Source organism: Poecilia mexicana, unplaced genomic scaffold (assembly GCF_051168715.1).
Source record: "Poecilia mexicana isolate PSO_F unplaced genomic scaffold, ASM5116871v1 scaffold_10, whole genome shotgun sequence".
NCBI lineage: Eukaryota > Metazoa > Chordata > Actinopteri > Cyprinodontiformes > Poeciliidae > Poecilia > Poecilia mexicana.
This window is the reverse complement of record NW_028263379.1, coordinates 8,027,434-8,099,522: the sequence shown is the minus strand read 5'-3', so window position 1 is coordinate 8,099,522 and position 72,089 is coordinate 8,027,434. Positions and strand designations below refer to the sequence as shown.

At 39.0% G+C, this 72,089-nt stretch overlaps 1 protein-coding gene and 1 long non-coding RNA gene across 3 annotated transcripts; one reads left to right on the top strand and one right to left on the bottom strand.

The window, feature by feature from the left end:
- Nucleotides 1-1,456: 1,456 nt before the first annotated feature.
- LOC148156708 (uncharacterized) lies at nt 1,457-1,900 on the bottom strand. Its single transcript, XR_015764360.1, has 2 exons — nt 1,760-1,900; nt 1,457-1,675 (listed from the first exon to the last, which is right to left on the bottom strand). It is a non-coding gene; the product is annotated as an uncharacterized LOC148156708 (long non-coding RNA).
- Nucleotides 1,901-21,023: 19,123 nt separating this feature from the next.
- Nucleotides 21,024-56,741, top strand: ankrd50 (ankyrin repeat domain 50). 2 transcript variants are annotated; one of them, XM_088009388.1, is made up of 5 exons: nt 21,024-21,182; nt 22,910-23,981; nt 36,230-36,462; nt 50,419-53,963; nt 55,213-56,741. In XM_088009388.1, exons 2-4 carry the CDS (start codon nt 23,473-23,475, stop codon nt 53,958-53,960), a joined length of 4,284 nt encoding a protein of 1,427 aa, XP_087865514.1. In that variant the 5' UTR covers nt 21,024-21,182; nt 22,910-23,472; the 3' UTR covers nt 53,961-53,963; nt 55,213-56,741. The 2 variants fall into 2 exon arrangements, with proteins under 2 accessions (XP_087865514.1, XP_087865513.1); XM_088009387.1 differs by having other exon boundaries at nt 21,024-21,282.
- The last annotated feature ends 15,348 nt before the right edge of the window (nt 56,742-72,089 follow it).

The following is a 72,089-nucleotide window of genomic DNA, read 5'->3' as shown; positions in this document are numbered from 1 at the left end:
ACCTTAAACACGCCTGTTAGAAACAACTTTGCACAGAAGAGTTGACCAAAATCCCTCCAAACTTTTCTAAGAGATTCATTGTCAGTTAAAATCTTTATAGCAGATGCTCTGACTTTTACAGCCCGGGGCAGTTCAACCAGTTCTTGGAGTTTTAAGGGACAATTATTTTTTAAAATAGATTTGGATAGCTTTGTTCCTTACATTACAAACAACTTCTGATAAAAACGTGTTTTGTTCTCCAAAACATCTTAGCTTTGGGGAGGACTGATGTTCCCCTCTTTTGGACGTGCCCATCTGCGTGGCTCCGCACCATCTGTCAGCCACAACAGAAGTGTCGCATCAACAAACACAAGTTTACACTGCGTTATAAACAGAGTTCAGATCGAGCAGCAAGCAAGGTGAACTTCGTAGCTCATATTAACAAAATTAGGTTGTTTGGGAGCAGAACTCAAACTTTATTTTTTAGTTAATGAATAAAGCCATTTTCTAAACACTTTGCTTTCTCTGTTCAGACCATTTGCCAGCTGACTGGTAGTAGTTCAAAACAGGGAAAACCAAAAACATTTCTCGAGAAATGTTCTAATGCTGGACATTTCTGGACTGAGCGTGGGTGAGAAAAAACTGCCTACCTGAACCTGAAGAACTAGCAAAGTCACACTTAGACAAAGCAATTCATTTTTATATACCTTATTCAAAGATGTCACATTCTGCTGGAAACTCCAGTTTACATGTAAATTGCAGAGCATACACTGCTATAAAACCTTTGGGGGAAGAACTGTTAAATAGTCCATTAGGGTATGATAGTTATGCATTAGATTTTGCTGAAGTTGTAAATTTCTATTGTACTGTAAAAATGTGGTCAAGAAGGGAAAGACCAGGATGCAATGCAAAATAAATCTTTAAAGATGAAGAAAGGACATAACTGTGATAATCCTTTCTGAAATCTAAAATCATACCTGATATGTTCTCAAAAGCGCTACCAATCCCTTTTTAAGGTCAAATGTTTCTGTTTTGGTCATCAGTTGTACCCCAAGCAGATTTTCTTTCATGGGATTTACTTTACAGGTTAAAGAGCAAACCTTTGGTACTTCTGTTGGTTGCTTCAAATTTTTATTTTTATGATTGTTTGTGTTTTGTTAAGCAGTCGATCAATCTCAGGAGTAGTCCATCTTTAGCACACAGGAGCTGAAGCCACTGGTTAAGCTTCATCTGATTAAAGGTGAACCCACAAACAGCACATCAAGAATATCTGTTCACACAAATTCCTGTGAAGTTTGGACAAGCAAAACTCACTGTCCATCTTAAAACTACTGTTTGTGACAATAAGCTTTGTGTAATCTGCCAGATTGCCAATGTCCACACAAGAAGACCCACATTTTGCCAAGACATCCATCTGAATAGACCCCTAATTTGTGCTACAAATCTACTTTTTCTTTTTTAATTTCTTCAGTTTACCTTTGGTTGCTGGGTTATTAAGAAACACTGTAAACAGTGTTGCCTTCAGGTATGAGTGTGTGCATTATTGTTAGACCTGTGCATCTCTGTGTTCCCACTGGTCAACAAGCGGATATAGACGGTATGGATAGTTGGACCATCCCTGCTCACAGCCGCTCCCACCGCCACACTGTCTGTTCTGATATAAGGTTCACAGGCCATATGCCCCTGGGTCCTCTTCCTGCACAAATACACACATGAACACACACATTTACGAACACAAATCTCACAGATATAACCCACAGCTCTCCAGAAAAAAAATCACCAGATGGTGTGAGGAACATGGTGGGTTTTGACTCCTTGGCAGCTCGCCGACTCTCATTTCCATGTTTTCTGAGATTTCCCATCATAGCAGATTGAAGACAGTTCAGGCCATTTCGAGTATGGAAATATATAACATGATGTTCTATAATGCTGTTCTGAAGAAGGAATGAGAAAGGAAGATATCATTGACAAAAATTAAATTAATTTAACTCTATAAAACACAAGATGAGAATCTGTACTGTTAGTTGCATGAATCTGCCCTCTGCCACTTTGTTGATGCACAAAAGACTTGCAGCGTATTACAGTCAGGTGATATGACTCATTTCATGAATTTTTTTCCCTGATTGAAATGTAATCAGCTAATTACTCCATTATTCTGTCCTTATTCAGCTTAATGTGTCGCTGCTTAACAAGCTATTAGACTGATTCAATAGAGAGGTACAGCACCTTGCAATTACATCCCAACCTCTTCAAACGCTTTTGTTTTTTGTTTAATTACAACACACTTGTATATGTTTAATTGAGATTTTACACAATTACCCAACATAAAGCAGAATATAATTGTGAAGTTTCCTAAAAATGTTCCTTTCAGCTACAGCCACATGTTTACTGTTTCTCCTCAAGCAAACACGGCTTCTATACGTTTACTTTCAAAAATACCTTTCTTCTTGCCACTCTTACATAAAAGATTATTTGTGGAGTGCACAATTCATGATTATCCTGTTTGAGCTGAGAATCCCTACAGCTCTGTCAAAGTAACTGGACCTCTTGGTTGCTTTCCTGATATAAGGGCGCATTCACACCAGTCCTGTTTAATTTGGTTTAATCAAACTCTAGTTGCTTGTCTGGAAAGTCTGATTTGTTTGGGGAGGTGTGAATACACAATCAAACTCTGATGCCAAAAAAATGAACTCAAGTCTGCCTAAAAACCTAGATCTCAGTTTGGTGGAAGTGAACTTTGGCACGGTTCCAATGCAAATGTGAACTCCAAGAGGACTGGAGATCACTCCAAAAGCAGGTAGTGGACAAAATGGAACCAAAACAAATGTGTTTGCAGCACTCATGGGAGAAATGGTTTACGGTCATTTGCCAAGGACAAAATAGAAATATTACAACTACTAAAATCTGATGCCACTCCATTTCTGATACATTTTTCAAAGAAGTAAGTTGTCTCAGTATCCTGCTCAGTGGGTTTTGTGTCATGTCTTCCAGTCGTCTTTGGTGCAGTGCCACCACAGGAGAGGGAGTGAAAAGGTTGCTCAAACAATGGACTGTCAAGAGTGAAACACCCTAATGCTCTCTTTCCCCGTCAGTTTAGATGGATGGTTGTGCCTTGATGGATTTGCATTTGTACCATCAGTCTTCTTTTTTCAGATAAAGGATTGTACAGAGGGTTCTGTAAAATGTTCAAAGTGTGCTTTAGAACCTAATCTTGCTTTTCGATGCTGTTTTTCAGAAGTGAAGTTTCTTCTAAGTTGCCTTGAGAAAGTCTTGTCTGTTTAACTTATGACCATCAAAGGGAGACATATTAAAAAAACTTCCTCCATTGTAACCACTTTACTTTTTTCTAAACCCATGATGTCTCCTGATCATCACCTGTTGATAAAGCAGCCATGTTTCAGCATTTTGTTGGCGTTAGGAATCAAATTTATCAGCTCTCAGTCAATTTTCCCATTGGCATGGAAAGATTTTATAACACATGTTCAAGTGGCAGAAACACCAGCAGACAACATCACAGCAGAATAAATCCAGAAAAGAAAAATATTTATGTGATTTCACAGAAAAATGGACAAAACAATACTGGACACTGCTTGTGTCACATTGCTAAGGAGCAAAAGAAATCCAAGGACACTGTGTCCTTTTCCAGTTACGCTAAATTTATTTGGTTCCTATTTCGTGCCTGAAGTCAATCCATCACTTGTATTTATAGCTCATGTTAAAATTTTCAGCCATCTTGCTGCTCAGCATTCACCCAGGCAGTAAGATCTCATTTCTCCTCTAGGAAGAAACTTTTTTTTATTGTTTTTTAGAGTTTAACAAGCAATCTTTATGTGAGAAGTGCCTCAATGCTACTGTGTGTCTGCTAAACAAAATGCTGGTGTTGGTGGCTGGTTACTCTATCCAGAAGAAAAATGTTCATGTGATTTAAAAGCCCTGCAGATGCTCCATGCCTCTGAACACAGCAGTGTTGTTTCTAACTGGTCACAAAGGAAAGGCATTGTACAAGTCACAGATACAGTACACATGATGGTATTGTATGTTGGACAACAGTAATGCAATGACCCATTTTTACAGTGAAGAGACAAACAATAAAAAGTGAATAAACATTAGAGGTTTTAGATTTTATTGTTTTTAAAATGTCACCCTGAAACATGATACTGGTTGTGGTGAAAACATTCAACCCACTTAGGAATGTGAAAGAAACAAGGATCGTTCTCTGCATCCTATATTAAAACTCATCCATTCATTATCTACATGCACTTATCCTTGGAGGGTTGATGAGGCATGGCGCCTACCTCCAGCAGTCATTGGGCGAGAGGTGGGGTACACCCTGGGCAGGTCACCAGTCCATCACAGGGAAACACAGAACAAACAACTACACACACTCACTCCTAGGGGAAATTTAGACAATTCAATTAACGTAACTGTTGTGATCTGTGTTTTCTGTGAATTTATTTTGAGATTTTTCTGTGTTTATTAGCCTGTTCCACTGTGAGTCTCTGTGGATTGTTCCCAGCTGTGTCTCGTTTCTTTGATTACCCTCCCAGTGTATTTAGTCCCACCTGTTGTCTTTGTCTCTTGTTGGATTCTTGTCGTGTGTAACCAGCCTATTTCCCTGTGCCGTTGTGCGTCCTGTGCTCATTGTGTTCCCCGTTGTTCTGTCCTATTGACATTTAACATTAAATTCATCATCATCTTCATCACAACCTGGGTCTCTGCGTCTCTATGTACTCAGAATTGGGTTCTGAGTACAGAACCCAATTCTGTACTGGGCACAGTTCTGTGCTCATAGTTTATTCAGCTAATTTAATTGAGTTGCATTTCTTAATTGCTTGTTCTGTTGTGTTTGTAATTTTGCTTGCTTGTTTTTATCAAAATCTCTCTCTCTCTCTCTCTCTCTCTTGATTTTGGATGTCAATAAGACAACCAGTAAAAAGGTCAAATAAAGTAAAAAATTATGGCCACTCCAATTGGGATTCAAACCTAAAACCTTTTTGCTACAAAGTAAAAGTGCAACAAACTAAGTGTATATTATTAATAATTATTATTATAAAGTAAAGAAAACGTAGTACTTTATTTTTATATTTTATATATGTAGTTTATAATCAGTTAATTAGTTATTACTTAGTATATTAGTATTAGCAAAAATAATAGTAGTAGTATTAGCTAATGTGTAGATTGACATGAGTCAGTATTGTTTTCATATAATTTTTCTTTTTTTTCCTGCCTCTCTCATCCTATTTTTTTTTTTTTAGTAAAAGTAAAATATTATGCATATTTAAAAAAAAAAAAGTCTGGTCCGAGAGCAGATTGAATCCCAATTTAGTTGCCTTACAGCCCTTGACAATTTTATAAAAGGTCTCTGCAGAGGAAGAAATTACACATCAGAGAGGCTGAAACATGCGAAACATCTCATTTTGCAGCACATATATAGTGACACAAACATTTGTCCCTCCCTTTCTCAACTGGGGGGTCGGTTTACTATCTAGTAGCAAATCACAAACAGTTGTCTAAAAAAATTCGACAGACCATCACATGAGAGTCACAGTCTATTGACTTTCTAACATCAAAGAGATCGGGCTGGCCACCTGTGGAATGGAAGACAATGGCCGTCTGCAGCTTTACCATTTGGGTGTGGGGAGTGAACGCAGGATGAGCAGTTTGAATACAACACAACTTTCTCCTATGCTCCATAATGCAATTTTTGCCAGTTAACATGAATAAAGGATCATTAAAACTCAGACTTCAGAATGTTGACAATGTAAATAAAACATGTTCTATTCCACATAGTATAAAAGGTGAGGAGATCATCCTAAGGCTTCAATTCCATTTTCTTTTTCAGAAAAAATCTTAAAGAAGTTAAAGAGTAGCATGGTATTAGTATGTTATTTCATACAGATGTTCTCAGCCATAATGAGTCTGTTAATGCTAGAAGATGATAATCGTGAGATGGCGGATTGCTTCTCTTCCAGAGGCTCTCAGAGTCTCGTTAAAGTGTCTGGTGTTATTACGTGTGTGAAATGCCAGAACATTCTCAATAAAAATCTGCCATGAATTTTAAACTGGGTGGTCACTGAGTATTTTAGGATGATGACCTAAAAGCTATGTTGAAATCATTACTATCATAAAAGGGAATGGGGATTTGATGCATATGTACTCATTGTTTACTGTGACCAGTTAACAGGCCCAGAGAGTTACCACTATCGAGTATGATGCCTTTGCTGGTAAATAAAACACAGCTTTACAATTGTTTTGATTGTTAACATCATTTTCTTCTCAACTAAACTGAAACTGCAGAAGGCACAGAAAGTTGATGAGGTTCTACTTACATTTTAAAATGAAGCAACACGTTGAAGAAAAGCTGTGTGTAGGCGGTTGTAAGGCTGTGTTGTTCCAGAATACTGTCTGCGATGTGGTTTCTGTTTCTTCCTCATTCATTATTATCCCTATGTGCCAGCACACAAGTTATACTGGAGACAGACAAGCTGCACTGTGTTCTTAGAAAAGAGCAAGAAATTTCCCCAAATCATCAACTGTGCCATTCCCCCTGCTTTTCAATCTGTGTCATTTTCCAGACCTGCAGGGAAGCAACAGCACAGCCGGGTAAAAGTCCATAATGGCATACAGGAGAAGAGTTAAAGTCAATATACCCCCACTTTACAGCATTCCTGCTAAACACACAGTTTCCAGCACCTGGTGCAGCACAGAGCCCACTTTAGGCAATAATTGCATATTGGTTGTGGAGGGGGTGGAAGTGGCACGCTGTGAAACGGCACCTTTAAAGAGGTTGACGGAGCAATCTTATTTGAAATGCATCTGAGGAGCGCTGAGACGCGCTCACAGAGAAAAAAGAGGTGGAGAGAGGACGAGATGGAAATAAGAGACAGGAACAGCTTGCAAATGTTGAAGGTGATTTGTATATTTCATCTTTATACTGTGCTTCCAGGTTGCAGTTTAAAACAATTTCAAATGATTTCTCATTACTGGAGCCATGATGCACACTGCTTTCATTTGAACTAAATCTTAACCACTCACTTGGGGAAATAGAAAAAACATGTGATTTCAACTGATTATAGTTAGACATTCTAGTGCCTTCTGCAATGAAATAAATGTATTACAAAAAGCAAAAATAGCAGAGTTGATGAATGAATCAGCTGTCAACTACAATCATGCAGTCACTTTTCTCTGAAAGAAACAGTAGTGTTGGTAAATCTATGAAAAAAAAGGTAGTTTAGGCATCAGGCTTTGATGAGTGGATAAAAAATATCAGGTTTTTGATAGTTAGATGGACAGTCGAAGTGAAGATTGCCTTTAGGCTGGTAGCACACAGGATTTCTGTGGTAAATCGTTGATTATAAACAGCTGAGTAACTTTTTTCATCCTATATCCTATGAAAATATCAATGATGGGTCTTTTAGATACGTCTTAGTAAAATATTCCCACAGATGTCCTCATTTCTCATAATGGGAACCTGGAAGTGTTATATTCAAAGAGTCTGCTAATGTGTCAAAGTTCCAAATTAGGAATATTATTGTGTTGATTTAAAAACTCAGAAAGTTTTTCAAATAATCTTCTATTAGTTACCTTTAAAAACTGATTAATGTTAAATCTTCAACAAACAGGAGGAGCAAGTTTGATCTGCTTATTTGTTTCTTTTCTTCAAACTCCTAGGGGACGAAACGGATCCGATATTACGTTTTTAAGGAGATTGGATTCTGTTCTGATATCCAAATATCATATTCTGATTTTCAAAATATCAAATATCCCTTATTAGCTTTAGATCTACACTGTAGAATCAGAGTTATCTTGTTTGTTTTATCTTCTTGTTATATTTAATTAACTCATGAGGAAATGGATCTTTAGTTTGATAGAGAAGTGGAAATATCTTACTGCTAAATTAATCATAAACCTAAGAATTTCTGATGACATTTGATTCGTCCTTTCATCCTTTGATTCAATTTTCAATATTTTGATAGCTTGAATATAATATTAAATATTAATTTAAATTTAGGTAATTTAACAGTGGACATGCAGTGACTGATTTGATTTTTTTTTTAAACTCAAGATGATATTCTCCTAAATGTTCAGAAGAACTAATAACCCAGCACAATCCTGCATAGCTTCAATTTTCCCAGCAGCAAGTGTAAATACCCATTAAATGTTCAGACTGGATTTATTTTTCTGTATACATTTTTGGTGCAGCAATGATGATTTTCCTGCTATCTCATTACTCCTGGATTATTTTACATATATACAGAGAGAAACATTTTTCAAAAGCTGAACTCGGATTTGGGGTCAGCAGTAGGGGGTTTCAAATGTGCTTTTTAATGAGACATTTAGTTCGTAATTAAATTTTTTCCTGTAACCTACTGGCAACTCTTCAAAAACTCCAGCAGCTCTTTTTACTCATTGGTTCATTGCATCACTGATTAAAAACATAAAACTGTCCATATTTTAAGCTCTAACTTCTGCTCTGTGAGGTACTGGATGAAAATTAATCTTACTTTATCACTTTTATGTCTTCTTTGTGTTGCATACTCAACTCTCTCCAATTTTTCCAATATAAATTGCTTCCTTTGCTGTGTTTTATGGTCACATTTAACATTTGGGGGATTTTCCAAAACAACTCCATTACTAACATTAACATGAACAATCTGTGATAAAAAATAATGCAGTTATAAAAGTTAGAAAAAATAATGCACAAGATAAAAAAATAAAAAAAAACACTTTAGGCCAAACTAAAATTATCAAAGTGCTGTGAAAAAGAGAGATGAAGGGAGACACTACAGACCTGGGAGATGAAGGGAGACACTACAGACCTGGGAGATGCTTTAAACTATCTATTTTTTACTGTGTGACAACTTAAGGCTAAATAAGATTGTGTCTTTCTTGCACAAAATGAAACCCATAAAGATGTTATTGTTTTATCCAACTTAACTGCAAGTTTATGATGCTTTTCATTACTTAAAAGTTTTCCTTCTTATGACCTCTGCTGCCCCTTCTATAACTTTTAGTAAGTTCCCTCCCTCTGCAAGCCACTGATCATTAAGTCACTAAATCAGTCAGTGTGTGACATGAAAAGTCAGGAGCATCTGCTCAGAGTGCAGCGACCTCTGAACTCCTTGGTCAGTGCACAGCAGAGTGAGTGTGACTGAGTGTGACAGCGTGGGGTTAACAAGAGAATGCATGAAGTCTGCTGGTAGCTCAGATAATTAAGCCATTTGTCGCAAGGTCACTGCAGAACAACCTCTTCACCCCTCCAGATTAGACGTCCCAAACCAAAGCAGCACTCAGGGCTTGTAGCCTGTGAGAAATTGTTTTCTGTAGGTATTTTCCAACTAAGGTTTGATTGTAAAACAACCCAAATCTGAACAAAAACAAGGAAGACATGGCATTTTTCTTTCTGCTGTTTTAATAAACTACTGTCTGTACTAATACATTCAAAACACGGAACAAAAAACCATAGATCAAACAAAATAGTTTAATCCTTAAACCTTTAATCATATTTCCCTTTCCTTGTTTTAAAGTAGGAAGACATAATCTGTGGATTTATAACTTTGCTATCAGTTCAATAAAATATTAATTTCCTTAACTTTGTAGACATGATTTTGTAAATTAACTTAATAATTTGTTAAAATAATTTATTGCTAAGAAAATGACCATACCAAACTCTGTTTGATAGAATGTGTGAACACCAAAGCAGGGTGACACCTTGCTGTAAATGTCTTTATGACCTTGTTAAGCACAGCCATTTCAGCCATTGTGAGTGCATATCCTTTAAACAACAAGAATCATGGTTGTAAAAATCATGCAGTGCAGCACCTCTCTAAACATGGGGAGTGGAGATAAACAAATCGCTTTTATTTGTTTAATCATACAGAAAAGCCCATACGTACGTCCTGCAAACTGTCTGGGTTAACAACAAACCAGTCAGGTTCATTTTTGCTCACCAAGTGTTGGGTGAAATGTGGACCAATCAAGCCATGAATTAAATTAATACAGTATTGGGGTACTCCAGTATTGTTAATATGTTTACTTTAGTGAACCAACATGTAAGATGTTCTGCTTTGTGACTTGGAAATAGGAAAAACTCTGGGTATTCCTGACAGGGACAAAGGAGGAAACAGCCTGGAGGAACACAGAGAAACTCCTTTACTTTAATGCAGAGGGCACAGTAGCTCAGTTGCTGTGTTGTGCTGCTTCTCCACCCAGACTGACACACACATTCTCTCTGGGGACATAAATATTTCAGAGCATTGTTGTTAGTTTCAGTCTGTTGAGCTGGACAAGCCCGCAGGATAAGAGCAAGCACAGTTTCAAGAATAAAGGGACACAAGTTCATGACCCTTAATCAGTAGATGAAACATAGTCAATATGAGAAATCTGGTTTAGCATTTTTAATGCACAAGAATCCACAGTGGAAGAAATAAGGAGATCTTAAGAAACCATTTTTCCTATTGTTTCCAGTCTCTTCAGTCTGGCCGCTGTTAAGTAGTTAGCCTTATTACCCTGAGAAAGATCTTGCAAAGTTTTAAAATTAGATAAAGTTGAGCAACTTCTCGCACAACTATCCCACAAATTAAACTGAAATGCGTCAGCACATAATTGATGGATGGAAGCCAGACTTTTTTGCATTGTAATTTGTCAGTCATGAAGTATTAAAAAGCTTATTACGAGACTCAAAATGACATTTTAATTTTAATTCTTTGCAGACACGTCGTAATTTCCTCCACAATGTGCTTCCCAGCCACTGTCACATTTATCACCACCTCTTTCAGATGTGAAGGAAGCTGTGCTCTGAATCCTAAAAATGTTTTTCTGCTTTCGAAAATGTGCAGCTCTGTAACCTTGAAACTGCAAGGCTTGCTCTCTCCAGTCAGGAGTGGACACTTGTTTGAATCAGACTTCGATTGTCAGCTATTCATCCATGAGCCTGAGGACTCTGAGCTGAGAACACTTGTCCTAAGTGCTGAAAACAGACAATCTCCATTTGCTCTGAACAACTTAGGCTGCAGTTATAGGAATGCAGCACACACTACTCACAAAAAGTTAGGGATATTTGGCTTTCAAGTGAAGCTTATAGAAAACATCAAAAGTTTACACCACAGTGATATTACATCCTGAAAGTTAGGCATTTAAGTAAAAACATTCAATGGTGATTTTGTCAGGTCAAAGTACTGAAGTAAAAGTCAACAACATTGGTGGACATCCAACAACAAAAAATACCAATGCCTCAACCTATCATGTGACCTTGAGCATCCATTACAGCTTGACAACAATGTCTCACACATCGACTTATTGCATGCTGAAGAATGGGATCCCAGTCTTCTTGAAGATTGGCCCTTAGGTTCATGAAGATTCTGTTACAGGGTTCTACGCAGCAACTCAGGTAATCCCAAAGGTTTTCTATGGGACTCAGGTCTGAAGAAACTCCAGGTCACTCCATTCAAGGTACCCCTGTCTCCAGCTTGGAGTATTGTCGTCCATGAAGATGAAATTAGGCTTGTGCTGCTTTTCTAGGGGCATGGTGACTAGATTACGTCCCCTAATCGTAGTATGGGCTTGTCACATGTAGTGTAGGGCAATTCTGTACTGAGTAATGACACCTGCCCACACTAACATCACCTCTATCAAAGGCTCGTCTGGTGACAACAGTAGCTATTGCATAGAGCTATACTTGATGTCTCCAACATTGTTGTCAGCCATCATTTCTGCTCAATGTGAGTCAGTTTTTATTGTTGAGCAGGTCTGCTTGTCCTTTGTTCAATATAAATGCTCCTCAGCCCATGCAGGATGATGAGCCTGTGTTCAGGTACCTATGCTGATAATCTCGCATGCAGACTACATTGATAGAAATGGTTTTTGAATGAGTTGACAGGACACTTGGGTTTCTCCATCTCCTTAAACGTGTCAGGAGTTGAATGGCTTTCATCCGCAAGGAACTGTTCACAATGAAGTGGTCATCAGTGTTAAATGTGATCAAACAATTTTCACTTCTGTGACTCTTCCAGTTTCACTATATTTCTGTTACAACCTGCTGTTGACACTGTGACACTCTAACCTCAGAGGCCACTTCCGTCTGAGAATATCCTGTTTGAAACCTCAGAGTCACAAGCTCCTGTTGATCAGTTGTCAGGTCTCAACTTGATCTCATGATGCCAAAATGTGAATATCATGAGGAGAAAATGCTTAAATACCAATTTTGACTGAACAAGGAATGTTTTTGAGCAAACATCCTGAATTTTGACATTAAGCTCCTTGTTACAGAACAGCAAGTTGTGCAAAAAGTACTTTGAACATTTGCATTAAAAAGGTTAAAGGTCACATTAAGGTCACCTGAAAAAATTGTGTTGCATTTTAGTTTCTTGCTGAAATTTTAAAGTTTCAACAATTTGTGAGTGATGTCACATGGAAACATGATAAAACAAAACACTAACACAAACACACAAAAGACAATGATGTCATGAACAGAAACCGAATGTTTGAAAATGATCGACAACTTGTATATGATACCCCTCATCGTGGTTAGCACACCCCAAAAAGATGTGCAAAATTTAACCAGTGTATAAACACTTATAACAGAGTCAAGGAATAAATGTTGATAACAAAGTCCCTGTTGCTGCAATTTTTTTTCACTCATGCTATTCACTTTGTGCAATCCTCTGCCAAATTAGCAGCACTAATCATCAGTGGGCATGAATTGCTTTTCAACAATTCTTGTAGATACTTCTGGGTTTACTTAAATGGTATGTTCTCTGGTGACTAGAGCCCCTTCTCCATTGTTAAGTGTCACTCCAGATAGTGACACTGGTTCGGTTTTCAACAAACTGAACCAGTGGAGTGTGTCTCCACTGGTAGGGTGTCTCTCACTTTATGGGATGAATATTGGCAGGATTGTGGGCAGGCAATAAGCCTGCAGGAGCTGTGGTCAATGTTCTTATGATGATGTCATTTTGAGCATTTACCCTGAGGCAGCCAGTTTCTCTAAAATGTCCTGGTGTATTTGTTTGATGCAGGTTGCCCCATCCAGTTGATGCTGCATGCGCTCTTTGACCATAATTGAGAAAAAGGTTGTACATAAAGGTTTGATCATTGAGTTTTCGGTGTACAGCTTGCCATATCACCAACCACTATAGTTTCGTCATGGATTGATTGAAATTTTGTTTAAGGAGGAATCCACAGGTCTATCGAATCAGTCAAAGAATGCAACCCAATCCAATCAAATCGCTTGTGTACAATACCCATTTGGGTCCAGTTTAGACCACACTTCAAGTGGCTCCAAGCACAGGGCGGAACTGCAAATGGAGATGAATTTGACTGGTCTGATCTGGTTGAGTGGGGATGAAGTGGTTTTAAAGCCACTCCCATGAAGACGGGCTTTAGAGAATCGGGTTGCTCTGTCACCTCATATTTCTACTGCAGGTTAAAGAATAAAAATGCAGTCATTCTTAATGAATGTGCTCAATTGTTCAGTGCCAAATTATAGTGTTCCAATAAAATATGTATTTACTTTAAGCCTTCTTTAAAATTGGCCAATATTTGTGGTTGGTGCTGTAATTCATTGTATATCCAAATGATTTCATGTATATAGCTTTCTGTGTGGTCACTGTGCTTCTGCTTGTAAATAAATGATCTTATAACAAAATAGTCTGTCAGCCTGTCAGCATCTGCAGCTCAATCATGCAGAGTGATGTGGTCTGAAATAATGGTGCTCATCTTTTATTATGATTTATTGAGTCTATTATGGTAAAAATCCTGGTAATCCAGCTGCACTACATCAGACTAACAAATTGGGTTGCTGTACAGCTGCATGTTTTGAGGAAATGCTAAATTTTATTTGACTGAAAAGTGAGGATAAAGTATGAAATACTTTAAGGTCTTTTTAAAGGATGTGCGCCATGATCTTTTTTGGCAATGATTGTTTCTGTTCATTTTATATTTTAAACTCAATATTTTTCTGTGATGCATTCTAAAGGTTCGTGTTAAAGTGAGACTGAGCTTTGGTTTTTGAATGCTCTGTGTGCCGCCATGATTCTTTTTAATAAAATGACATCCGATAAATAAATGGACACAGTAATTGGACATGCGTGGTACCAAGATACATGGAGGGCTTAATCTGCTTTTACATAGCTTATTATCACTCACAAAATTATTTCTACTCTTTGTGACTCATGAGCTAATACATGAGGAAGCACTGAAACCTCTCAGAGTGCCAGCACTGTCCCATCCTGTGATTGCAAATTAGAGCCTTTCGGGCCTGTGGTTTTAGGATCCATGATTGCCAATTATGTTTTACTCAAACTCTATTCAGAAAGACTCCAAGGTGTTGTTGCACAAGACACCGCTGTCCTCACTGTCCATTATTCATACGTTATCATTCTTTGTGGTGAAATATCGATGTTTGCTCGTAGCTGTGCAGGGATCAAACCCCTTATAGCAGGTATTTGCTCCTCCAGGTGTGTGGGCATCTTGAGCAGTGATACCTGAATTTATAAAGAGGATCTCCTCCCTCCAAGATATAATGCCTGCTCTTCTCCTTGTGATGTCAGTTCTCACACAGAGAATGTTGCGTCATTTTTTAGGAAATGCATTGTCATGAAAAAGTAATTTGTTTTTCAGTTTTTGCTTTTTTGTCAGAATGATTGTTGCTGATCACCAAAATTTTGCATGTTGGAGTATTTTGCATTTAAGTGACAAAACACATCCAACAACAGCTACATTTTTGATCATGTCTGTTGAAATTCCCTCAACAGCAACATGGAAACATCAGAACTGCCCAAATATGAGTGAACAATGTCCACCGTCTGTCCATCCGTCCGTATGCCAATCCATCTGTTCATCTATCCATTAATGAGCCCCAGAAAAACACCATTCAGGCTTTTGCTAAGCCTTGAGTCTGCAGCCCATGGCTTTAAAGCTTGACATGGTCCTTGGGACTCCTTCAATGTAGCTTTTCATAACTTTGGCCAAGACCTGAGGAATATAAAGTTTAGAAGGAGGCTAGTTTTAGCATTTTTTTCCATGTTTTTTTCAGGCTGTTAATGCATAGAATTTTCTCAACAGCAGGACTTATTTATTTGCTTTGTCATGAAGCTGTAAACTGCATCTTTCTTAATTTTACATAAATTTGGAACATTTTTGTCACAAAAATGGTTTTATTGTCATCTGGTATGCATTTTCAGTTATTAACTAAATGCAAAACAAAAGAGAGAAAGCTCACCTCTGTAGACTATTTTGTATCTATAAGGAAAAAGAAAGCAAAAAATGACTTTTTGTATTGTAAAAGTTGCTGAATGCTGTCCCAGTCAATACTGGTCTGGCCTGCAGAGTTGACTGATTCTGGTGTTTTTTTTCTAAGGACGACAATACGTAAAAGTAAACTGTGTGACATTTTCTGTGAAGTGTTGGTTTGGAATCCAACACTTGACTGGTGAATTTGTAATTCTGCTTCTGCCACAGGGTGGATATTCTGGTTTGTGGAAAACCTCTAAATGGAGCCATCCAAGAGGTTCACACACCTAAACCACTTCAACTGACTCCCATTGATGTGGAGGAGAGCATCTCCTTTTCCAGCTCCTCAGTTTATCTCTGAAGCACAGTCCAGCCGTCTTTCATATAAAGCTAACTTTAATCCCTCGTGTCTATGATCTTGTTCTTTTGGTGAGGGGAAGGAGATGAACTGGTAAATCAAGAGCTTTGGTTTCTGTTCTTTTTCCAGTTTTTCACTGACTACAGCTGCTTCACTCTGTATTCATGCAGTTTAAGTAAAATGAAATATATGTTTAGACAAATTAAATTAGAAATTAACTTTGTTTGTTTGAAAACTCATTGTAACATCTCCAACCCAGAAAGAACATTTCCAAACACAAGATGAAGTCCAACACTTACACTTATTTTCATATTAACACGGAGCTGACATCACAGCATCTGGACTTAAAGGGTTTCGTCATTCAGTGGCTGCACTTACAGAACAAAAAATGAGCAAAGTACTTAGGAGACAGTGTGACTTTCTGAGTTTTCAAGCCAAACCCCAATCACCAAATGTGCGTCATCATGTCCATAATAACAAGGTGTAGTGTGTTTCAGCATATTCACAAAACAGGGAACAAACATGGCAGCTCAAGCTGATCCAGTCTTCCGAGGACAAAGACTTGGACGTGCCTGGAGTTTCATCGACACAAAGGCAGAAAAATTGTAGTAATTGTGTGAATTTGGCAGATTGCTAGGAGTGGATCTACACATCAAACTCAGTGTGAGAAGAATGAATAGCTGCAGAAACATGCGTCTTTGCAGATTTCCTGCAGGGAGGAGCGAACTTGTAAGCTGGCTCCTGCTGATCCTGGAATGGCTGGTAGATTGGAGAGCATTTCACTGAGGACTCTCAGAGAGTTAGCACAAGAAGTCTGTGTGCATAATGTGGCCTAAAAATATGCTGTTAGCACTGTAAGGCGCTGTGCTGGGAGCCAAATCTCAAACTTATCTCAAAGACCACTGTTTCTGGTCCAACCAAAATAATCACATTTGTTTGAAGATTTCAATAACCTGCTGTGGTTGTTGACCTTTGCTGAAGGAGGTTATTCATTAGTTAATGGAAGGTGAGAATAATTTTTTGAGCAGTGTTATATAAAATTACACATCTTGTGGTGTCAAATAAACAGCTCCATCTGTCTTCCCCTTGTTTTTACGCTGATGGGCATCCAACCATGTATAGTAAATCAGTGCTTATAGTTTTTCTGGAAAGCAGGTCAATATATGGATTAGTTTATGTCTTTCCCAAATCCACCAGGGACACTTTGACATTTTCTGCTCACCAGCAGGTTACACATCTAAACTGGTACAGCTGGTAAACACAAGAAGAGCTTGCTTGCTGTTGGGTTACGTTATTCTCCATTACAGCTGTTTTGTAAATGTGCTTTTCATTGTCAGAGGCATGTTTTTGTAGGTTAAGAAACTTCTTACAACGCCTTAACACAAAACAGCTCCAAAGCCAAAAATAAACCAATAAAGCAAGTTAGCAACTCTTCTTATTCTCATGGCTGCTCCTCTCAGGAGTCGTGGTTCATCTGCCTTCATCTTCCCCTTTCCTTAGCCTCCTCCTCTGTATGTATAACCTTCTGTATATCCACATGCCTCCTCTGCGCCAGCTTCACTTTTAATATCTTTTTTCCAGTTTATATCCATCATGCTTCCTTTGTACAAACTAACTTGGCGTTAGTTATTTTTTACTGACCATAACCTATTAGCATAACCTTGCTTCAAAACATCTCATCTATTCCTTTGCAGCCAAGACCTGACAGACGCATCATTCATCTGTTGTAGGCCTGTGCCAAAGTTACAGAAATGACCTTGCTGAAAGAAAACTCCTATTTTTAGTTTTTAAAATCATATCTTTGATATCTTTCTTGAATGCAACCAGTATTATTTTGTTATGTTGGTGAGCAGGTTGAAAACTATAAAGTCTTTAATAATTTCTGGAGATGCAGTATTGTTAAAAAGTATTCACCCCCTTTCATCAAACTTGAACTACAAACTAAAGCTTCTTTGGTCTTTTGTTGTGATCACCTTTATTCCAGTTTAGTCTCTGGAGGTCCTTTTTTGAACTAAACATTCAATTCAAACAAATACAATCAAGATTTTGATGTTTTGCATTTGTCCTTTTTTGTAGAAAGAAATCTTGTGGAACATTTTCCTCTGACAACAAAGTTTTACAAGCTAATTGTAAGATGAGTCATAACCACAAAGAACTATCAGTCAAACTCCCCTCACTTCTCATTTTTTTCACAACTGAACTCATGTATGGGTTTAGTGGGAGGGCTCTTTTTTATATAAAGCATTAACTGTTACAAATGTCAAAGAACAGAAGTGTAAATATATATACTTGTAAGTTTGACATAGTTGCATTGCTAGTTGCTACAAGAAGCTAGAATAGTTAAATCACTGTTTCAAACTTTCATGAACTACTACTTCGAAAGGCATGAGGTTGTTTATGATATGCTTATTGTTCTTTTGTTGTGAGGCAACCAATCTTGGAGACAATTACTGAAGTGGTTTTGTTCTTTAATTTTTAATACTGTTGCTATATTGTTGTTGCTCCAGTGATGAGTCATATATGCTGCTATTTAAAAATGGAAACTATGTGTAAATTAAAGCCACAGCAGTTTGCAATCATGATTGCAGCTTGAAAGTATTCACATTCTATGAACCTTTTTATGCTTTAATTTGTTACAGCTGTAGACATCAGTGAGTTATGTTGGAATTTTCTATGATAAACCAACAAGAAGTAGTGTTTTATTATGGAAGAGAAGGAAAATACTTTCGATTTTTTTTTTCAAATAAAAATTTAAAGATTAGTATTAGCATCAATATAAACCCATGAAGGCCTCAGAGGTTTGTTTAAAAAACCAACAATAATGATAATTGAACAATCAGCATAACAAAAACCAAGTAACACAACAGAAAAGTGAGGGTGGATGTTAAAACAGGGTTAGGTTATAAAACAGTTCAGAGAGCCTACAAAGATATTCTACTCAAAGTTTATGAAACAGCCAAGTAGAAATGGTCTGGTAAAAATAATTTAGGGGAAGCTAAGACCTTTAAATGTTTTCAAAGTTTGTAAAAGCACTAAACAAAAAATTAGCTAGGCTATTAGCAGATTAGTGGAAGTGTGCTAACACATAAAATCCCCCAAAACACATTGAGGTTTATCTTTGTAATCACATTAAAGTTTATTTAGCTGTCAGCACTAAGTTTGCGGGTGTAGTTTATCTGGGGAAGTTTAAACCTTTATGATAGAGTTTAAAAACATTTCCCCTTCACACTTTGCCTGGTTAGAAGATTACCAAACAACTTTGAACCCAATTCTGACTTTGTTTGGAGATGTTTTTGTTTTAGATGTATCTCTAGATATATTTCTATCTAAATTACATCAAAGCAGCTGCTTGTGTGTATGTTTATTGTACCACTAAAAATTAATGAACCAAGTTTTAAAAGGAGATAAAAACCATCCCAGGTGGTCCTCTTAATGGTTGAGCCACGAATTGTGATGTGCATCAAACCTCACAGATGACACACCAGATGTTGTCATTGATGGTGAGATGCCTGGTGTGTGTTTTGGAAATTTACTTTTAAATTAATTTGCAAGGATTGCAAGGATGCTGTCAATGTCAAAATAATCCCCATAGACAAAACCACATAAAAACCAACACAGATGTTGCCATAGGAGATTCTGGATTCTCATTATGTCCAATTTATTTGTTTTTATGACCTACAACCTTTGTTAAATCCTCTTAAGCAATGAATATGTTTGCTGTCTTTCTTAAATACAAGTGAGATTTGGTGATGCTTCAACACAGTGGTCTACTGCTTCAGCTGAATTAACTCTCCAACATGAGTCCCATTCCAAATAAATACTGCAAAAAACTTGTAGCAGGAATGTGTCTGTCAAAGTTTTCTACCTTTTCAACTGAACCTGAGGCTTTTCAGGCTGATGTGTTTTGATCTAATCCGAAGCTGCTGATCTTACATCTTGTTGAGCACTCTCTGAAGAAGTTTCTCAGGGGATGTAACTTTAAGGTGCCGCAGCCGTAGGTTGTAATAACCGGCGGTATGTTTCAGGCCGATGCTGACTGTGCTCACAGAGATAATTCAATCTGGTGCTGAAGACAGGTTCCACTTCAGATCTGATTTCCTGTAGGAGCCCAATTTCATGGTTCAGCATTACACATCGAATTGCTTTGGGAAAAGGCTGAGGTTGTGCTGAGAGAGAACAATGGGGTAAGAAAAAGGTCAAGTTAAGGTGGGAGAAACATGACACCAGCGAAGAATAAAGAGACTGAAGTGGGTTTCATGTCATGCATGTTCAGACGTATTTAGGAATACCACGGTGTGACATGAAGACCTGCAGTTATCAGAGTGGAGCTCCTTTGAACTTAAAACAAATACAACAGCTCAATTGTCTAACTTTTCACCTGAAAGCCATTTGGAAGTTGCTGCTATGATTCATTTAAGTTTCTGGGTCTCATCAAGTTATATTCAATCCAGACTTGTTTCCAATGAGGCCTGAGTGTCCCACCAGTTTCCCATGAGTTTCTATGCCATCATAAAGCTCAAGACATACATGTAGAGTCAAACTTTAAAACAAGCAATTCAAAAACAGGAATGGATCCACCTCTGTGAGGTTTTAATCACCGCATCGACCCATTTTCAGTGTTCTGGCTTAAGGAAGAAGGTTTTCATCTCAGATTTTATGGTACTCGAAATGATCCTTACACCTCTGTGCTTGACTGCAGGGATGATGTTAGTAATTAGGGTACCATAGCTATTATTTTTGATTTTTTGCAATAAGGAATATAACAAAATGTAAAATGTTTTAAACAAAGAAAATATTTTTTACACTGCACTTTATGTTGTGTACTGATTCTTCAACTGTCATTGCTTGATAACAAGCTTTACTAACAAACATATGGTAGAAAAAAACCTTTATATGGATACGGTGTCTTAATGTTTATGCTGACATATTGCTATTTTGTCTGGTTCTGTGAGCTAAAATACTTATTGTTCCATGACTCCAGAGATAAAAACTGATTTGATTGTTAAAAAGAAGGCAAATAAGAAAATAAAAACTATTTTATACTGTACTGTTTATCTTGAAATAGGATCACATAAAGTTTTATCAAATGAAAAAAGTAATTTCCTATTATTCTATTATTGTTATTAATAATATTATTGTTGATATAACATTTCAGATTTCAGATTTGTGCAACTCAATTTTTTAGATGTCTATTTTGAGTGAATGCATAATTTTTTTATTTGATAGATAGATAGATAGATAGATAGATAGATAGATAGATAGATAGATAGATAGATAGATAGATAGATAGATAGATAGATAGATAGATAGATAGATAGATAGATAGATAGATACTGTACTCCCGTTTGCTAATGCTTTTCAAGTTATCCAGTTATTTTTCCTAATTTTAGCCTGGTGAAGGAAGATAAGACTTCAAATCCCATGGGTCTTTGCGGGAGAGTGTTGGCGTGTGCGCACTGAATTTATGTGGAGTGGTCGGAGGCGGAGAATCAGTCAGCTCGCTGTGGAGCTGTGTTGGGCAGCAGGAGGAGCCGACCGCCGACAGAAAAGACCGATTCAAAGAAAGAACTCGAGTGATACCCTGATGCTGAACACCAGCGACTGGAAGGAAAGGGTAATTGTTTATTTCAACGTTTGGTTTGAACGCGGAATTGCAGGAATTCTACGCAGGAAGCTACACACCCCAAAAATAGAGAGAGGATACTGTGAGAGAGGTGAGAGGAAACCCGTTTGTGGTTCGTTACAGACGGTAAACTGAGCCGAAAAATAGCGAAACGCTCCACAATTGGTTCAGTTGGAGTTGAAGGAACAGTCACTGTTGAATGCATTGTTAAGCTAAGCTACATTTAACATTTATATATCGCCCTAAATGCATTCAGTTGTTAGAAAATCTATTCTTGGGTTTTTAAAAGCCCCTATAGGTAAAAATCTCTCTTTAAAAAACAGGGTGAGGTTTCTCTCGCCATACAAAAGACTTCTGCAGCCTTCTCAGTTACTGATCTGAATTCGTGCCGCTTTGCTAAAATAAATGGTATACAAAGCTTGTTTCTCGTTAAAAAAGCTGACCCGTGAAATGCTGAGCATTTATTGAGGGATGTATTGTTTGTAGAAGGCTTTCAGCGCCCCACAGAAGCAGAAAGGTGGAAATGTATGAGAGTCTAGTTATCTGGCAACCTTACAAAGTAACCTGCAAGGCTGTGTGTGTGTGTGTTCGTGCTCCTGTAGCGTACAGCTAAACGGATACTAGACTGAAATATATCAATTTCTGATCCACTGTTACTGAGTATTGCATAAAAAAGAAAAAAAAAGCATTTTAATGCTGAAGTGCCCTCCACTTTCACTCTACGTGCAGAAAATGGGGACTTTTCCCCCTCTCACAGTTCAGGACGGATGTGGACTGTTTGGGATTTAAAGCCACATAGGAAGGAAGACGGGATCAGTGGATAGACTGGAGAAACTGGACAAAAAAAGAAAAACCTTGCCAAGAATTTAGTTGCAAGACAGGCAGGCAGTGATGTGGGTTGTGTAGGATGAAAGCATAGAAAAACCAGCTTGCCTACCTTCTGTGGCTGTAAGAGGAGCCCACGTTTATATGCAGGCTGGAAATAATCTGCTGTAGTTTTCATGTGTTTTTAAAGGGATAATTATCCTATTTGTGTTTTTCTATGCAATGGCTGAGTAATAAAATGAATTATAAGAACCTTGAAATAAACAGCTTAATGATTTTATCCACAAAAAATAATATATTAGGCGTATAATTATATTATCTGCTTTGTAGACCAAAAAAGGTTTTGTTTCTTAGTGCCTACTGAGAACAGTTTTACTGTTGTGCTCTGGGTAGAGTATAATAAGCAAATCAGAGCAGGTTAGTGGAGCCTAAACAGACATGGCACGTGTAGCTTGTCAGACGTAGTTTCCAAAAAGCATTAACCTTAATAGGAATGATGGATGGCACCTTTATCTTGTTTACACCATGTAAAAAAAAATGGGCTAGTTGAGACCAATACACCTGTCCAGACTTTGGTAGGAAAAGAGAGACATAAGATAAACAAACAATAATGCAAAAGGAAATTATAGTTACTGTGTTGATTTATTTAGCAATTTATTGCTTATTGTGGCAGACTTATTCATCATTCTATGCTCCATACAGCTGCAAGAACTAATTAGTTTCTTTGGCATCTCGTTATAAATGGGTTTTAAAGCATAGAAACTTTATGACAACATTTTTAGCTATTTTATAACTGTAACTGTAAAAAGCATTGGTATACCTTGATACTTGAGTTTTAGACGCAGCAAGGTTGCACTTTGGGTTTAATCTGGATACTTTCCCCTTTTTTCCAGGGATTCAACATGTTATCGGAGAGAGTGACTTTGCACTGACAGCCTCATCCATGTTAATGTAATGGAAACGTGCTTCTGGTCAGCAGCGTCTGAAATGCATCAGTGGAAATATATGAGGAACCCCCATGGCTAATCATATCAAGTGGTGCTGGCTTGGCTTTGCCTCTCAAGAGCCGGGTGCCCTGCCCTTCCCAGCCCAGCGCCATGCTAAGACAACACATGGACAATAACAAGGAGCGCCCAGTTCAACCGGTGGGAAAGCTGTGGAAAAAGTTGGTGGAAAATCTACAGTTTGAGTCCCAATGTCAGTCTTGCTATTTTTTTTTTTTATTTTGACCTAGATTCTCTGTACACACAGTAGCCATCTGAAGAAAAGCTCCTTTATTCTCTTCCACTTCCACTCTAAATTGCACCAACATCGGAATTGTAGGGGAACATTTACAGCTGAGAAAATGGATGTTCAGATTTACAGCCAGCTTCTGTTGAAATTAAAAATGCATGGGGGAAAATAAAGGGACCCATATGAGCAGGAGGAAGAGGCGGAACAGCAGCATCAGTTCAAAATGGCCCAAACCAGTTTGCTGCAGGGAAAACGCTTTTACTGCCGAGAGTGGGTCTTCCACAAGATCCAGCACTGCCTGCAGGAGAAAACCAACAACCTGAGCGGAGTGAGCAGCACTCCCAGCAAACAGCCCCTGCCTGTGCCGCCCGGAGGGGGCGTGCCCGTCCCCGGTGGTATCACGACCGGATCGGCCAAGTCCGGTAGCTCCTGGGGGGTGTTACTGGTGGGAGGACCTGGGAGTGGGAAGACTGCTCTGTGCACGGAGCTGCTGTGGCCCACATCAGCCCAGGGAACGTACCGCAGTCTGCACAAGCAGAGCCTGGCTTTCCACTTCTGCCGGGCCGACGACTCGGACACGCTGTGTGTCGGTGGATTCATCCGGGGACTGGTGGCCCAGATATGCCGAGGCGGGCTGGTGCCGGGTTACGAGGAGAAGGTCCGCGACCCGGCTGTGCAGAGCACTCTGCAGCCTGGGGAGTGTGAGAGGAACCCCGCAGAAGCTTTTAAGAAGTAAGAACATGAATATTCACATGAAAGCATCACTTTTAGGGCTGCAACAATGATTATTTTAGTTATTGATTAATCAGATAAAAAAAGCACATTCTGCAGATTTTTGCAGTTATAAATAATATTTTTTACCTAAAATGTAATAACAGCGTTCCTTTAATGAACACTTGATTATTTGTAGCAAAGGACGCATCTGCAGCACAAAAATACTTCTGGCATCAACAAACCTTTCTGCTCGACTTGGCATCAGTACAGTATAAGGCTGACTTTGCTGTTATTTTTTGGGTTACTCAATTTATAATTGAATACAAAAGGTGATTAAAAAGTTATTTTTTTTGTACAGGATTTGTATCATGAAGCTAAAACTATTCTACTTGAGGAATTTTGGGTAGAACATATTTACAGACAAAATGCAAATTTTATTCCTAAAGGCAAAATTTTGGGATATTTGTGACTTAATTACTGTTCTATGATGTTCTTTCAGCATTAGGCTTTTTTGAGTCTGAGCCAGTTAATGACTAATTAGTTACTAAATTAGTTGATGATTACTTCAATAATTGATTCAACACAGTTAATCCTTCTAGCCCTAGTAGCTTTACATCTAATATATGGCATTGTTTTATATTGTTGCATCATAAAAATTATGAATACCGAATATTGATATTTATATTTGGCGTTCAAAGTAGAAAGGTAACAGTGAGTAACTCACTCAAATAATATCTTCTGCATACATATATGCAAGAAACTCATTTTTGTCCTTTGAGGTAAAAATAGTTTGTTTGCTTGAAATTTAAAATCCAAACTCAGCACCTCCCCCTCTGCTTCCTATCCTCCACCTTCTGACCCCGTTATCCCCTCCTCCTCTTTTTTTTTTTTTTTTTTTTGCTCACACACACAACCAGAGGCTCCGCCTCACAAGGCTCCCCTCTTATTTGCTGTCATGGTTTTGTTGGTTTTCCCCCCGGTGTGGCATGCTGGGTGGGACTGTCCCCGCTCGGCTTTCTGATTCAACAAAGGTCAGATGTTCTTAAGCTCAGGTGGCCAGAGCTTTGAACTGTGACTGATTCCCAGACCTGAGGAGTGACTGTTGTATAAGGATGAAGTGCAGATGTTAAGCTGAAGTACAGTAGGTTTTGTTGGCTTGCAGCACCCTGCCTGGGCATGTAACGCGATCAAGATGGACTGTTATTGCAAACGGAGGCTTTAAAGGCGAGCTGCACGTGAGAGTGAGTGTATGCGGTGGACTTGGATGACTTGTCTGCACAGCCTGGGTCAGGCTGTCTGTAACGCAGGCTGGAATGCTCTACAGAACACACACGCTTATGCTTTTGTGGCCATCTGGTGACACTTAGAGCACCGTCTCAACATCACACACACAAAGCAGGGGAGTGGGTGAGGTAAATCATTTTTTAATGCTCTATAACCACCTTCCATATCAACTTAGTCTTTCCAAAGGAAGCCAGCGCTCTTCTTGTCATCTGCTCGTAATCATACGGCTGGTTCTGATGACTCTGACTTGAGGTTGACCTTTCTTCAAATAAAAGGCAGGTTTTTATTACGAAACAAACCAGGACTCTGCTCTCTGTTTCGCTGGAAGTCAGAACAGGCACGCTTGGTCAGCCCCACCTCGTGAAACAAATATTCTCCCTGCAGTCGACACCTCAGGCCCAGAATCTTATTATTGCTCCTCCTTTTGTTTGTCGGCCGGCCAAAGGGACTCTTGGTTGAGCGCCTTATCTTCATTTAAAGCGTAAAAGATTCCCCAGCAGTGCTGAACACAAATAATCTGAATGGCCTCCTTTCTGCTCCAGATGCTATCTGCTTTCAAGAAGCCAAGAGATGTCTGGCACAGAAACGTTAGGAAATAAAAGCAGGGTGGAACATGGAAAAGCATAAAACTTTACTGTTAGTTCAGGATTATGACTGTTAATTTACTTGAGGAATAAAAATTCAGAGGGGTGCATACCTTGTTTCCATTTAACTGATGCAAGTTTTCACATTTTTAAGGAAAAGTCAGAGGTTTTATTTAGTAGAAGTATTTGGAGGCCTTCTTTTTAAATCTTTTATTTTTGCTGCGAGAGCTTTTGGCCCGCCCTCTCTAAACCCCCTTTCCAGCTGTGATTTTTAAACATTGCCTAGTGAGTGAGTGCAAGAGGCCCTGCCAAATTCTTTAGCCCAGTCAAAGGCAAACAAGTCACATTGTTGGTAGTAATCCTCACTCTTATGTTAATACAATAAAACCGCTTTGACATGAGTTGATGTCCACCTGTGCGATTTGATTTTGGCCTCTAATAGTTTTGCAGCAACAGCTTTCTAGATTTTGGGATTTAAACAAAATTCCAAAACCTTTGAGTGTTGCAATTCATAGACTTTCTCTCATTTTTTTTTTCCAAATATACTTTAACATTATTTTTGCCTGTTCCTTAATGCTTAAGAGCTTCCCTTATACGTTTTCTTCTATGTTTTGTTTTTGCTCTTTTATGTAAATCAGGACAATAGTGGTGTGAGTTGAAGAAAATGTATTTTTGTCTTGACAAAAATGCTACCAAACAAACCAAGATAACCAAATCTGCTTATATTAAAACCCAGCTACTAGTTTGCTAATTTTATTGTACTAGACTAACTACAAAATCACAAAATCTGACCATTCGGTCTAGTTTCTAGTGCAAATATCTTAGTACGCTTGAAATGAGACAAACCAATGTTTGTAAGTAACATTTCAGCAAGATATAGGGGCTTGTTTTAGGTCGGTAATATTGATGAAAAAGTCCTAGTTCCATGGCCAAATTATTTAATTTATGACATGAGAAAAATGTAAATGCTGTAAGTGAAATAATCTGTCAATGGAGCTAGTATTTTTTCATCAATATTAAGGACTCGTATCATGGACTTGAACATGTGCTGAAAAGTTTCTTGCACATTTACTTTGTTTGTTTGTTTCTTTCTTATTTCAATTACACTAAGACTTTTGCATGAGAAACTTGATCACTGAAAAAAGTGATTTTAACTAAATATTATTATACATGCTTCTCTATATTACCACCAGTCACCTCCAAGCCGTGTACTGCTGCCTCCACCAAAACAATTGTTCAGTGCAAGAGTTTAAATGAGTTTTCTTGAATGTCATTCAAACTTGCGCTTCTCCCTCCTTCTCATTAAAAGTTGATTTTTATTTATTTATTTTTTAAAGTAGCAGTGTAATCTTGCTTCCATAGAATTAGAATTAGAAATAAACTTTATTGTGCCTCAGGAGGGAAATGTAAGTGTATCATATCACACTGATTCCATCTCTTGGAAACAATTATTATTTAAGAAAAGCTTCTCTTTCAGTAAACTGTTTGGTATTATTCATGCAATTCCCACTTTTCCACATCTTATTACAAAATAGATGTTTTAAAAGAATCCTGATTTACTTTGCAAATCTGAGTTAACATTTTCAGAAAAGAATTAAGCTTGAAAATGCAATAATTATCATCTTCGAAACTAAATATCCTTTGTAGCTTTGACATATTAACACCAACAGGTTTTTTTTTTTTTTTTTTTTTTTTTTTTTTGCTTTCAAGGCCCTTTTTGAATTCACACATCTTTAGAAGTAATGTGATGCATTAGCAGGTCAAATGCCTGCTGGCAGCTGCCACAGAGATAAAAGGCAGTTTCACCTTTCAGTGTGCTTTTCTTCTGATCTGAATCAGCCAGTGCTGGCTGTCTTGTTCAGACAATAAACTTGATATTTCTGTTTCATTTACATTTCAGATTGGTCGACTTCACTGCCATCAGTGATACCTAAAACCATTGTCTGTCTGGCTGCAGACATCAAGGGTTTAACTGCCAGATTTGTCTGTCTTGCTCACATCCGCATCAGTCTACTAAGTCTACTTCTGTTTTAGCAAACATTTGTCGGTTTGCAAGCGTCTGAGTTTTAAAGAACTGATCAGATAGGCAGGTGAGATGGCATACAGCATTTTTCCCCTTTCAGGTTGAGAATAAGGAGAATTAATCCATTCAAGTTGGCAAGTTTTTTTATTTTTTTTTGCTGATGGAGCGAACTGCTTTCAAATGTTGGCGTGTCTTTATGTAGATCTGTTGTCATCAGAATGTAAAGTAATGTGATTTGCAGCTGTGTAGGTTTTTATTTGCCTGTAAAGGGCACAGGCCTCTGAAGTGATGAATGATCTTGGCTTAAAGCTGTGAAAGAGTTGGAACATTCTCAACTAGTGTTTTATTCTCAGGACATATGTGGAAAGAATTGATTTTACACTTGGAGTTTTTTTTAATGCAGCTCTTCTGTAAGTCTTTGTTCATTCAGAGCAACTTTTGATACACCAAATAGGTTGACATTTCTGTTCAAATCGGGCTTCATGTCTGCTTTAGCATTTTGAGTCGATGCCATCTTATTAGGGTTAAAATGAACGCGACTCCTTTGCTTTCATGTGGTCCACTGCTGTGGAAAATATGTAGGAGATTAGGGCTGCGTTTCAGAAACAAAAGGGGAAAAAAAAACTCCCAGTGTGAAGCATCAGCTCTGTTTGGGCAGATGAGGAGAAACGGCAGTGCTGGTGCGGCTGCAGCGATGACTCAGCAATAGTCTCTCCACACCACAAGCAGCGTGTGTGGAGCATTTCTGCCTACGTGTTCGGGTGGGCACTCATAACTCATTCATGTAATGGTTGTCCAACTTTTAAACTCTTAAGACCACAGCAAGAAGGGCTGTGAGTTTATTCATGAAAACAAAGAATGGCTGCGGTTGAAGGCAATCGTGAAAACTGACCATCATTTGCCAAAGTAAGAGCCACTGTTGTGATATTTTCAATGGTATGCAACTTCAAATTACTCGTGTTTACTTTAAAAGCAAACAAAAGACAGACTTTTTTGAAGAAGTAGACATGTTTGCTTTAGGATTTGTTATTGTGGGAGTTTTAAAATCTAAATCTGATCCTCCTGGCTCCTCAGTGACGTGGGTGTCCTTTTTTTAAAATCCTGTATGATTGATGGAGGACTGGCAACGTAAGCCAATCACATCCCACAACAGTCATCACTTTTTGGATACTGCTAGATCTGTGTTGGTGAATATTCAGTGACTTGAAAAAGTGTTCACATGTTGCTGCGACAAACGTCAGTGTGTTTCACTGGAATTTTATACAACAGACCAATACATTTTTTAAATTATAAGAGAAGTGATGGATTAATTTGTAACTTGTTTACATTCAGTGCAACCAGCTTCCTTTACCCAGCTGGTGGTTGCTCAGTAGAGTCCACCTGTCAGAATAAATGTAGCTTTTCCTGGAAGTGTTCAGACATTTGTTGGAGACGATCAGTAAACAAACAGAAGACCAAGGAGCAACTCTGACAGGAAACATGAAGCTGGTGTTCCTGGAGGAAATGCAGAGACCCCTGCCTCAGGTCGGGGAACTGTTAACAGGATAACGAGGGGTTGAAGTTTTCTGATCTTTAAAAAGCCTGACCTACCTCCTCTGATTGTAGCTGATACAGACGTTTTATTTTTTTTGTCTGAAAAGTCATGAAAGCAACAGTAGGGTGACGTGGCACACATGTAGTGTCGCTTGTGGTGAAAAACTCATCCTGCGCGTCACCCTAAGCACACTGTACTCGCTGTGAAGCACTGTACCATCGGGATGGTTTTCTGTTACACATGCAGGATGGCTGGTCAGCTGATGGAAGATTGGTGAAGCTAAAGATCGGTCAATCCTGAAAGAAAAACTGTTTGGCGCTGCAAAAGGCTTAAAACTGGGGCAGAGGTGAGCCTGGACAATGCACACGTGCAAAAACAAAGGAGAAAAAAATGTAATTGAAGTGCCGAAGAAGGAGAAATGCACACTACTAAGGGGACAAATTATGTTTCCAGCATATTTGATTGACTAGTTTTCACATTTTAAGCTATTCATTATGCCAGAAAACCCATTTTTGCTGCCCTGTTACTGAAAAGCTAGCAACTAGCGGGAGAGTGGTTTGCAGAATCTAGTCCAGCTCTGTACTGGACAGCTTGTTGGTCGTCTCTACTTGCATCCAGACTAATGCACGTTTATATTTGAGCAGAACAGGAGCGAAGTGTTGGAAAGGACAGGATGAAATTTCAGATTCCTTTAACGGTATTGGATAACTATCGAGGAATGCTCACCTCGTCTGGCTCTGGAAAAGCTTGGGGGTGGTGATGGAAATATTTGGTTGCGAGGAGGTATGTGTGCTGCTTTTAGAGCGTTTACACCCTGGTTAATTATTAATAGGAAAGATTATAAAGAGGACAAGTATGATATTTAGTATATCAACATATTTTAATGAGTTTTACATGAATTTTTCCCTGAGACTAGTTCCATTACAGTCTTTTGAATCTCATATAACTTGAAGGTTATCTGATTTTTACTGAAAAATGTCTCAGCATGCATTTGCACGGTTGAATGTTTGCTAATCAATCAATAAAATTTTATTTGTATAGCACATTTCAGCAGCAAGGCATTTCAAAGTGCTTTACATCATTAAAAACAAAAACACAGTCATGTAACATTGAATAAACAATAATACAAAAAAAGTTTTCTTCTAGATCTTTCTTGGACCAAGTCATCTGCTTGACATAATTTATTTCCATTTGACTAGAGGCTTTACTTTGCTTAGGGATGGCACTCAGAATCGACAGTGGACATTGATTGAGGCCAAATTGATTTGTTGCATTGTCTCAGCCATTCAAAGAAGAGCAGAAACAAGCATTTTTTTAAAAAGTGCTTTTTGGACCATTTGGCTGTAATTAGGAGTGTTTGCTGATGTTTTATTTCATCATGACAAGCCATTTCTGGGTAATTCTTGATTGCTGTAGCACATACGTCCATGTTTTTTATCTTTTAAGCTATTTAATACTGATGTTACATTTAGCTTCAGAAAACGATGTCATTTTTATGTTAGTGTGGAGTAATACTTTAAGACGGCTTTAACAATGGTACAGCAGAAAATTAATCAAATGAGGAGCCACTTTGTTTTTCAAGGGGTGGCAATTAGAAGCAACAATAAGTCACTTCAGAGTCTCAAGAGGAAATGCATTCCTCTCATTTTTGGAAGATGCCACATTGTATTTTATGTAAAATGCTTCATTCTGCCACCTGAGTCTGAATATGTTCAAAGTTCAGCTTTGCTCAGTCAAATATGACGTTTTTTGCAATAGATGGAGAAAAAAATCTGCAAAATCAGACATAACCTTGTGAGTTTTCTTGTCTTCAAGCCCAATGTGGTTTTTAATGACTCTGTACCACAGCTACTGCTTAGAGGTTGCATGACTTCTGCATGTCTCTCCAATGTAAAAATTGGTTATTCTAGATGTTAGGAGGAATACATTTGGACACACCTGAACCGCTGATGTGGGGATTTTAGTTGTTTGAATTACAGTTTTCATCAGAAGCCATTATTGACATTTGTGTTGCGTTCGAGGCTGACCGAGTTTGGGTCACAGCTCTTTTAAATGCTCCCGTAGTCTCCCAGTTTGTTAGGTCTCCACGCTGCTGCTTCCAGACTGCTATAACTTGTAAAAGGTTTTTCCTGATTTTTACCTCTTCTCCATACCTGCATTCTGTCCGACTGAAGCGGTCACATTTGGATGAAGCACCAACTGCAGAGTGTGATCAGATCTGAGTCAAAAACAGGAGCCATGAACATAACTACAATGATCCTGAAGCTAAAGTTATAATCATAAAAGTAATAGAAATCATATATGCCCTTAAATAAAGAAAATGGTCAAAATATAAGCATAGATCAGAGGCAGGTTTCCCACATGTGAAGACACCACTACTCTTTGTCAGCATAGGCGGATTACATTGATGAGTAAATACAATCTGTCTTAAATAGAAAAAAAAAGTGTTTTCTTGGACTTGTAGGTTTAATCCATGTCTAGGAATCTGTCATTATCCTTTGGATTTACTCAATTGGGGTTTAAAAGCTTAGAGTTTGGAGGTTATGAAAACTAATCTTTTTTTCAAGAAGATTACATTTTCACAGCTTTAGCTGTAAGACTACTTGAGTGACGACTCGTGTCGGATTTGAAGGGTTAACATGATATATTTTGACTCGTAGGATCCCAAACATTAACCGAAACTGATGTTTTTACTTTGACGTTGTGCAGTTAAAGGAAAATGCTGCCTTTCTTTATGGTGATGTACAAATCTCTATAGTTAAACCACAGCTTAGTCAAAAATTAGTAGATTTGGTGATTAAACCAAAAATTTACTTTATTTCCAACGTCTTTTTGTGGATGTAAATATTGTGTAAATTGATAGAGACTCATGTGCTTCACTTCAGGATGGTGATTTCCTGGTAAGTTCAGAGGAATTTCAGTCTTTATTTTTAATATGTTAAACTTAATGAAAACATTTCAAACATTTCTTCACCCAGCTTTGTTAAGCAAATCTCTGCAATTGCAGTTTTAGGGTGTGTTCACACCGGCCGTTTAGTCCACTTTATTTGAACTCCAGTTCATTTGCCAAAACGTTTGGTTCAATCCCTAAGATTTCTCAAACCTAGTTCTGCTCATTTCACCACTTTGGGGGGAAAAAAAACTAAACCAAAAAAACAAATCAATGATTTTTAGAGAACTTCAGAACTTTGCAGAACTTCATCAAGCCCGATAAAACTTTGACACAGATGAAAACAGGCTGACGGAGGCGCTAGTATGCAAGTAAGCAAAGTGTCTTGCTTACTTGCAAGAAACTGGATGTTCAGAACATTTGTTCTCAGAATGAGTCTCTCACTGCTCTCCTTTTTAGAGGAATGATTGCAATACTGACCTGCATAATGTCAGACTGAGGAAGAAGAACGATCTGCCTGATGGTAGTTTGGTTGGGTTTGGGTGAGTCAGGACATGACTCAGCTGTGGTTCCGTTCTGTGGTGCTGAGCATTCCCCTGACTGTGGAAAGGCACTCAGCAGAACCTCTCCAAATTGGCTCGATGTTGAATGAATTGGTGATTATTTTAATGAAACAGAGGAACGCTTCGTCCGTTTGATTCCGTTGCCTGGAGCTTCACATATCATGACCATTTTTCCACGGTTAAAGTTATATTGAGAGTGTATTTTGACTCCAGTGCTGCTTTCTGTGAGCATGTGGGTCTTGGGGTGTGCTTTGTGACTTTGCCAGTCCTATAAAATGAAGAGCGTGAATGTGCGAGCCTCTGAATCGCTGCCCAGTGCAGCTCTGTCAGCCAAGACGTCTTCACTAAACATCACACTGAAAGCTTCACTTTGTACATTATGATTGCAGCGACGGCGGCTGCAGCCCTCAACACAACATGACAGATGGGGATCGCGTTTGATTCATATAAGACCTCCCTTCCCCCGATTTTCTCCGTTAAATTGCTTTTGGAATCAATTTGGGCTTTTGTTTAGAACCAGAATAATTAGTGCATAGGTCCAAGGCAATGGTTTTTAGTTTTCCAGGTGTGCAGCATATTTCTTTAACGAATAAAATCGGCTTATTTTTTCTCTCCAGCTCCCATACCCTGCTGAGTTTTTCTTTGTCTGGAATCCCTCCCTTTTGACTCTTTGACAGCCTGAAAGTAGCTGGATTGTGAGGGAAGAATGCTGCTTTGTTTTGCCCACTTGCTGTCACTGTGGATTTGATTGTCTCGGTGGGCAAAGTGGCCTCATACACAACCATTCACACACTCTCTCACAAGTCACCCCTGCGGATGGACATTCCCTTTGGCAGGACTCCCAGATGGCGCTGCAGGTTCTGTGTGGGCTGTGACAATGAGACTGAGTGATTGACTGCACAGCTAAAAAGGCTGAGCAGCACTGAGGTGCAGCGTGACGGTTAAAAGGCCTTAGCAGTGCTTTTCATTCCAGCTGGTGGTTTACATTGCTTAGAGAAAGTTTGCAGCTCAAGGTTTAAATTTTAAAACTGATCATTTTATCTAATTTCTTACTGCTAAAATGTGGAATAACTTTGAAAGCCAAAAATCAGAGCAGTGCTTTATTGAGTTTAAATATTTGCCACATACTTTTATAGAAGTCAGAGGTTAGCATGATGGATTGGTTCAGGATACTGAACTGATATGACCGTTGCCAGACTCGAGAAATTACAACAACTTATTGGAAATGGCCTTGCAGTAGGGCTGGGCTTTCTGTTTAAGATTCTTACTCTTTTTTTCTCACTGTTTATTCTATGTCACATGCTGTTTGCATTTTAACTATGTAAAGCACTTTGAAATGCCTTGCTGCTGAAATGTGCTATACAAATAAAATTTGACTGATTGATTTTGAAAAAACCTGGATTTTTATTTTTTACTAACAAGCTTGAAGCCATTTGAGATCGTAATTGTCTAGATGTCACTATTTGCAAGGATTATTGGTCTCTTTGCGGATACCGACAGGCCTGAATGCTATGCTAGCATGTCCTTGTAAAATAAACTGCTTATTTACCCCTACATCCTATTTGTGAACTTTATCACATACTAAACACGTAGTATGCAGTCATACATTGGATAGTTTCGTAAACATTTTCTATAAATCTGTTGTGAAGAGTGCAATCTTTTCTTCCATCATTTGTAGGGACTGCAGCACCAGTCGGTGTCTTAAAATGCCTAAAGAAGCTAATAAAGACAACTGTTTCCGTTCAGGATTCTTTATTAAATTAACCTAAGCATCCACTTCATAAAACTGTATATAACAGTAATGTCTTCAGTCAGAGGCTTCATCAGATACACTGAAATACAGGCTGCTACAGGAGCTCCTGGCATCACCATCTACAAGAACTCTTCAAGGACCTTTGTAGGCCTGGAAACATTAGATTTCTCTTTGGGATTGAAGTGCTTTTGCATCGAATTGAATCACTGAGCAGGAGGAGTAAATTGTTGTTGCAATGTGCTCTGAAGGCTTTTTATTTTTTTTTTTGAAAATATCTTACTTTGGAGCCAAACGTTTAGTGACGGTCTGTTGGGCCGGCAAGATAAGTCTCGATATATCACCGTTTGAGCATTTAATGTCAAACCTCACAAGCAGCGTCTGTTCCATTAGAAGAGAGTGGTGGTTAAAGAGAGTGTCCCATCATCAGCAAGGTGACAGATTTTTATCTCTCTGACACCCACTTGTGAAGAGCCTCAAACGCCCCCCAGCTGCGTCTAATCCCCAGTCAAGTTCTTACAACCATAAATTCATTTGTTCATCCTCTTAAACGACTGATTAACCCAGCGGCACATTCAAATGTCACTTAAAGGAAATCCTCTGATCCTTCATCACAGCCAGTCGAGCTGGAAGTAATTTTCTGATTGTTGGAAAACGACACCTTCCCAAAGGAGATCTTGTGGAGTCGCAGTGGATCAGAGGTTTGTGCCAACACGAACATGGCTGCGCAGAAAAAAATCAAATGAAGCAGAATTCATTGGTTGCTTCACTGAGCATTTATGTGTGAACTTGCCTGTTGGCGCTGAAAACTGCAGATTACATGTCTGGTTTGCACTTTCCTGCTGATAACGGCATAATGCAGCGTTTAGCTGTGCTCAGATTTGTATTGATGTGGAGATGATACAGAATGCTTTACATCATGTTTGCTTTATCGCTGGATTTCACATGGCGGCTGCAGATATTTTGGCGTCAGTATTAATGTTGTAGGGAACATTGTTAAACTTTGATGCATAAAACTGTTTTCATGTTGTGTAGTTTTCAATCAAAGCCCATAAAATCCCAAAGATTCTGTTTTTTTTTTCTTTTTTTTTTTTTCTTTCAAACTCAAGATTATTGACAGTTTGGGTTGGACAGAGATGCATTTACTTTTATGCTTTTTTCCCTTTTCATCCATATAGACTATGATGTGGTTTGCTTTGGGAAAATCATTTGTCTGTTGTGAGTGACATTTTAGTGCTATGCAGCTCCAAGAACACTCACACCCCCAGAGCTGTTTCCACAAAAATCTGAATATATTTACTGAGATTTTAAATGATTAGCCTCCACAAAGTAGTGTTTTAACACTGTAACCATAGGGAAGAAGGAGCTCTGGTCAGAGACACTTGTGTTAAATGTTTTGATCTACATGCAAAATATTATATGTGGTGGTCACAATTATACTGACGTTTGTGCTGGTCTATCACATAAAATGCTAAAAAAACATTAGTTTGTTGTTTCAATGCAGCAAAATGTGAACATGTTGCTGGTATATAAAAACTTCTGCAGGGCAGGATGCGATTGCAAATGAACATGTAGAACAAACGGAAGTCAAAATGTGAAATGTACTAACATTTTCTCATCTCATCGCTCTTCTGTCAGGTGTGTCCTTCTGCCTCTGCTGAGCGTAAAGCCACCTCCGCAGTCCCTCTTCCTGCTTGTCGACTCCATTGATGAAGGCTCCCAGCTGGGTGAGGGGGAGCAGAGGTCATCGCCGGGGTCTCCCAGGACGATTGCCGAGCTCCTTGCCAGTCACCATGAGTTCCTGCCTCCCTGGCTGCTGCTCATCTGCTCTGCACGCAGGCAGAACAAAGCCATCACCAAACTCTTCACAGGTACATTACCCAGTTCTGTCTATTGATTACCATAAACAGGAAGCTTAAAATGACAGTTTGATTTTATTTGCCCTCGTTGGTGCAGCTGTGTCTGCAGCATGATTTGTTTACTGTTTTAAGTTGTGCACAGCTTTCCACCAACTCTCCAAGCATCAAGATCACAACTGTGGCCCTTTTAGTGTTGCTCTAATGAGACTGTGCCATACCAGCTGCTATTATCTCCTTGTCAGTCCAGCAGCAGTTTACTCTGTGGAGATGAGTGGGCATAGCATTACTCTGGAAGTGCTCTGCGTGGGAGGATGTTTTCCTTTGCAGCCTCGCATTGCTGCGGGTTCCTCCCTTACTTTCCCAAAACTGCTAAACGGAATCTCACCTCTTGTCTTCAATGCTACAGATTTCACTAGAAAGCAGGTTCAAGTTAAACAGGAACAGTTTGTAACATGACTTGTGCTATTTATAACTGTGTTTATAGTAGAGGAGGAACTAGCAGTTATTTTAGTAATTAATTATTCTATTGATTATTCTTACAGTTAATCAGATAAACTCAAATTCTGCAGATTTTTTTATTTAAGATTTATCCCCTTTTATGCAGTATTAGAAATACACTAAATGCAAATAAACACATAATTTAGTTCATTTTTTTAAAATAAGCAAATGAACATTTCATTGCCTAAATTGCAATAACATAGTATTCCTTCAGTGACAATTTGATCATTTGTAGCAAAAGATCCTGGAGCAAAAATGATACTTCTAACATCAAAATGTGAAAAGCTCAACCCTTTCTGCTTGAGCTGACCGACCAGTGAAAGCCCATTCATCTGGTCATACAGTATTAAATTGCAGAGGGTGAGTGGGTGTTGGTTAAAATATCATAGCGTCGCTATTGCTATTATTATTATTATTATTATTATTATTATTATTATTATTATTATTATTTATTTTTGTGCAGCTCCAGTAGCAGCAGGTCCACTCCTGCCCCTCTCATCAAAGTTTTTAAATTTGGCATTGCTTTTGGTTTATTTTCAGGATCTGTATTAAAAACTCTGTTTTCTAAAACTTTGAGCTTCACAGCAACACAGTTTGGGGGATAAAATTGACTCTGTTTTTGCACTAACACAGTTTCATTCCATGTTTATGCTTGCTTGTTGGGCTTCAGATAGATTTTTATCTAAAATTGGATTTTCATTGGGAATAAATCAGACAGAGGAGCTGGCAAGAGTATATATAGTCCAGAATGGTTTTAAGAAATGTTCCTCTACCTCAGAACTTCGGAGCGCCTTCTGTGTCTGGCAGCTTGATTTTTGATCATCTCATGTTTATCCGATGAGCTTCTGTTTTTTTTTATCTGACATGGCTAAAAGGATCTTCGTCTCAAAACTATCTGATAAACTGTCGTCATCTCAAATTTCTTTAGAGATAGGTTTAAACTCTGTTTTCCTTCCTCTTTGATTGCACAGCTTTTGTCAGGCTTTTATTGTAATTCCCCAGCAAATGCTTTTAAAAGTAATGGTCTCCTTTCAGAAAAGTGTGAAAGAGCCAAATCTACACATCAAATGTCACGGCCACAATTTAGAAAGTATTGTGTTTTAAAAACATTTTCAGCAGAGTTTTCTCCAGACTCGGTCTTCAGATTTCAGTCGTCTTTCCTCTTTTTCCCTCTACCATACCAAGACTTTACTGAAGTCTTCATTTTGTTTCTTGTTTGTTTTACTAGTGGCCTATACGAAGACTTCAGGATATCAACTTGAGGGCATGTGTCCACTAAAAATACACTTCCAAGTGTTTACAGTTGGGAGACGATGGTGACCTGCCAGAAAAACTCTCATGCTCTCTAGCACAGCCAACTTTTTTTTGCACAAGTGGCCTATTTTGTCTCTGGCCAAGCGTTCTGTGGGTTTCCCAAAATTCCAAGCTTATTTTGATGAAAGCGTTCTAGATCAGAAGGTGGGGTTAGTGATTTTGAAGCAAATCCTGAGCTCTTCATTCTTTTGGATTGGTGCATAAAGGGGTAAGCAGAAGCAAGGACTTCCTCCTCCAAGAGCAACTCTGTGAATTCCTCAGCTCTTGCTGAACTGTTATTCCTTGTGTCTGTCCGTGAGTGGAATGTGCTTTGGGAAGTTTTCAACACCTCTGAGACCAAGCAGGAAGACGGAGTCATACCGGCTTTCTGTAGCAGAATGCCTCCTCGCATCCGCTCGGCTAATGCTTTGCAAACAAAGAGCGGTCTGTCCGTGAGGAGCAGAACAAGAATTTAGCACGCTGTCTGACTAATATTATATGACCACTCAGCTTAATTAGGCCTAACGCTTCCTCTGGTATCATTTAATGGGGAAAAAAAGTGATAGTGATATTCCTGGGATGCAAGTCATCCTAAAACTCAGGATGAGTCTCGGTCCGCTGTAGCGGCACACATCTGGCGAAAGCTTGCTTTTCTTGTGCCGTCCCCGCTCTGCAGGCCGCGCTACTGTAAGGGCATGATAGGGGTAGCGGAGTGGAAACACTTAGGCAGCGATTTTGTTTTGGAGCTGGGGAGAATCTGTGCCAATTTAACAAGGCCTCTGGCAGGGAGACGGCTAGGGAAACGAGGAGGTTGGTGGGGGGTTGACTGTTTAAAGAGAAAAAGCTTCTCAAACCTTATTTTTTAAACTGTCTGTCATAATAATTTGTTCTTGGCAAAGATGGTTGACGCTTCCTAAAAACCGAGCAGAATCGTCTCTATTTTATGATCTGACAAACATTTTTCTGCTGACTCTTTTTGCTTTACCTTTCAGAATAATTGTGTCGCTTATGGTCTCATCTGAATAATTACCACCTAATTTTAATCACAGGCTCCTCAGTGTTTGATCCACCCCAGTGTGTGTGATCTTTTTATCGCGCAGAGACATCACTGAACTGTAATAGCTACCATCTGCCCAATTCATGCCTGTCAAAGTCGGTATTTCTCAAGTAGAATCTGCAAATTCACTCATACGGGAAGAAGGGAGTACTGCATGGAGAATAAGAGAGGAAGTGATCAAACCTGTGTGATTGGGATGGCACACTGCAACCTTTACCTGGGTAATTTGATTACTTTTTTCTCATTGAAAGCAAGTTCAATTCCAGAATATTGTAACAAGAACTGCTCTGTATTCAAGGCATACTCTCAAGGCAGCGCATCGTTGATTACATACATAGTTGTCATCCAGTAACAAAATTAAAACCTCCATCAAACCTATAAATGCCGGTAATGCTGTCCATTGCATCTTCTGTGATTGTACCCAAACTCATACTCTGGTGTTCATTTGACCAGCCAGCTACTTGTAAATCAAATTACACATTTGAGTACAGCATTTCTTTAAGTGCAGGTATACACTTTATAACACACAGGGTCTCCGCTGTGTTTGGTGAACTGACTGTGGGAGGATCTGATAATTGCTTAACACATTACTCAACTCATGCACTGGGGTTCCTGTCTAGACGTGCCAATTTCTTGGAAATTAAATAATTTACACAGCCATTTTTGGTCTGCATTTACACGAAATTGGTAGTTAAACTGCCCCCCCCCAGTAATGCACATCTTGTTTGTCAATGGCATTAAACCCTTCTCAAACAATGTGGAAACAGCATGAAAAGTGAAACGCTTGCCTTTGTGATGCTGTTCCTTAACAGATGAATGAAAATCACTCCAACCATGATGCACATTTTTCATGATCCATGCTTAAACATGAAAGCATAGAAGCTGGGGTAGTGCAATATGTTTTTGTTTTGCAAGCATTTAGGACTGGTGAGCCAGGCATCAAAATAAAAATAAACCAACAAATTAAATGTTTTTTGTTCTTGTTTTTAGTGTATGCATCTGCTTTTGTACAGACCTCAAATTGCCTTTTCAGCTCTATTCTGCTTGTAACTGAAAACAGCATTTACCTTAAAGTTAATTCTTTGGCTCCTTTTGAGGAAGTCGGGTGATTTCTGCCATCTTTGCCATGGCATTTGCAATGACTTACCCAACTCAAGTTATTTGTTGTCCCCGACTTGTCTGTTGAAGAAATTACATGGTAGCATTTTCTATCCCTGGTTGTATTACTCCATAAACTGATCAGGTTATGGTTGTTGTAGTTTGTGGCACAGGGAATCTGTAACTTAATGATTGGTTTACATTAAGTTGCTGTGCCCCCACAAAACCAACCTCTAATGCATTTACCATAAATCTTCTGTGTTCCAGTTGTGATTGACAGTCAGATGCTCTGGTAGAAGATTCTGTAACATAAATGTTATGTTTCAGCTAAAAGAGATTAGATACACTTATCATTAGATTTCCCAAGTTTCAGTTAAAAGATGCTGGTACTAAATTTAATCATTTAAAAAGTGCAATTCAGCAGTTAATCTTTCAAAAATTTGTAATTATAAATTTTAGGAATTTATAATTGTAGGACAATTTTGTGTACCTGATGTAATTAAATGGATGTATTTTAACTGCTGCTGCATTTAGCACCAGTTTTTTTTTTAATGGATATCAGATCAATAATATAAATAAAACAGAAGACTTGCGTCCTAAATCTCTGAGCAAAAGCATGTGTTTTATCATCTCCTCTCTCTATGTAAACAAAACAAAGATTGGTTGTATTCAGATGGAGCTGCTGCATCAATAACCAGTGTGATTAATCCCCTCATGCAGACAGAGACGGGTAACAATGATCAGTGTAGTTCAAAGGCAAATGAAACAAAACACTGTGCAAGCTGAGCTTTAGGACTTGGAGACAAAAACCTGCAGGAAAATGAGATGTTCATGCATTGATCAGATGCTGGTTCAGTGTTTAAATATATTCTGCTGAAGCTGTGAAATTTTATATCTCCAACTTCACAAACTGCCTCTCCAGAGCTGCAGGAACTTCAAATCGATATGCATCATCATTAGAAACGTCAGCATTTTAACTATCAGATTTTTCTTCCAGTTGTTGAAAGGGGCTGTTGGCCTCCATTAAGAAGAGGTTAACCACCTAAAAACCATGACGATAAAGTCTTCCGTTGGGGATGAATCATAGCTTTGATTAAGATGGTTTTATTCCAGTTTTAGTCTGAGGAAAATGGGCACACCACGGATCTGCTTTGATGAGATTTATGCTGCAAGAACTTTTGATATCTTGGTTTTACTCATTTCCTTGAAAAACGACAAAATGTGTTTTGCTTTAGTGCTTTTATTATTAGTAATATTTTAAGTTAGGGAAAAGGTTTAAAAAGAAAGGAGGAGGTAAAAGTAGAATTCACATTCCTTCAATATGAAAAAGACACTTTCAGGATATTGTGAGTGTGTTTGTTTGTCTGCTTGGGGGAAAAGTTAGTCCACTCTATCAAGGACCTGAACCACGTCTCACACCTCTGCTCTGCCCACCATGAATGGAGCTTTATGAATTTAGCTTACCACAGAGAAAGGAGTGATTTACCACCAACGATCACAAATAAAAAGAACAGCCCTGTTTTTAAGAGTGCGGCCTCCTCCACCTCTCTCTGCAGCCCTGTGGGTGAATCTGACACGAGCGTAAACGGTCCCTCCGCAAGAAGGTCAACAGAACTCTTGACTTGATGTGTTTTGTTTTCCTCACTTTTTTAATACTTTCTTTTTTTTTTTAAATGTAAGCGCTCATAGGAGGGAGCATGAGATCTTCTGGCTGCCTGACAACCCAAACACTGCCGTGAAGCAGTGGAGGACGGTTTATTTCTTCTGGGCTTGGGAATTCTCCCCATAGAAAGACAAAGAGCGCTCGGCTTGATGACTCTTCAGTAAATGATGTTCTGTGGCATCATTTTGGACAGCTGTATGTAGAGTGGTTTCGAAAGCAGCAGAATAATTTTAAACTTTCTTTTACAAGAGGTTAGATGCCGACAATTTTCTTTCTGAGGTGGGACAAAAAGCCCAAAAGACTTTCAAACTGACTCCAAAAAGTTTTGGCCGTTCCTGAAGCTTCACCAGAGACACTCCAGTTCAGAACTAAGCCACGGAGCACATTTGACGAACCCCTCCTACCACAAAGCCCTTATTGTCCTCTTTAGTCACAATTTCAGAGTAACAGGACCAAAGACACCACCTTTAATTCACTTTCCCTCCCTTTCTTTAAACCAGCTAACAAGCTGAATTATGTCCATATTCTTGTATGAGTTGTCGTCTGTGAGGCTGCATGCTGAGCATCACTTTGGATGACTTGAAGACCATAATCCCTGCTGAATACAGTAATTTACCACCATGCAGTCTGACAGCCAGGCTAATTACAGGTGTACCATGTCTGCATGTGTAACACCTCAGATCCCTCCCTGCAGCAACTCAACATGGTGCATGGTGTACAAAGTGGCTGGCCGCCTCCTCCTCCTCTTCTGAGGTGATGCCCTTTGGTATGTGGCAAGCCTGTGCCACTTCTATGAACTTAGGATTTTTCATTTCAAGACTGTGGTGCAGACTTGCTAGTTTTTTTTTATATACAGATGAAGGCTGTTATTAAGTTTTAATTTGACCTTCGCAGGAATAAGAATTCCTGGGCCGTTTCTCGGCTGGTTTGTCTGCAGGGGGAAACATCCTAAAGATTTCTCATACCACAAGGCCTGCGTGCCAAGAATGACTCTGCAACTACTTGATTCCACAGCAAACTTTTCCAGCTTTTCCAATTGCTTGATCGGCTGCATGGATATGCAAAATCTTTCCAAAACGCTTGCAGACCTTCCTGACAGGGCTTTTAGATGGTTGATAATAACTTGATGGCAAACAAAAGGCTCTGGATGAGCTAGAGGGATACATTTTCTGTGCAGGTGGATGGAAACCTAAATGGGGTCACTTGGAGGTCAGCCAGTGTACTGATGAACAAAAACAAGAGCGCAGATTGAGGAAATCAGATCCTTTCTGGGGCAGGGAACTCTAGAAGGTATTGTAGAGAAAAAAAACAAAATCAACATTACAAGCCTCTTAGTTTTAAAGAAGGAATTTAAATTGAAGAAAAGAAAATTTAACACTGAAGTTTCTTCCCTCTGCACATGGTCTGATCAATGCTAAGATTCAGTGAGGATCATGCTGGTTATGCGTTTCATAGTTGTGTTTCAGGTCTACTCCACATATAGCCAGATATATGGGAAAACATATTTTTATGGATTGGACTTTTATCCATACGAAAGCTCATTTTTAATATCACTTAAAAGTGGAGATTTGAGAAAACTCCACATTTGTGTTTGCGTGTGCAGATGGGAAAACAAAGATTTAGGCTTTTGCGCATTGCAATCTGAGACAAATAATGTTGCCAATATATCCACACGCTTGGACAGAATTCCCAATCAACATCGCTTTGTGTTTTAATAACTTTATATTTTAATATGTTTAAAAATAGTTCAGCCGATATAAACATCAAGCATCCTGGTGCAATGTCTAGTTTCTAACAGAAAGTTATGGTTGTTTTGAAGCAATCTGATTTGGCTGACAGGTTTTAGTTTTGTGCTACACTGCCCCCTATGGGTTTGGCATGTCTGGGATATTTGTGCAGGCTCATGAGAATGAAAACGTTTCTGAAATTGGTCCCGTGAGTATGATATATTTTATGAAACAATGTGGCGGATATATCAGTGTATAAGGCCTCACTCTCTGGAGTTTTTTTTTTCTGCCATCTGCAGCCTGAAGCTCTGATGTATAGTGACGATTCAGTCTGTATTCATCAAAGAAGAAGAGCGAAGGCACCCACATGTAACCAGGTGCGCTGCCTTTGACTCAGCCTCTTGTCATCAACTTAATGGGATTCTATCAATCAAAACTGGAAGAAAAACTGATGAGACTGATCATATGACTAATGTAGATTTTTTTAGGCGGCTATGTTTTCTCTCTTTTTTAATCACAATCTAGTCATGTAAGTAAGCTGTGCTGCACAGATGGATGTAATCCTGTTAACCTCCCCCATCACCATTTCAGCTTTGTTCAGTTGCCCTACAACAGGTTTGACTGGAAACTCATTCAGTTCCCACAAAAACACGGCAAAAGGCGTGTTTGGGCAGGAGTGCTTTCATATGCTTTCTCTTCACTTCACGCTAATTAATTGCCAAAGTGTAATCATTTCCTTCTGGTTGGTTATTACAAAAAATAATTAAATGAAGATGATTTGTTGCAGCTTCTTAGTTCAACTTACTATATTTATGGAGGCCCTTTTCATGCTGTTTGTGTGATCAGACTCTCAAAGCCTTAAATAATAGCACACTTTCCGCTGTTTGCAGACTTTTGGAACCGACTCTCATCCACATACTTGTGTTTAGGAGGTTGGCGCTCTGGTGTTTTTTGGAGCGGGGGGAATCTGCAGCTGTCGAACAGACGTTTGTTGAGCACAGGTTTACTGGAGAGCCTGAGGAGAATGCAGCGAGGCTTAGGTTTCTGTTTTCTTTGTGGATCCAGTGACTAAAGAGGGTGTCTTGGAAAAGAACATGTCGAATCAGAGAAGCCGTCACTCTAAAACCCTGGTGATGAGCACGTACCTCTAGTTCCCCGGCGCACATGCATACCGTCTCGTTTGTCATCTGAAAACATTAATCTAGAAAGCAAACAGGCTATCTGTTGTGTGGGGTTCTGTCTCCTGTGGCTGATATCCAGTCCTGTAATGAGCAGCAGCTGGCTCGGAGGCCTGCACTCCGGAGCTGCATCCCTTACCCTGATCAATGTGCCTTTTGTTTTGTTTACCAGTCAGTTTTGTTCAGAGAATTATTCTATCTGATAAAATGCATAAGATGATCAGAACATGTTCAGAACTCTCACACTTTGGGTTGCCTGAAGTAATGGTGCCAAATGTAAGTGAAAAAGGCCAATAATGGCATCTGGAAGGCTTCTGAATGTTTGCAGCTGAAGAGACTTGGTGCATTCTTGAGTCTCACGCAACTAAACAAGTGGCAAGTTTCACAACTTTCCCTCTTGGTTGTTTACAGCTTTATAGAGCTATAACACTTATGTGACTTCACAAGTCTATTCAAGATAAAAGCAAATCTAAAGTGATCTTTTGTTGAAAGAAAAATGAAACTCTCATTAACTGAAACAAAAGAAGATACAGTGGACCACGATTAAATAATTTGTGAAAAATTTGCCCATTTGCAGATTTTTTTTCATTCAACATATCTAAAGTATACAAAAGAAAATAAATGCAGCTTAGTAAGCTGAAATACCTAGCCGCAATGCTATTGACAGCAATGACATGCTATTGGCTAGCGTTTGTAAAGCAGCCAATGCAGGAGTGCCATTCATTTTCTTTGGTGCCGATTGGTTAAGAGCAAAGAAAAGGAAAACTGTGGATGTTGGCCTCTGTTGTAGTTCCAAGATGGTCTCCACTGTGCATATTAATTCATTTGAGCTGTTAAAGTAGGCAGTTACAAGCATTTTATGAGGGGATCCAAGTATTTACACATTTTAACTATTCGTGAAGAAAATTACACCCACAATTAAATTTCGATCTAGTTAGTCAGACATTAGAAAGTTACATATTTAGCCTAAAATGAAGGTTTTTATATTTTTACGTGATATTTTACAGCACAGACTTTCTGTTCTATAGAGCAACTCGTGTCAAACATGCAGAAATTTGAATATCATCAAGTACTAATTCTTTTGACATTTGAGTGTTTTGTTAATGTTGATTATGGCTTACAGTTGAGGAAATTTTAAAAACTAGATAACTCAAGCCCAAAAAAAAAATTAATAGGGAAATTTGGGCCTACTGAAAAACGTGTTAACTTATTGTACAGTTCGTGTTGGTTGGGGCTCCATTTCATCATTTGCTGCATCAACAGCTGGTGGCTTGAATGCGATCAACCTGTGGCTTTATAAATGTGTTAAAAAAGCTCAGGTTGCTTTGATTATGGCCTTTAGCTTGTCTCCATTTTGGGGTGTCAAAGCTCCAACTCCACCCAAATGGGGAGTGTAGACTGGCTGAAAATTTGCACTTTTGATTAATGCCTTCATTTTAATGTGTAGTAGGAGTGTCATTAATTCACAAGTTGTCATCAGATTTTGATCTTTGCAAGTTGGTTTCACTTTGTTCCAGTTTTTTTCATTTGTTCAAGTTTTTTATTGCTGAGCTGCTTCACAAAATTTTGATTTTCTAAACTTGAGAAAAGGAATTTGAAACTCGGCTCCTACAGTGGATGTCCAACAAAGCGGAAATTATCGAGTACCTTTCAACACGTAGAGAAACTAGAAGAAAATGTCTCTTTTGGCTTCTCTACCAGAAATTTTCTTTGTTGCTAAATAAAAAGAATCCTTTTTGTTCCAATCCAGGTAACAGCTGCAGTTTTAGCTCTTGACTTCTCAGTGAATCTCATAACTGTTGCCAATGACTATAGGTGGTGAAACTGTGGATCAGAAACTAAATACCTGAACAGTTTTTTTTTTCTGTTTCCTAGAGAATGTAAGAGGCAGTGCAGCATCTCTGTGTTTTAGGTCTCTTGGTTTCCTGCAGGCTCTTTTTGTCCGTTTTCCCTTTTAATGGCCTCTTTGCTATTCTGAGCGACTTTCCTGTCCCAGCTAGAGCAAAACCAGAAAGAGTTGGTCAGGAAGAAGTATGAGGCTCTCACACCCATGCATGACAAGAAACTAAGTTCTAAATTCACATCTACACTTGTATTCCTGGGCTACCTGAGGTACTTGGTGTTCTGCATTAACCTGAAAAATGAAGAAGTGAAGGAAAAATGTGCATTAGCTGGTATAGCCTTAAAAGTTGAATGGAGGACAAATAAGAGGAAGCATGAAAAATCCTCTGACACCCTCAGGGGTTTAGATTTGATCTTTTATGTCTGAAGGTTGAACCATTGACTACAGGAATGCACATTAGCACTATATGATTCTTTCGATCATCAACTGTCTTCCTAAATAAGTTTTAAATTGATACAAGTCAGTTTTCCTTTTTGTATCTTGAAAAATTGTCAAACTGAGTAGCAAGCCAAGATTTTAAAGTAGAGGTTTGAAAAATAAACAGTTTTCAGTCAGACAAAGAAAGAATTGCTTCAGGGTGTTTTGGTACACTGAGATACTTTACATGCTTCCCATGAATCCAACTCCAGGACTGCAGTGGGAGCCGGAGCAGGAGGTCATAGAGTCAGAGAAGAAGAGTGTGGAACGTGGTCTCCATGAAAACACAAGACTGAAAGTAGGTTTGGGTCCTAAAGCACTTCTAGTGTCCGGTCAGTCATCAAGCGTATTGCTGGGAAGAGACAATTTTTGATAAGAATTCAAAACATTTGCAATGTGTCATTTTTTGTGTTGGGACAAAGTGAAAGCCTCAAAGATTTTTTTTTTGTTTTGTTTTTTTTTAACTCTCAGTTCCTGTCATGTTTGCAGCTTCAGAAACATAAAACGCGTCTGCTTGTGTTGTTGTTCCTTAGCACGGATGAGTGAACATAAATGCAGCGATTGTTTGCCTCGTATTTACTGACAACATGGTGAAGTAACTTTATTGCTCATTTGTTTGGGACTCCAGCTCCGTAAATCTCTCAGAGCTGGTCTTTGTCAATAGAGAAGGTTGGTAGAAAAACCCCTGATAACTGATGATTTATACACAACAGAAGAAAGTAAGATGATGGTGGGGCATTAGAGAGAGAGTCTGCCTCTGATAAAATCCAAAATCTCAGTGAGATCTTTTCACTATTATGGATTCAGTAAGTCAGTAAAATATGGGTCACTGATTCATTAGAGTTGGAGACAATAAAACGAAAAGGTACCAAGCACCGGTCAGGCAGCAGTCAGTTCATTGCCTACAACATTTTCAAAGTGGTTTAAAAAAAATGAATTGCATTATGTAAAATTTGTTGGTCAGACATTATGGGCAGAAAGCCCAAAACATCCAACTTTCTTTAACATTTATAGTTGCACAAAGAATAAGTTTAATGTTGAGCTCATGGGTGTTTTTGCTTGTTACTTATGTCATTTAGGCTGGAACATCCTTTAACATGCCTGTTTAAAAGTAGTGAAATATTGTCATTAATGACCCCGTCATATGTAATCTATTGAAGAGTATTTTTAAAAGATTACTAAAATTAATTTTATTTTATTTTATTTTTTTAGGTAAAACATGCTGATACATGCATACAATGTCATTTCAAATAAGAAAGAAGTCTTACAGTTGATCTGTATTTAGAGATTATGGACCATAACATAAGAGACTCCTCTGAAAATGCGGCTAATTTTAATGGTTAAAACACTAAATATACTATAATATGTATTCGTACACAATTCAAAAGCATATCAAGTAGCATTCCACCTAGGTATTTCGGCTACTTTTTTTTTTTTTTTTGGTTATTTTATATATGTATGCTTTACAAAAATGTCCACAAGTAGGCACATTTTTCTCAATCTCAATTAATTTAGTCACATGTCAGAGTAAATACTGAACACTTTACCAGGAATAGGTGTTTGAAAACTTTAAAGAGTTTTTCAAACAGTGACAGGTAAGCGGTTGCCAAATAAAGCATAAGTAATATATAGAAACAAATATTACCATGAGGCTAAATCACATTCGCTCAACTTGTTGAAGCCTCAAAATTCAAAGTTTCGCACTTGAAAATCAAAAATTGTCTGCTTTAACATTGGACTCGACTTGAGACTGACTTGTGACTTGCAGAATAAATACGTAAGCCTACTTTTTCCCATTTTCATATTTATAAATAATTGTAAACATGAGTTATTGCAAAAGTTTCAAGGACAAAGTGAAACTGCTATCGTGAGCTGCTGCTGGGGGGAGCAGGTGATAAAGACAACCTTGTCCTCCTTCTGTTTACCAGGATCTGTTTACTAAACTGCCAGTTAGTGTTTGGGAGCTGCTGTTAAACACATCAGAGTTATCAGGCTTGCAGCTGTGTAGTCACCATTCGGCCCAGTGGGGTAAACTGACTTTTTTCTGCCTGGAAAAATAACTCTGTAAGATGAACACAGAACTTCATCAACCTTTCTGATCTAAATCATGTTCTAGAATGGCTTTTATAATGGAAGCAAATGTCTTTGTTCTGTTTTGCTAACAATACTTTTAAACTTAGTATTTTCTCACCAAAATAATAAAATGTAAATATTAAAACCACAAGAAATTTTATGTAAGTATTTCAATGTAGTATATAGAGCCTTTCTGGTAACTGTGTGTCTTTTGTAAGTATTTACTACATCAGCTATGCCAAGGGACCATCTGGTAGCATGTTTTTCCCTTCTCAGAGGACCTCAAAGACCATGGGAAATGTAAATAAAAGAATACGGGAGTGCTGCAGGCTGGACAGACTATAGATGGTTTCAACATGAACGAGAGTCCACTTTATGTCCATTAGCCAAGGCTATTATGAGGCAATTTTCCCATGTCTTACAGAGGAATCCCATTAAAATCATTCATTAGGACTCATTGTGATAATTAACTTTTACAGTAGGATTTTAAAGATCCATGTGGGAGTGAGGCTTGTGTGAAACATTTACAGGCTGTTGATGTTAGGACTTGTGCTTCCATGTTAATTTCTTTCTCAAGGTGTTTAGGCAATGACCATAAAAAATATATTTGAATACAATTTTTAGGCCACATTCATTTTAAAGTTTGGCATTAACTGATCAGAGCTCAAATTTTCTCTACAACAGAAACTGAAAGTTTCAGCAGTTGTCAAGGCTCAGTTTTCATCTATATTTTTTGAGCTGATTGCAAACACCTGCTGATTTGTTTCTGTTTCAAGTAGCCAGAGGGGTTTCAATCTCAATTCCTATAAAAGGCTTGTCTTTAACAACATAGCTGCTATGGAAATTAAAGGTTTGCTTCACTTAATCACCTGAAGGTTTATGACCAACAGGTTGAAACTGGATATGAATTCAAGATTATTTATAACCAGTGTGTGAAAAGTGACTCTTTAACTATGTATTCTTCAAAAAGGAGTTGCCATTTGTATCTTCATGCACTTTTTTTTTTAAGCTTTTTCTATTTATCACCCCACTCATCTAATGCACTTTGTTTTTGTTTTCAGGATTCCGCAAAATCAGCCTCGACGATCTGCGGAAGGCCTACATCGTCAAGGATGTGCAGCAGTACATCCTTCACCGGCTGGACCAGGAGGAGGCCTTGAGGCAGCACCTAACCAAGGAGACCGCTGAGATGCTCAACCAGCTTCACATCAAAAGCAGCGGCTGTTTCCTCTACCTGGAACGCGTTCTGGATGGCGTGGTGGAGAACTTCATCATGCTTCGGGAGATCCGTGACATCCCAGGCACTCTAAATGGGCTCTATCTGTGGCTCTGCCAAAGGTTGTTCGTCAGAAAACAATTTGCCAAAGTTCAGCCCATTCTTAATGTAATCTTGGCGACTTGCAGGCCACTTACAGTCAAAGAACTGTACCACGCAGTCTGGACCAAAAACATGACACTGACCATGGAGGAGTTTCAGAAAAAGATGGACATTCTCTCCAAGTTGTTGGTCGATGGCCTTGGGAGTACTAAAATCCTTTTCCACTACAGTTTTGCAGAATGGTTGCTGGATGTGAAGCACTGCACTCAGAAGTACCTGTGCAATGCAGCAGAGGGCCATCGGATGTTGGCCATGAGCTACACCTGTAGAGCAAAGCAGCTGAAGCCTCTGGAAGTGCAGGAATTTGCTCTGCACCTCGTCAGCTCCAACCTGCAGATTGAGCCCTGTAATCTTGCTCTTTGGATGGTCTGGAATGGAACTCCCACTAAAGACTCTCTGAGCACCTCCATACCAAGAGAGCAAGAAGTTCTGCAGCTTCTGGTCAAAGCTGGTGCTCATGTGAACAATGAAGATGATCATGCTTCATGCATTGTACAGCAAGCCCTAGAGCGAGAGGACTCGATAAGAACATTACTTGACAACGGGGCTTCTGTAAACCAGTGTGACTCTAATGGAAGAACTCTACTGGCCAATGCTGCATACAGTGGAAATCTTGATGTGGTGAATTTACTCATATCTAGAGGGTCGAACATGGAGTTGGAAGACAACCATGGACAAACGGCGCTTACTCTAGCTGCGAGGCAGGGTCATACCAAAGTGGTCAACTGCCTTATTGGTTGTGAAGCAGATATAAACCACACGGATCATGATGGGTGGACCGCGCTCCGCTCTGCAGCTTGGGGCGGACACTCTGAGGTTGTGTCTGCTCTTCTTTATGCTGGAGCCAAAGTGGACTGTGCTGATGCAGATGGTAGAACTGCACTGAGGGCGGCGGCTTGGGGAGGCCATGAAGATATCGTGTTAAATCTTCTTCAGCACGGAGCTGAAGTCAACAAAGCAGACAATGAAGGAAGAACGGCTCTCATTGCTGCAGCATACATGGGGCACAGAGAAATCGTGGAGCACCTGCTGGACCACGGAGCTGAAGTTAATCATGAAGATGTCGATGGGAGGACTGCCCTGTCTGTGGCTGCTCTCTGTATTCCTGCTAGTAAAGGTCACGCATCTGTTGTGAGCCTTCTGATTGACAGGGGAGCAGAGGTTGACCACTGTGACAAAGACTGCATGACTCCCCTGCTTGTGGCTGGCTATGAAGGACATGTGGATGTAGTTGATTTGCTCTTGGAAGGCGGAGCTGATGTGGATCACACAGACAAGAACGGGCGCACCCCTCTCCTGGCAGCTGCATCAATGGGCCATGCGTCTGTGGTCAACACGCTACTTTTCTGGGGAGCCGCTGTGGATAGCATTGACAGCGAGGGAAGGACGGTGCTGAGCATCGCCTCGGCTCAGGGAAATGTGGAGGTGGTCCGAACTCTGCTGGACAGAGGGCTGGATGAGAACCACAGGGACGACGCAGGCTGGACCCCGCTACACATGGCTTCATTTGAGGGCCACCGGCAAGTGTGCGATGCTCTTATTGAACAAGGTGCTCGCTGCTCAGAGGTGGATAATGATGGTAGAATACCACTGATATTGGCTGCACAAGAAGGACATTATGACTGTGTGCAAATTCTCCTGGAGAACAAGTCAAACATTGACCAGAGGGGGTACGACGGAAGGAATGCTCTCAGGGTATCTGCACTTGAGGGCCACAGAGACATTGTTGAACTGCTGCTGAGCCATGGTGCTGATATAGATTGTAAAGACGCAGATGGTCGCCCAACACTTTACATAATGGCACTTGAAAATCAGCTGGCCATGACGGAGTATTTCCTTGAAAACGGTGCGAACGTTGAAGCTTCCGACACGGAGGGCAGGACAGCCCTCCATGTATCCTGCTGGCAGGGACATGTTGAGATGGTGAGGCTGCTCATCAACTACCATGCTGACGTGAATGCCTGCGACAATGAGAAGCGATCCGCTCTGCAGTCTGCAGCGTGGCAGGGCCACACCAAAGTGGTTCAGTTTTTGATAGAGAACGGAGCGCATGTGGATCATACGTGCAACCAGGGAGCAACTGCTCTGGGTATAGCTGCCCAGGAGGGACACATCGATGTCGTGCAGATACTGCTGGAAAACGGCGCAGACCCCAACCACGCTGATCAATTTGGCCGCACGGCAATGAGAGTGGCAGCAAAAGGTGGCCACTCAATGATCATTAAAATCTTAGAAAAATACGGAGCCACAACATTAAATGGCTGCAACCCTTCCCCCGTTCATACCATGGAGGAGAAAACACCTTTGGCAGTGACCGGCAAAATGCATTCCCTCACCATTAAATCGAGCAGTTCTGGCAGCACAGGGGTGGGAGACGTGCAGTCATCTGGACGCGGTCTCCCCGACGGACCCGTCCACGCTTTCAGCTCGCCATCAGAATCTCCCGACTCCACTGTGGACAGACAGAAGTCATCCCTATCAAACAATTCCCTCAAGAGTTCAAAAAACTCCTCTTTAAGAACCACGTCGTCCACGGCTACAGCTCAAACTGTACCTATTGACAGTTTCCATGGAATGACGTTTACAGAGCAGATTCAACAGCACTCACTGCCTCGGAGCCGAAGCAGACAGTCTATTGTGTCCCCTTGCTCTACAACAAAGTCCGTCAATCAGCAGCCATCGTCTCCATCCAACGAATTTGAATGGTCTCAGCTGAAGTCAGGTCTGAAGTCGGCAAAGGGAACTAAGACAGGAAACGGAACTCAAAACAGCAAAGCAGCTCTGGGAGACAAGAAGAAAACAAAAAACAGTGGATCCAGCCAAGGCCAGGTTTTGGAGTACGAGATGACCCAGTTTGATAAGAGAATGGCTTTCAACCAGTCAGTTGCCAATATTGCAGTGAAGGATCCTCACTGTAAGATCATGATCGGTGGTTCCATGCAACAGGACAGAGGCCAGTGCCAAGACCCATTCTTCATCCAGCCACAGAGCTGCTCAGAGAAGAAAAGGAACGGGATTATGACCAACCCCAAATATCACCTACAGGGTAACCAGGTCTTCTTGGGTCGAGTGTCGGTTCCACGGACTGTGCAGAACAGGGGCCACCAGGATGTGTTAGAGAACTACCCCATTGGGGAAACAGAGCTGAGCCTTAAACAAGCCCTGAAGCTGCAGATCGAAGGATCCGACCCAGGGTTTAACTACAAAAAGGAGACTCCGTTATAGCTGGTAAGAAACCTAACAGCATGTTTTGCACTGAATGGAAGACGTGGTGTGAATTCATCACTGCTGTGAAGGAAGGTCACATTTCATTATTTATGGCAGGAGCATAATCAGAAACTGAAATTGTTTAAGAAAAATCCAAGCTTTCATTTAAGCACATTTATCAATTTCAAAATCACTTGGGTCTAAATTATTAATACCCTTGTTAAAACTTTGTACAATTGCCTTTTGCCAAAAGTAGAACATGTTTTTTCATTACATTTTCAAGGTTGGAGCAAACTAAGAGGAATCGTTGATTATTGTTCTGTACAATCTTTCTGGATTTAGAGTCATAGGCCCCCTCTGATCTCTTCACCTCACCCTACAGGTTGTATAACATCTAACTTTAGAGAGGACCACTGATGACTGAGGAAGAAGGTTGATTAGTGTCCTTATGATATTTATTTAAAATCTCTTGGTTTTTCAAAGAGTTGGTAAATCCATGGACTTTAACAAGGTTCCTATGGCCTTTTTATAGTTTTTCTTAGTCGTTTTAGTGCATTTATAACCCCACTATTAACATTTGCGCAACAGCTACTGTATTTCTCAAAACAATTGGTACAAACTACAAAACATAGTTGATAACCTGTATGATAACCGTTTAATAAGTGTCACTTGTTAAACATGGATAGTTCATTCCTTAAAAAAGTTTTCATGTCATTGAAAGTGCCATCAAAATGAAGTCCTGAGACTTTTGTTTATGAACCAGGTGGCTTTCCATGTTTCCATCATAATAGTTCACTCTGTGTTTTCAAATTCTAATAAGTATGATCTTTGTGACCCTGTCTGAAAATGTTCAGTAGAGCTCTATATACTATTTTTCTAGACATTTGAAATCTACAGTTACATGTGATTGAGTGCAAGACATTGAACACTGATGTTTTACATTTTTACTGTTCTTTCTTTTACACAATGCTGTGAACAAATTAAAGCTGCAAAATGCAACATTGTTTACAATAAACATTAAATGTATTGTGAAGGTATCTGTAGGTGTAGCAATAAATGATATATCAGTGGTTTGTCAAAAATAATTGTACTCAGTTTTGAGGATGGATTTTTCTCCATTTTACAGTAAGAGATTGTGTTCCTGCAATAAAAGATGGAGTTATTTCAAAGATTTTCACACCTCTTTCTTCAGTAGTGCCAACAATTTTTCCCCTTCAAAACAACAAAACAAACTAACTGTTTTCTTTTCTTTTCTTTTCGTTGTTTTTAGATGTTCTGACCACCATCCATCATGCTGACATTGGGGAGAATGTGCCAAAGCAACAGTTTCCGTCTGCATAACAAAACTACATTGAATTCCCCCCATCCTCCCTTCGTGGGACGCCATAAAACAACTCTCTGCCTGCAGCGTATGTGAACTGATACTTTGATGTGCCTACATCTGTTACAGCCTTCTGTTTTCATTCAAAATATCATTTTAATTTAATGTTACTATTTAATAAGCCGTGTATGCACTTTTAAAATAATAAACTGACAGACATACATGTTTTTTCCCCTTCGCTTTGTATCCCATTCATGTTTTATGAGCTGTTTGAGAAGAAACATGCCAATTCTTTCATTATTATTTTGTAGTATGTTGTATTTTGTCTCACTGACAGCAGTGTACCAGTGGGTGCATTGTCCCAAACAGACAGTAACTGATGTCATGGTTGTCATTCATTGCCTTTCTAGAGACCCCAAATAATCTGTGTTACCTTTGATCAGAGTGCTAAAACCTTTTGTTGCATGTAACATTTTAAAAGCAGTTTACTGGGATATAAGGCGTATTTATTTTTTAGGAAAACAAGCCACTTTTGTTGCATTTTTATTTGTGTTGCATTCTACCATGGTGCTGTGTTCAGAAGATGCCTGCAGACATTTTGGGACTTTTTTTTGCCTTTTAAATATCTGAGCAGAAGGGAGGTTCATTTATAATGTAAAACAAATTTGATTTTGTCCCTATGGGATTTTTCTGTTTTTATATTGTATGTGTGTGTGTGTGGTGTTTTTATGTGCAAGAGTATTTAAGTAACCGTTGTGTATCATCAGCAAGGTTTTGGTGCTAAATGCAGCATTTTTTTTGTTTTCAGTTAGCCTTTCTCAGCAGCTCAGCAAACAGAACTCCAGCTTTGTTTCTGTATCATTTTCATTATATTCTGCTGGACTTTTCAGGGGCGTGACACAAAAAGGGTTCAGCCATTAAGACAGCCCCTCGCTGTTGGTGATATTGTTTGAAATGCAGACTTTCAAAAGCCAAAGTTGAAACAGCATACACTGTCCCGCCTCTTCTCGGAGGAGGAGTTTGGTCAACCATGACTCGGAGAGAACTGAAACATCTGTTTCTTATGAACCGAGCGGAGCTGCTTTAGCGTTTACAGGCTATGTTACATCTTTGCAGGCTTCTCAAAATGTTCACAGTGAGCTATATTTTTGCCAAAAGCTGGGATTTTGGGGGAAGTAGAAAACTTATCGCATGCACAAACACCTATAAGCCCCCAGTGAAACCTCTCTGTGTGCCACGAAGGGTGAATGGAAGGATTTTAGGCAGGGAATCATGATGTATAGTCTTATTGAACAGTTCTCTTGTTGGTCTCGAACCTGTTTTGTCTGTCCACTTTGATTTGACTCAGTGATTGGATTGTAAATAGCTTATCGTGTACATTTAACTTTCATTAAAATAATTTCTGTATTATACGAAGCTGAATTTTCTGATGTATATTAAAAGTGCTTAATAAACATATTTGCTTTACTGCTGAATAATGAGTCCTGACCATTTTCTCAATTACACCAAGACATGAAAAACAAAAAGATGTCTGGAATCTAGTGTGACTAAGATACTTTAAAATCTACCAAGTCTCTCCAACTAATCAACCTCATAACCTATGAATCAGTCTGAAGGATGAATGCTTGTAATATTGAAATGTTTGAATTTCCAGACCTTCTCGTGTCACATTGTTTAAATCATGTATTATTCTTTTTGTCATTTTTTAATTTTTCCTCTATCCTACCTTTCGTTTTCATGGTTTCCCTTTTGTTCTTTCCTTGTGACCCAACTCCCTTCTCCAGGTCTTTTTTTATCCTTTTGTTTTTGCACAAAAAAGGATCAAGTTTGCTCAGTATACACACCTCAATATGTGGGTTGATCAAACTATCAGGATAAACGAGAGGTAATAAGAGAAATGCCAAGGCAGAAAGATTTTTTTTTAAACTCTTTCTTTACGCAAAAATATCTTATTTAGCTAAAATCTGATGACTGGAACTGTTTTCATGTTACTGTTTCTGTAAAATATGTATCAACCCATTGCAGAAAAAAAACAAAATAGGAAGTGTTTTTGGCTAGCACTAAAAATCGAGCAGAAGCATTTTGAAGTGACCCAGAGAAAAACAGTTAAAGTAGGTGAAATGTAAAATCTACAGCAATAAAGTTTAACTTTGAGATATGTGAGGTTTACTAAATTCTAGGCGGAAACCTGACTTCTCTGCCACACAAAAGCTTTTGTTTCAACATCAGAATTTTTACATCAGAAATCTGCTAATAACTCAGTTTCTCGCTTTAAATATAAATATATTTTTTTTCTCTCTTCACTGTGGAGATCCTTTTTCCGTCGCGTTGAGGCTGTGAAACCACAGCATGTGCTGTTAATACTTAACTTCAGTGTTGGTCATTTGATATGCAGAGGCCAAACCAGGACACTGCAGGCATCCAAACACATGGATCAAACTGAAATGGAACAACAAGCGAGCGTGCCAAAGCGCTATCGCTGCCCCCATTTTATCCCAGAGTTCATTCAGTTCGTCGCAGCCAAAAGCAAACCGAGAAAGAGATTCAGCAAAAACAAAGCTTCATGAATTGTTTAGCTCAAGTGACGCATTGCCCAAATAAAACTTTCAGAAGCATTTAACCCCATGAACACTGCTTTACCCCTTGACCTCTAATTAAAGTTCAGTGGGCTGAATTTTCACCAACATTTCATCAAAGAAGCAGAGGGCTTTAAGTGGCATTTCGTCTTGTCAGCCATCAGCGCAGCATTTCCCTGCATGCTTCCAGGGTGGATGTTAATGAGCAAACCATCTGGCGCTGACGTCATGCAGTTCTCACTGTCCGAGTTCCTTGCAGACCAACTGCCAATGTCCACATCTGGTTCTTCTCCACCCATGCCCTTGTTTTGGATACAGAGCTAACAAGCTCCCACGCAAAATGCATAACTTGGCGACAGTTTTGAGGTCAACTTGTTCCAGACATTTTTTTGTTTAGACCCTCTGGCTTTGCCCTGCATGCCGGGTTTCATCCTCTAATGCTTTCGCTTCATTTGCATTTATGCAGCTGCAGATTTTCAGCCCTATGAGCTCAGGGTAATTATGAAATCAAAAATATTGTCATGTCCTTGAGGAGGAAGATTTTCTCAGCCCAAAGTGACGCAAGCAATGAAACATTATTTCCATTCTTAAAGCCATATCTTTCTAAATACTTGGAGCAAAAGCCGATCAGAAGAAAATGTTACTTCATGGGAGAGTTGCTTTATTTTGACCTTTCGACAAGCTGTTTATCTGTCTGAAAATTGTTTCATTCTCTCTCTCTCTCTCTCTCTCTCTCTCCAAAAACTAAATAGTTTGGAAGTAAATTTTATTTTACTTAGGTTACAAAAATATTCTAGCCTGGCTTGGATTTGCAAAGTTGTATCTGAATGAACCTCATATCTTAAGGAACAATGTCCTTCAAACAGATAAAGCCAAAGCAGAGATTGTTGGCAGCATTGCACAGCAGCATGTTTGCATAAAAGCAGAACATATCATCACAGCCAGGTGGTGGAAAGAAGATGATTAGGGTTTGTTCTGTAGCTGCAGGACCTGTGCATCCTGCAGTCATCAAATGGACTTTCTTTCAGCCTCTGCTGATTCTGCTTCATGAAACTGCGGGATTTTTAGTTACATCTAACTTTTAGCTGAAGCCACCAGCGTGCATGCAAGTAGCCATTTTTATTGATCTAAGACATTATCTTCCCCCTCCAGTTGTGCTGTTGGCTGCGATAAATCTTGGTTACATCTGCTATAAAGTTTTTGGAGTCTGGTACTGCCAGTGAGCTATGATAAAGTTAGTATTTGATGCTTGTGAAGTAGCTTCACTGCTAAAGTTAACTTGGCCACCCTTCAGGGAGTCGTTCTGCTCTGGATTTCTGTCGCCACTGTGGGACACGGCCGGGCATTTACGAGCCGTTTAGAGGCTGTGCGTATTAAACACAGTGAAAAACAACATAAAGCTCTCAGATCGGGGGAAACTGCTTACAAACTGCATGAATTTTCACTGAAGCTTTTATCTGTTGCAGTGCAGCGCTAATACAGTTGAATTAAAATTCTGGAAAAGAGCCTGTGGCTTTGAACGCAGCCTCCACTCGACAACAATGCAGCACCTCACTGCCAACAAAGCTAGAAAATGAGAGATTACTGACATACTTTACTCCTCTTTGTAGCCTGTTTACATAATCCCTGTGGTCCCTCATCAAGAAGCATGGATGAAAAGCTTTCATCAGTTCACATTTAAAAAGCCTCTTTTCTTTATGAAACTCAACTCAGCAGTCCAGGATGCATGCAGGTGGGCGATTTTTACGAAACACTGATCGGGATTCGTAACACAACAGAAACAGACTTTAAAAAGAGTTAAATAATAGCTGTGAGGCTGCTGTGTGTAAAGGGTTAGAGATACGTCACTGCACATCATTAATCACTGCGCTTGAAGCCAAGGACAATAAATGGACTCATGCTCAACACAATAAAAGGATTGTTGCTTCACATGCTGCAAGACTCTGGTATGAAACTTGTGCAGAACCAGAAGGCTCCACACTCTGCTTCTGTCTCAGCTTCTGAGTTATGAGGAAGTGAGAAAGCCATCATTTTTAGAGCATGAAGGAAATCCAGATTCAGAAGCATTAAGTGCTGTTTCTAAGCATCAGAAGATGAAAGATTTATTTCTAAACCACCAGGCATGTCATTCATTTCACCACTTTTAAATTAAATGTTATGCATCTGATACATGAGAAGCAAACTTCTCATGTATCAGATGATCCCTGTTAAGGTAAAACCACTCTGCTTTCAGGTTTTAATCAAGTTTTTATTTTAGAAAAAGAGGCAACTGCAACTGAACCAAGAGTTCAGAACTAGAGAGGCTCATATGAAACTTGAACATTGGACACAGATACAGAACATTGTGTGCATCACAACCACATAATTCTATAAGACAGTTTCAAACATATAACTGGTATATTAGTGTCATTCTCTGTAGAAATTCAATGCATATATTGCAAGAAAAAAAATTAAAAAAGGTAAACTTGCATTTGTTATACCTATATTTAAAAATATTATTCAGTTCTTTATCATTTTAACCAAAGTTATAAAGAGCCATTGTGGACGATCCAAAGAGTCACTTGCTGCTGCAGGTTGCAGACGCCTGTGGACAGAATCTTTATCTCTTTTTGAGTATGGAAACTGCTCTGATTGACTGACAAACAACAGGATAATTATTTTTGTTACAGCAAAAGCTAACAGTGAATACTAAGGAACCAATTTGCAAGCTTACGAGTAGTAGTATAAAAAATAAGTTGGCCTTGCTTGTCACATACATTTAGTGGCAGCGTTAAGCTCCTCTAAGCTGAGACGCAGTGACACCATGGTGTCTTCTGCCAGAGTCTTTCTGCTGATGAACTTCATGTGTGCGGCACAAACAGAATGATGAGAAGCAGATTTGCCTGAAACACGATGTGAGAATTGAGCACTCACTACCTGGGTTTTTTATTAGACCTGAGCCACTAAATCGCCTTATTATTCAGAACTATTATTGCAGGGAGGTAAGGAAATTTCACTGCTGCCAAAGGTCCTTGACTTCACTTCATGGCTCCAGGTCTCTCTGGCTTCTTTTCCTCCATGTTCTTCTGCAATCATGCCTTCAGTTCTTTCTCTTGGTTTGTTACTAAATTACTAACTTTGCTCTTTCATTCCTTTTCTTCATCTGCGTCTTCCTCTTTATGCCGGGTGGTTTTTGTTTACCATGCCCATCTTTTCTGTCTTGCTCTCAGTTTCCACTGGTTTTTCTTGTGCATTTTGCTCTCGCTGTCTCGTTTCTTCGCTCTGTGAGCTGCCAGCAGCTCTCTCGGCGGCTGCAGCAGAGTTCACCTCAGGACAAAGCCCCGCTCTGCTCCTTCTGCTGCTGCTGCTGTTGTTACACACACATCGTTTGTCCAATGAATCCAAAGCATGGGTGTAACGGGGCCCGGGGACAGACGGAGAACAAAGATATTCTTTGAGTTTTGCTGCCACACACAGCATGGGGAGAAATGTTAAAATTGCATGGAAGCTGCAAACTGTTGTACACAATGAAGACCTCTAGGCTGGAGTTTGTCATATGCTTTCTTGATCTTTCCACCATCTGTATCTGCATGTGTCTTGTCACGAGTGCTTAACAAATTTGGCCTGACCCGAGTTTTGCAGGCAGATGTCAGTGAGCATTGTCAAGGTATTTCTGGTTTCTGTTCAAACTATTCACAGTGACACGCACTGAAATAAAATCTAAATGTTTCCAAAAAAATGTAGGGCCAAAAATCATATAATTCTTCATAATCCGCTGGGGAAATTTACGATGTTTCAAAGCAGAAAAATGAATATGAAATGTATATTTCTGACACAATGAGCACCATTATAAATACTTGCAGACATATATAAAGTGGTGACTGTAAAGACTCAGAATGAGATTGGTTGGGTGAAAAAAGAAGGCCTTAGCAATATGTCGAATCAGAAAAAAACGGAGCGAGCACAGGAAAAGTGGGAAAGATTAGACAGAAAAAAAAAGGTCAGAGTCCTCATTCATCAAAAATACTGTCTCCCTCTTGAATACAGTTGTCACAGAATTACGAAACAATTGCTGTTGCATAAGACTTGGCTTCAAAGGAGGGAACAAATCAAAGCTGATAGACAATAACACACCAGAGTAGGGGTGTAACGACATATAAAGCTCACAAGACGAGACACGATATTGAGCCACGAGAATGAGAGAGAAATAGATTTTAATATTACTTTAAGAAGTCTTCAAAGATCAAATTTATGCTGCAAAAAGGAATTTATTCTGCATTTTTATAGATTTTTCCACAAACCTAAGAAACTGATGTATTTCTTGCTTGGCAGACTGCAGTCACCTCAATAAGACATTAAATATCCGCTATACCCTCACAACAGTAAGAACATTGACTCAAGCAAAAGTGCCATTTTTAACAAGTAACATGTTTTATTTTACTATAATTTTTGGTTTTAATGTGTAAGATGACAGTCAGAGTTATCTGGTGCTATGGTTAAATAAACCATCTCTCTCCAGATTTACCTCCGCACGGATTTAGCAACAATAATTATCTGCAGAAGCAAGCTATTTATTTCTACAAATAATCGCTGCTGTTTTATATCAATATTTTTCCGACCACCATTTGTGAAACATTAGCTTTGCATGACCTTTTGTGACCAAACAACATGTTTACTGTAGATGGACTCAAAGTATAATTCCTTATGTTTTTATATTTGTCACATGACAAATGTGACAATGTCAAATTGTGATGTATTTTAATTAAAATGTTATGCTACAGATCAAGACAAAATTATTAATGCAGGAGAAAAATACATTCTTTAAAACCCTCTCTAAGCGAAATAAAATCCAGGCAAGAAGTTCCATTTACTCTTGAAAAACTGTACACAGGTGCTGTCTGTTATTTTGTTCATTGTTAATTTCATATTTTCTGCTCAAATTGACAAATTTGCTTTAGCAAAGTCGAATTCAACCCTTTTTTCCTGCTTTCTTTTACCATAGAGCTTGCTAGGGCACCAGTTATCTTGATATCTCAATAACTAAATTTTATTACCCTTTCATTTGTGTGTTTCCCAAATGAAAGGGTCATGTGATGAAGGCAGAAAAACAGAATATGAATAGAGAAATTTCAAGATGAAAGGTTGGCAGTGTTTCCAAGTGTTTCCATTTTGGGATTTCTTAAATGGGATGGTTATGCAAATGCTCAACATCTGCTGTACGATTTTGGTCCATGAAACAAAAACATGTTTGTTGCTCTGGAGATGAATTTGTATGACACTAAGCTGCTGCACAGCTGCTGCAGCAATAGTAAGGGTGTCTGCAGGGCTCCTGGTCTGGGACTTAAACCTAATGCCATTCACAGCAGAGGCCACGCTTTTGTGTGTGACACAAGACCTTGAAAGTAACTTCCATTCAGCACAATCAGTGCATGACATTTGAAATAAGGACGGCTCTAAATGTGAAAGGCACAAAGAGGAACCGCCCTGCACACACGGTTTTTACACAGTTTCTTCAGCCCCACTGGCTCTGCCATGCAGACTCTGAAGGTTTGTTTGCTGTTCCTCTGTCTGCCCGTTACACCCAGGATACACGTACTTCTGATTCAACCCGCCGAGCACCAAAGAGTCTGACCTCATTTGGGAACATGGCAGTTCCTCAAGGGCATCAAACTAAAACAAATGACTGCCATTAAATACCACAAATTGTTTGTGTTAGTCTGTGATATAATACACTGAAGTTGTGCTTCAACAAACCCAATGTAATCTGGACAAAGCAGGCAGCATTGTCAGGATTACATTGTTTGATTCTCCAGTGCATTTAACACAATTCAGCCTGATTCTCTTTGCCAGAAACTCCACAAGACACAGGTGGAGACCTGGACCCAAGACTACTTGACAAACAGATCACAGTTTGAGAGACAGATGGTTTGTGTATCTAACAAGGTGGTCTGCAGCACAGGAGCACCACAGGGGCTGGTACTCTCACCATTTCCTTTTCACTCTGTACACCTCAGACTTGAAGTACAAAACAGACTCATGTCATATGCAGAAATACTCAGAAGCCTCTATAGTCATCGGCTGGAGCAGAGAGAGACAAATATCGGAGTATATTGAGCTGGTGGACCGCTTTATGGTGTGATATGGAAACAATCATCTCATTTTAAATGTGAACAAAACAAAGGAGAAGTGGAGGTGGTGGAGAACTATAAATACCTCGGTGGTGTTCATCTTGAAAACAGACTCAACTGGAGACTAAACTGTGAAGTCGTCTATAAGAAAGCACAGAGCAGACTGAACTTTTTGAGGAAGTTTAAGTCCTTCCATGTTTGCAGGAAGGTAATATCCTCTGCCATCATCTGTTGGGGCAGCAGCATCAGACCCAGGAACTAAAAAGCCTCACCAACCTGATAAAAAGTTCAGTTCTGTTCTGGGGATGACTGCAGAAGATGATGATGCAAAGAAGAATTTTACATAAAAACTAGTCTGTCAGCAATTTTACATAAAAACTTCATAAAACAAAAGTGTGTCTTCATTTACAAGCTTCTTCAGAAACACTGTAATACATACCGGAGATCCTTCCTCCCCACACCCATCAGCTTCTATAACAAGTCTTAGAAGAAAATTGTATAAGTAATAATTAATTCATCTCTGGGATTAATAAAATATTTTTGAATTGAAATGGTTCCAAGTAAGGTGGAGAACTTTGAAAAACTTCAAGATGCATCATTGTAAGTTTACATCAAGCCTTTTATCAGAATGAACAGATGCTGTCTAACAAAAGCTTTTTCTATCTATGCAATATTGTAAAAACAAAGACTCCAGCTTCAATCCATCACTCAGCTCTCCCTATTACTTTTAACAGCTGTGAAGGTTCATCATTCATGTTTGAAAAGCCTCGTTTTTTTTCTCCTTCGAACGTTTGCCACCATAAGTTTGCAAACAGTCATGGAAGGAAAGCAGAGTCGGTCATACAAAGTCAAATTCCTACTTTGTCTTCTAGATTTATGATGAAAGGTAACCTCAGCTTGCCTTTCTGCTCTACATTCGACCGACATTTCACTAGACTTTGAACTAAATGGAACAGTTATGGATTCAAGAGGCCCGACGTGGAGCCAAACCACGCAAATGATAGATTGCTTTGACACCATGAGGATGTATAGGCTTTTCAAGCGCTGTCAGGAAATGTCGAGCAGAATACATCACCAAACCTTATGCTGGAATCATTCAAATCCAAGCCAAGGTCCACCGACAGATTAACATATAAATGGAACTACAGAAAGAGCCTGCCCTTCATTTCCAACATGTTTGTGTCGTTGATCTTCACCAAAAGAGGTCTGGAGTGGGAGGAGAGGGAAAGTTTCCAAAATGGGTGAAAGTCTCAGATTTTCCTAAAAATTAAAAAGTTAAAAACACTACAAATTAAAAGCTTATAAATAATTAAACTTGCATTGGAAGTTAATAGAAACATTAATTATTTTTTCTCATAAACAGACAAAACTAAAAGCTTTAGGAAGGAACCTTAAGCTAAAATTATTGCCAGCATTTCCCGTTTTACCACACGTTTTAACACATGCTTTAAAAATCGCCCTTAGAAAATGGTAATTTAATCATTTAAATAATTAAAACCTATCTTTTCTTTCAAATTAACCATTTGTCATTCTAAGTCTAAGTGAAGAGAAATAACCTCAAAACCATATTAATATGACACAGAATTAGGAGAAATTTATAGATTTCTGCTGTGATAAACAAGACTTTGTTTGCCTCAAAAGCAGCTTTTAAAACTAAAACCAAACTTTTGTATAAAGACGACTTCTCTGTGCAGACTCACCAAACCCCGTGGAGTGCAGCAAACAACCAGCTTATCCAACCAATTCGCTGTATAATTGCATGTTAGCCTGAAATGAGCCTGTTGCTATTTGTGGAAGTAAACAGTGTTTAGCACATTGACACAGAACAACAGGGATGTGTTACGTATTAAGTAAAACACAGGCTCTCTGGCAGGTGATTCACAATTATTGCCACTTTAATTAACAAATATGCTGCAGTCCAGAGAAAATGTATTTGCCTCCTTACTCATTCCTTCTCTTTCTCTTGTAACTGTTTCAGATAAAGTATGTTTTATATAATAGATCTACTAACCCTCCCCAAAAAACGGTTTTGAAATCCAAATTTTATTTCTCTATGTGAAAAGTAATTACCCCCTAAATGTAATAACTGGTTGTGCCAACAATAAGTTTTTTACATTGCTGCAGAGAAATTAAGACCCACTTGTCTTTGCAGAATTATTTAAATCAGCTAGACTGGTATTCAGAAGGAAATGATTGCTTAAGGTCATGCCACCGCATGTTTTTCAGATTCCCAGATTTGCATGCATACTTTGACTAGGCTGCTGTAAAGCCTTCATTCTGTTTTGCTTCTTATTCCTTTTAGAAGTGAAGTTGCTGATGTGCTCTGAACTATTGTCCTGCTCCATAGCCTAAATGAATATGAGATTAAAGTAATGAATTCATACCAGGACATTCTCCTTCAGGATTTTCTGCTAAAGAAAATAATTTATGGTTCCAGCAATTATTATTAATTGGCGTTTCTGTTCTAAACAAGCAAAGCAGGACCAGATCATTACACTCTCAAAACCATGTTTGACTCGTGTTAGGACTTTTTTCTGATATGCTGTAAGTTTTACATCAGATGTAACGAGACATAAACCTTCCAAAAGGTTTGTCTTGTCAACTACATATTTTTCCAAAGTCCTGTCAATCATCAAGATATTTGTCAGTAAATTTGATTCCTTTTATTTTTATAACCTCAGAACTCTCTATATTTTTGTCCAGTCTCTTTCTAAGTGTTGAATCATGACCACTGATCTTAACTGAGCATTTGAGTTCTGGAGTGCTTTAGATTTCCATCTGTCTTAAATCAGCTTGGATTTTCGACCAACCACAAAGGTTTTCCTCAGTCTGACCATAACCACTGAGCTTCTCAAGCTCTATTGCCTCTTCCACCAGCGAGGTTTAGTGAATGATGCGGTTTCTTTGGCTGTATGTTGCCATATTTCCCTGAAAAGTTCTCTTACCTGAATGTTTTTCAACCACGTTACTGTTAATTTAGATCTAGGTTTTGGTGCTTGAATTTTTTTTAACACAAAAGCTCTAAGCAGGTCTAAAAATATTGTTAATAAACAAAATGTAAATATTTAAAAAATAATTAAGTCCATGGATTTTATTGTGATTTCTAAGTGAACCAGTGCCGAAGCAATACAAAAAAACAGTTTTAAAAATTGAGAAACACCTAAAGAGTCTGGCACAAAACAATTGCAAGCTACAAAATCAAGATTACAACATTTCTACACTTGTTTTCTTGTGTTTCCTTAAACTCAGAAAAGATTTAAGAACTAATTTTTAGAATTGTATTTAAATGTTCACATCAAAATGTTTATCTCAACTGAGAAGCTTTCATTATGAACATTGAAACGTCATTTCTATCTTCATTTAAAAATCACCTACATGCAGCTATGAGAACATTGACAAAATAATATTAGTTCATATTTAATGCAGAAGTAGCAAGAAAACTAAAAGCCCAATTTTTGCCTTTTTCTCCAGCATTGTTCACTTCCGGGCCTAAAAACCCACCAAAGAGCAGAAGAAAGACGGCGTTGAGCTGAGTGAGTCATTACAGGAAGGTAAGCGGCTGCAGAAGGCTCTCAGAGTGCAGACCACCCACTCATGTCCCCCATTAAGACACGCCGACTCTTCAACGCCCCTGCGGCAATTTAGTGCTCAGCCTCCGCGGAGGGAGGAAGAATGGTGAAAGACGGTGAATTCTTAATGAGACATGGGTCAATGAAATGTCAAAACTGGACAATGGGTAGAGGAAAATATGCCCTAGAATGCAACAGAAATTTCAGGAAAACCGTCTCTACATTTGGTGATTCATTCATCGTTCCATAACTAACTGAATATCAGCCACCATCATTTTTTTCTACCTTCACAAAACCCACCGGACCTGAACCACTCACTTGTTGTTTTGTTCACCTCTGTGACCTTTCCAGCAGCACCATGCCTTTCAAACAATGCGTTCCTACATTATTCAATGCACCTTCACTGTTGTGCATCTTCCTGGCATGAAAGGGGAGATGTAGGTCAGAGATGCGTAGGTTGCCCAGTATCCTTTGAGACAATGACATTCAGATGGCGTCGCTGTGGCACATCAAGTCATTACAGAACACAATGGGCCCGTCTGTGTGCTTCTGCACTGATGGCCTCAAGCATTTGTGTCCATTTCCTGTTATATGACAATACGTTTAAAAGAGCAGTGGCATGTTAATCAACCAGTTTTGTGCTGTTTTCAACAAACAATGACAGAAGGAAAACATAATCCTGAGACAGTCTGAGCTAAATTTAAAACCGTGTCCCATGGAAACAAGTCCAACCATTCTGTGGTCCAAGCAGGCCGTTTTGACGAGGACGACTCCTTTACAAGTGTTAGCAACACGCAGCAGAGGTTTGGGTGCATCAGTCACCAGCAGAGAATATTAACAGACAGACAATAAACCCCTAACCTTTGATGCCAGTGAGAGTTTGTAAGTAGGAGATTAGAAATGAGGATGCTAAATAAATGAATACATGAAAAACCCACCAAATATGATCCTCATCCAGCATTTTGTAGCATTGAGGTGAATTTGACCTCTGCCCTTTTTTCACAAAAACAGGCCCAAGGCATAAAGCTTCCACATCTATGCTTGACTGTGTGGACAGTGGTCTTTGGGTAAGTCGAGTTGACTCCTAGCACCGTAGTTTTGGTTCTTCTCTGACCTCAAAGCATTTGGCTTCTCTGAACAATTAAAAGATCACTTCCATAACTAAGTGATCTTAGTTATGGAATCCAAACGGATTTCCCACAATCCGTTTGGATTGTGGGAAATTAAGGACTTTGTCTCGTGAATGTATCAGGACCATTGACTATGACATATCTACCATCCATGGTCAGTGAACGCAGTCTCACAGAAAGTGCACAGTACACCCGAGTATGAGGGAGCCTTAATACTGACAACATAAAATCATGCATCATTTATCATTGCAGTGGTGTTGCTTTACTTCCAGTGTTTCTTTACGGCATTGGTCAATATTAGCATGTTTAACCTCTACTTATTCATCTCTTTTGGTGACTTTTCTGTCACTGGAAGTCTGTCAGCATTCCTGCATGGTTCAGCAGCTACAGAGAGAAAGGAAAGGAACACCATACGTTTTAAGCAGTCTGTTAAATTCTATTTATCTGGAGCTCATACATATTTTGCCACCTAATTATTTTCAGCGGCAACTTCTTCATGTGGATAAATCTGAACTTATCTCTAATAGCTTCACCCCATTTGTCATCAAAAAGCACACAATTTGTATGCAGCGATCAGTCTTTTAATAAGTTTTATTTCACGGATGAGGAGCTGAAATGAGAGGACTGGATGCACATGGTGATGGCCTCTAATCTCCGGAATACTAATAAACAAAAAGAGTGAGAAAAACTGAGCCTGTAATCAGTTTGCAATCAGACAGCACCGTGAAGTGCACCACAACATCTGAAAGACTCACTCAGAAAATCAGTGGATTAGTTTGCTGAACACACAATCAAGTGCTGCAATGTCAGAGAGCAGATGGTTCAGTGGGAGAGGAGACTTGGATCTGGGACTGAAACTGATTGTTGCTGTTATCAAAGGCTCTACAGATAACTCCAAAATTTGCTCACAATAACATAAACTCTGCCACTCAACATTATGAAGAGCAAAAGGTTTCATGTTGACAGGTTCTTGGCAAAACTTGTTTTAATTGTCCTCTTAAGTTAATCTTGATGCCATACATGAGCTTTTATTTGTCATAAAATTGCTTCAATTGATGATTATGATTGAATTTGATTTATAAGTTGTTTATCCATCCTGTTCATTATTCTGCTGTTTAACCAAAGCCTCTAAAGAGAAGAGTCTCTGTGTATCCTAATTTGGTAAGAGGATCAACTCAGATCTGCCCATGGATGACAGAGCTTATCCAAAGGAAGTTCATCTAAACTGCTTATCCATGACGATCTGGGATGTGACTGATCAGTAATTTAAAAGCTCTGCTTTTTGGCCAAGCACACTTCTTTCAAAGACTGGAGCAGCATATTCATGAGAAAGACCCCAGCCTTCCATCAACCTTCTGCTCCATCCTGTCTGAGTTCATCACCGACACACCAACATACTTGACCTCCTCTGCTTCAGGTAGAGACAAAGAAATCCAATGTCCAGGTAAGAACAATTTCCCCAGGGTAAAGGAGCCGCCATGTCATCTTAACATCATCAAAATAGAGAGGACAGAAGGTTATCATCAACATGAAGCAGATAGGTGACTCACAATCTGTGACACTGGGAAGCCTTGGAAGAATTAAATCAACACCAAAAAATGAATTACAATTTGAACAATCGAAAAAGTCTAAAGTGTTAACACCTCTAATAACCATAAACCGCAATGGGATTTCATGTTGTAGACCAACACAAAATTTTGAAGAAGAATATTTTGCTTCAACTACAGCTACCAGAGTTTGGGGAATTTCTACCAGCTTTGCACATCTAGAAACTGACATTTTTGCACATTCGTCTTAGCAAAATTAGTTAATCTGGATGGTGATTTGAGCATCTGTAAATATCAGCTTTCAAGCCAGAAATTCTCAATTGCACCGAGGTTTGAACTTTGACTGGGACATTCAAGCACATATGCTTTGAACTGAAAACCATTCTTCATGTTTCGGGTGGTTGTCCCTTTTGCCCCAGTCTCCAGTCTGGAGAGAGAACCTTCCACTAATATTAATACTGGGCCACCTACTATGACTAACTGTGGAACAAAGACTTGCATTCAAGGTCATTTTTCAACCATCAGTTGAGTTTTTTATTCAATCGTGTACAGTACTGTAAAAAAAAAAGTACTACCCAACTTACAGTTTTTTCTATTTTTGTTTTTTTGTCACACATAAATGTTTTAGATCATCAAACAAAAGTAACAGCAGTTTTAAAATGATGTTTTAGTGAGGGGAAAAAATCCAAACATATCTCATCTTACTGGAATTAATCCACATTTTCACACCCGAGTTGGTTCAGTGGCACGTTGTTAGTCTTAGAGACCAAAACCCTCCTTCAGCCAGGTTGAGTTGGGTAGATTTGTCCCTTAATACACAGAAAATACTCATCTAAAAACAGCGTCTGACATTTACTCAGATTATCTTACATCTGTCTGATATTAAAATGAGTTTCATGATCCGAGGAATTTAGTTGTGGAAATAAAACATAAAATTTAAAAAGTGTGTGAGAGGAAGAAGATTGTATCTTAGAGGTGAAGGCACAGAAACAGAGTCTACAAATCATTTGGCCCACTGGGATCAAAACCTTTGAAAATCTAAAAAAAAAAATAAAACCACAAGTGGTCTCTGTCGAATACTTCCTTTCTTTTACAATAATGATTCAAAATAATCACTTTTCACCGTCAGTTTCAACACAGCAATAATTATGGATCTTATTTATGTTTATTATTCAGCCTGACAGCTTTTCCTGACTCTTGGGGATTTAATAATTTCTAAACCGATCAATATCCAGCAGCTGTCTGAATGTGTTGCACTCACTCCTGGCCGTACCATCCCCCGCTGTGTCTCCACACACCCAGCATTACATTTGAAGAATCTGCACCACACAAATAAGGAACCACTGAATTAGAATAGAAAGAGGATTTATTTTACTCCTAATTTCACTGCTGGTTTTCTGTTGAAAATAAACCTTGTCATGCATTTCACCATTTTTTGTTTCACATCCTGCACAAGAGACCAGTTAAATAATGTTTTTGCTTGAGCTGCAAATACAAAACGTCTTTTAAAAAGTACGAAAACTCACAGAACGGCGCCGTATCGTTCTGTTTGACAACCCCACGGCCCAACAAATCGCACCCCCTCACTGGTACAATAACTGTTCCTGCACAGAGCATTTGATGAGCCTGCAGGTTAACTCAAAGAGAAATCACCGATCCTTTCGCTCCACTGATCATTGATTTCTCCTTTGCAGACTCTCTCCTGAGGAGTCCTGGTCTGTACTAGGAAATTGTCTCCATCACTTAGCTGAACCACAGTCAGAGATTCTTTAAGTTAACTTTTAAATGTCAATACTGTATATTATTATGTTCAAACACGTGGATGAATCATTTTAAGAGGCACATTATGCATTTGGGTTTATTGGTCTTTACGGCTTTCCTAGGCTTATCTTTTATT

Coding starts and splice junctions, on each gene's coding strand:
- ankrd50 (XM_088009388.1), top strand. CDS start 23,473: ATGGCCCAAACCAGTTTGCTGCAGGGAAAACGCTTTTACTGCCGAGAG. Junction 23,982..36,229: donor CCCGCAGAAGCTTTTAAGAA/GTAAGAACATGA, acceptor CTCTTCTGTCAG/GTGTGTCCTTCTGCCTCTGC. Junction 36,463..50,418: donor CATCACCAAACTCTTCACAG/GTACATTACCCA, acceptor TTTTGTTTTCAG/GATTCCGCAAAATCAGCCTC.